The sequence below is a fragment of the Gymnoscopelus microlampas genome (genome assembly GCF_963454915.1).
Source record: "Gymnoscopelus microlampas genome assembly, chromosome: 19".
Classification (NCBI taxonomy): Eukaryota; Metazoa; Chordata; class Actinopteri; order Myctophiformes; family Myctophidae; genus Gymnoscopelus; species Gymnoscopelus microlampas.
The window spans coordinates 42,805,280-42,868,173 of NC_139956.1; the positions used below are offsets into that span (position 1 = coordinate 42,805,280).

General features: G+C 41.5%; 2 protein-coding genes across 2 annotated transcripts; one reads left to right on the top strand and one right to left on the bottom strand.

Annotated features, from left to right (window-relative positions):
• Nucleotides 1–29,887: 29,887 nt before the first annotated feature.
• LOC311034531 (vesicle-fusing ATPase-like) lies at nucleotides 29,888–32,227 on the top strand (the record flags this gene model as incomplete). Its single annotated transcript, XM_084042410.1, has 1 exon — nucleotides 29,888–32,227. One exon carries the CDS (start codon nucleotides 29,888–29,890, stop codon nucleotides 32,225–32,227), a length of 2,340 nt encoding a protein of 779 aa, XP_083898536.1.
• Nucleotides 32,228–46,980: 14,753 nt separating this feature from the next.
• LOC311034533 (E3 SUMO-protein ligase ZBED1-like) lies at nucleotides 46,981–48,972 on the bottom strand (the record flags this gene model as incomplete). Its single annotated transcript, XM_084042412.1, has 3 exons — nucleotides 46,981–47,435; nucleotides 47,738–47,860; nucleotides 47,976–48,972. 3 exons carry the CDS (start codon nucleotides 48,970–48,972, stop codon nucleotides 46,981–46,983), a joined length of 1,575 nt encoding a protein of 524 aa, XP_083898538.1.
• Between the last annotated feature and the right edge of the window lie 13,922 nt (nucleotides 48,973–62,894).

Consider the following 62,894-nt stretch of genomic DNA (forward strand, 5'->3'; position numbering starts at 1 on the left):
GTGGGCGGAGCTAACCCCCGAATCTCTGACGCCATGATCCTGTTCCCTAATAGTTCTGACCGATCTGACCGACTTCCTATTTTGATGTATTTAAAAACAAACAAACAAAAACATATTTGACAAAGGGGAATAGATTTTAAATATTTGAATATTTCCCCCGATCTTTTTTCTTTTTTTACTAAAGAAGTTTGGGTCAGAATGTATCTGTTACTGCCTCAGTGCCCATGGCCCAACTCACAAGCGCCATCTAGTGGTAATGAGATTTGACCTACTTTTTTTCTACCAAGTTGATGGAACATCTGTCACATGTAAAAAGGATAACAAAGAAATGCAAGTACTTTACTGATGAGCCTGTCTCAGTTGTATAGGTTTTAAAGATATTGCACAAAAACAATCAAATTATTGATTTATAACAGATGTATTTTGTATAAAAGTGCAGAAAGTCATAAATACATGATAAATAGGTAATAGATAACTAATAAATAGCTTCAAGTAAATCTTGAGGATCAATTGTAGGATAACATTTTTCAAATAAAATATTAGATCCCGTTGGCAACAGTTTGATGGGATCTACTGAAATGTCACTACAGTCCTCTTTTTATGTACATATCAAAAACAGTAAATAATGGCAATTGCAAAACATCTAAATGATACACATAATCTCAAATGATGTGGTTGTGAGCTTGTAGATCAGCTATTTTCAGTACGCGACACTGTCATTTGACAAAGTATAAATCATGCTTTGCTTTAGGGAATTGACTGTCCAGTCCCTTTCCTCACCAAGACTCGTCACCGAGCTCTCTCAGAATCTCGAAAATAGATAGTTCAGGCAGAGGGGCATGCTGGGAAGGCATCATCGGCCCTGGGCTGGCTGACTCCCTGGAGCCCTCTGCAGCATACCCTTGCCAGGAGTCAAACACCTGGGGGTAGTGATCTTCCTGTGCTGGGCTGTTCTCCTGGCCGCCGCCCCAGTAGCCGGAATCAGGGGTGTCAGGGGGGGAGCTGTTGGACATGGAACCTGTAATGGACATGTAATGCTGCTGCTCTGCAGATCCAGGGTACAGGACGGCTGCTCCCGAGTTTCTCATCTCAGGTGGAGAGGGGCACCAAAAAGAAGGCACCGGGGATGTTTGACTCCCTGGCTGAGCCCAGGCATTCGTCACGGATGGGCTGGAGCTGCTTCCAGGGTACCGATCCTGCTCGGCCTGATACATGGTGCCATAGTGCCCATGATGTACAGGGGTGGAGTAGGCTTGAGGGCGCCGCCATAAGTCATCTTTCAACACCTCCTCCTTCACCTGGGCATGATATCCAGGTGGTGGTCCCTGGGGTGGCAAAGGGACAGCGCCAGACTCAGGGCTGCTGGGGTCCATGGTGTGGGGCGGAGAGAATTCCTGGGTAGGACCATCAAGCTCAGCCTTCCACAAGGCTTTTTTGGCCCCTTTGAACTTCAGGGTGCGAGCTCTTGTGTTTTGAAACCACACCTGAGGGAAAAAGAAAGGAAGACGGTTAGGTTTGGATATCACTGTAATAGATCAAGAGAACATTCTGCTCTTGTGTGTCAGTTAATGGTTTTCTGTGTAAACAGAAATTGGAACAGAGCAAGAGCACCGGGGCTTATCTAGTTTGTTGTAAGATGCGAGTAGATATTGTATGCTATGCATGTGAGCATGCAAAGTGTTGAAAAAGAAGACATACCTGGATGCGTGACTCGGGGAGGCCGATGGTCTGGGACAGGCTCTCTCTCAGACTGATGCCCGGGTAGGGGTTAGTCTGGAATGTGATGCGGAGGAGCTCCAAGTGCTCCTTGGTGAAACTGGTCCTTTTCCTGCGGTTGGTACTGCGGGAGGAGGCACCACTGGCAGCAGAGGTCACCTGTCTAGGATCATCTGTCAGGAGAGGAGAGAGAGATTATTGTCATGCATCTCTTTATATTGACCACATGAACCCCAGCGCCAATATTCTGGCCATGTCATAAGAGACTAACATTCTGAGAAAATAGGCGAACATTAGGTGAAAATAGCATATCTACAAGCTAAATGTGTTTTAGTGGACAATAAAAAAAAGAACAGGGAATAAGGCACAACAATTCAATACAGACACTAGAACATCACATTGCATAACACAAAGCACAATTATCTGGTATTCCAAGCAGTTTAAAGAAACCCTATCTACACCCACTGTTATTGCCAGGTGGTGCACCTATACAGGCAAATCTCACTCACTGCTAGAAGTGTTGAATTAAACCATTGATAGTCTTAACAAGTAAAGGAAACAAATACAGTATATTTCATGACAACTTGAAATCAGTTGTTTCTCAGTGAACACTACTTACCAGTGGAGGAGTACATGTTTGTGTTCAAATGGTGTTCCAAATTCCAAATGTAGTTGCAGTGGAGTTCAGTGTTCCTTTCAGATTGAGGGTCTCTCAGTGTCTGCCTCCAGTTTGTTGGGGGGCACCTGTTATATGGATCCCCTAAGATTTCAGAAGTCACCCCAAAGAAAGAAGGTGTGACTTGTTATCATGTGACAGGTTAGAAGTGGTGTGTTGTTTGACATCATGTGCCCCCACTCAAGCCCACTTATCACCTAATCTCTATCAAAGTAATGGCAAAGTCATTGGCAAAACTAAGACATTGCAGACATATGTTTTGGCATAGGATACATTATACATTACAAGTAGTTTAGTGATAAATTGGAACATATTGAACAATAATACAATTCAAATTAATAATTTAGGCATTTAGCAGAGATTCTTATCCATGGTGCCTTAAAAAAATCTGAGTAAATGGCATGAACAAAACCTCTGTGTGTTTACAGTGTGTGCTTCAATAACAGTTAGATAATGAAGATGAAACATTTTATCTTCTGCTCAGGCTTATGACATACTAAAAAACTGCCATATACTATTTAATTACATTATGGAGAATTGACAATTTTAAGAGGTTAAAAATGTGAATTGAAGACACTGACATTTTTACCATTTCTATATTACTAAGCCAATGCCCGTTGGGAATGATGCCCGTTGGGAACACATGTACCCTCTGGTTTTCATGCGAACCTGTTTCACCTGTTGTACCCATTGTACTCACTGTCAGAGTATAGTTCTGACCAATCTGACTGACTTCCTACTTGGCACATCACTCCTTTGGATGTGAATTGTTATCATGTGACAGGTTAGAAGTGGTGTGTATTGGGGTGTATGACATGATGTGCCCCCACTCAAGACATTTATCAACTAATCTCTATCAAAGTAATGTCAAAGTCATTGGTAAAATTAAGACATTGCAGAAATTTGTTTTGGCATAGGATAAAGTAGTACTTTAGTGATAGATTGGAACACAGCGAAAAAAATAAATACAATTCAAATTTATAATTTTGGCATTTAGCAGAGATTCTTATCCAGAGTGCCTTGAAACAATCTGAGTAAATGTTATGAACAAAATCTCTGTGTGTTTACAGTGTGTGCTTCAATAACAGTTAGACAATGAAGATGAAACATTTTATCTTCTGCTCAGGGTTATGACATAGTAAAAAACTGCCATATACTATATAAGGAAGGACTTGAATATTTCTGGATGCAAGCTTTATTGTGATCTTATAGCTCTTTCCTCATATTATAGATATGAACATAAACATAAATTATACATTTAGTTTACTTTAGTTTAGAAATTAGACCAGGCCTGGAATTTCGTCATTTTAGGGGCAAGGCCACTTGGCCTTTGGTGTTGTCCATTTTTTTATTGAAGTAAATAAACCTAAAATAAAGACTTGGAGTAACTGAATTGCTTTGGCCTGAATCCCATATTTGTTCATGTCCCTGGAGTATGCATAGATAAAGAAGATTCTCCACAATTATATTTGACCAGACAACATAGTGCCAGATTATGATTGAACTACAGAGACTCAAAGGTGCAGAAGGAACAATGTCATTTGATCAACATATTACCGGGAGCTCTCCCCACATCTACAGAAATGACATATCAAAATGCCACTGTTTGTGGATAATTGACAGTTGGAAGAGGTTAAAAATGTGAATTGAAGACACTGACGTTTTTGCCATTTCTATATTACTAAGAAGATGCCGGTTGGGATTTGGGAATGATGCCTGCGAACCTGTTTCACCTGTTGTACCCATTGTACTCACTGTCAGAGTATAGTTCTGAATCTGACCAATCTGACCGACTTCCTACTTGGCACTTGACACTCCTTTGGATGTGAATTGTTATCATGTGACAGGTTAGAAGTGGTGTGGGATGGGGTGTATGACATCATGTGCCCCCACTCAAGCCCCTTATCGCCAAAGTAATGGAAAAGTCATTGGCAAAATTAAGACATTGCAGAATTATGCCTCGCATAGGATAAATTAAGTACTTTAGTAATAAATTGGAACACAGTAAAACATTTTATGTCAGAGTATTGGGAACGGGCTTAGGGCGGAGACTTGCCCAAAATGACGTAGAACCGGTCGGCATATTTTTTGCTATGACTATGACGACAGTTGTAAATAATGAAGCGTGGTGTCAATAATATGATAAAGCCACCCTCCCGCGAGTGTAATATTACGATTATACAACAGTTACCATCAAAATAAAACATGTCAAAATGTATTCATATTGCGGGACTTTTCTCTCTCAAAATAACTACCTTTCTGCGAGTGTTATCTCTATCCTGGGGTCCATCTGACAGAGAGACAAACAGACAGACCCTGTTTACTCAGCCACCGTGAGCCACGCTTGACAACTTTTCTCAGACAGGACACAATGATAAACAAAACTGAACTGTTAGCTCAATCTCATTGTATTTGAAATATTCAATATAAATTCTATTTTTTTAATGCCAGATTTAGCTACTACGGCCACAAACTTCCCATGCAAACTGCCAGCCTAGCCTATAGCCACTTAGCAGGATCTGCTGTGCTCCGTGAGACTCTGTCTGATCAGCACAATTGATTTTTATATTTTTATTGTGTGTTTTTATTGGATGGGTAGAGATGTGTTTGGAAATGTTGTTGAAGGTTCTGTTGTTTCGTCTTAAGGCTGACACCCAAGCCATACAAGGTTTATTTGATATCTCCGACACGCGACATCTGATCTCTGTAGCTTTGCTTCCAAGTTGGAAATGTGTACATTTGAGCTTCAATGTCTGAACACTTGGTATTGCATGATTTTCATCCAACAACGCAGCAGCTACGTACCATTGCTAAATTAGAGCGACAGACAAGTAAGAGATAGAAGAGAGATGGAAGATAATGTACACAGTCTGAACACCAACGTCACAGTTGCTGCTTAGCTGGCTCGACAAGAAGCATAGACGTTACTGCGGCACTGCATGTCAAACTAGTCAGCAAAATAGAATGGGGCCCACTGTGGGCGGAGCTAACCCCCGAATCTCTGACGCCATGATCCTGTTCCCTAATAGTTCTGACCGATCTGACTGACTTCCTATTTTGATGTATTTAAAAACAAACAAACAAACAAAAACATATTTGACAAAAGGGAATGGATTTTAAATATTTGAATATTAACCCCCAATCTTTTTTCTTTTTTTTTTCACTAAAGAAGTTTGGGTCAGAATGTATCTGTTACTGCCTCAGTGCCCATGGCCCAACTCACAAGCGCCATCTAGTGGTAATGAGATTTGACCTACTTTTTTTCTACCAAGTTGATGGAACATCTGTCACATGTAACAAGGATAACAAAGAAATTCAAGTACTTTACTGATGAGCCTGTCTCAGTTGTATAGGTTTTAAAGATATTGCACAAAAACAATCAAATTATTGATTTATAACAGATTTATTTTGTATAAAAGTGCAGAAAGTCATAAATACATGATAAATAGGTAATAGATAACTAATAAATAGCTTCAAGTAAATCTTGAGGATCAATTGTAGGATAACATTTTTCAAATAAAATATTAGATCCCGTTGGCAACAGGTTGATGGGATCTACTGAAATGTCACTACAGTCCTCTTTTTATGTACATATCAAAAACAGTAAATAATGGCAATTGCAAAACATATAAATGATACACATAATCTCAAATGATGTGGTTGTGAGCTTGTAGATCAGCTATTTTCAGTACGCGACACTGTCATTTGACAAAGTATATGCTTTAGGGAATTGACTGTCCTGTCCCTTTCCTCACCAAAACTCGTCACAGAGCTCTCTCAGAATCTCGAGAATAGATAGTTCAGGCAGAGGGGCATGCTGGGAAGGCATCATCGGCCCTGGGCTGGCTGACTCCCTGGAGCCCTCTGCAGCATACCCTTGCCAGGAGTCAAACACCTGGGGGTAGTGATCTTCCTGTGCTGGGCTGTTCTCCTGGCCGCCGCCCCAGTAGCCGGAATCAGGGGTGTCAGGGCTGTTGGACATGGAACCTGTAATGGACATGTAATGCTGCTGCTCTGCAGATCCAGGGTACAGGACGGCTGCTCCCGAGTTTCTCATCTCAGGTGGAGAGGGGCACCAAAAAGAAGGCACCAGGGATGTTTGACTCCCTGGCTGAGCCCAGGCATTTGTCACGGATGGGCTGGAGCTGCTTCCAGGGTACCGATCCTGCTCGGCCTGATACATGGTGCCATAGTGCCCATGATGTACAGGGGTGGAGTAGGCTTGAGGGCGCCGCCATAAGTCATCTTTCAACACCTCCTCCTTCACCTGGGCATGATATCCAGGTGGTGGTCCCTGGGGTGGCAAAGGGACAGCGCCAGACTCAGGGCTGCTGGGGTCCATGGTGTGGGGCGGAGAGAATTCCTGGGTAGGACCTTCAAGCTCAGCCTTCCACAAGGCTTTTTTGGCCCCTTTGAACTTCAGGGTGCAAGCTCTTGTGTTTTGAAACCACACCTGAGGGAAAAAGAAAGGAAGACGGTTAGGTTTGGATATCACTGTAATAGATTAAGAGAACATTCTGCTCTTGTGTGTCAGTTAATGGTTTTCTGTGTAAACAGAAATTGGAACAGAGCAAGAGCACCGGGGCTTATCTAGTTTGTTGTAAGATGCGAGTAGATATTGTATGCTATGCATGTGAGCATGCAAAGTGTTGAAAAAGAAGACATACCTGGATGCGTGATTTGGGGAGGCCGGTGGTCTGGGACAGGCTCTCTCTCAGACTGATGCCCGGGTAGGGGTTAGTCTGGAATGTGATGCGGAGGAGCTCCAAGTGCTCCTTGGTGAAACTGGTCCTCTTCCTGCGGTTGGTACTGCGGGAGGAGGCACCACTGGCAGCAGAGGTCACCTGTCTAGGATCATCTGTCAGGAGAGGAGAGAGAGATTATTGTCATGCATCTCTTTCTATTGACCACATGAACCCCAGCGCCAATATTCTGGCCATGTCATAAGAGACTAACATTCTGAGAAAATAGGCGAACATTAGGTGAAAATAGCATATCTACAAGCTAAATGTGTTTTAGTGGACAATACAAAAATGAACAGGGAATAAGGCACAACAATTCAATACAGACACTAGAACATCACATTGCATAACACAAAGCACAATTATCTGGTATTCCAAGCAGTTTAAAGAAACCCTATCTACACCCACTGTTATTGCCAGGTGGTGCACCTATACAGGCAAATCTCACTCACTGCTAGAAGTGTTGAATTAAACCATTGATAGTCTTAACAAGTAAAGGAAACAAATACAGTATATTTCATGACAACTTGAAATCAGTTGTTTCTCAGTGAACACTACTTACCAGTGGAGGAGTACATGTTTGTGTTCAAATGGTGTTCCAAATTCCAAATGTAGTTGCAATGGAGTTCAGTGTTCCTTTCAGATTGAGGGTCTCTCAGTGTCTGCCTCCAGTTTGTTGGGGGGCACCTTTTATATGGATCCCCTAAGATTTCAGAAGTCACCCCAAAGAAAGAAGGTGTGAATTGCTATCATGTGACAGGTTAGAAGTGGTGTGTGATGGGTTGTATGACATCATGTGCCCCCACTCAAGCCCACTTATCACCTAATCTCTATCAAAGTAATGGCAAAGTCATTGGCAAAACTAAGACATTGCAGACATACGTTTTGGCATAGGATATATTAAGTAGTTTAGTGATAAATTGGAACATATACTAATTGAACAATAATACAATTCAAATTAATAATTTAGGCATTTAGCAGAGATTCTTATCCAGGGTGCCTTAAAAAAATCTGAGTAAATGACATGAACAAAACCTCTGATTGTTTACAGTGTGTGCTTCAATAACAGTTAGACAATGAAGATGAAACATTTTATCTTCTGCTCAGGCTTATGACATACTAAAAAACTGCCATATACTATTTAATTACATTAGACATGGAGAATTGACAATTGTAAGAGGTTAAACATGTGAATTGAAGACACTGACATTTTTACCATTTCTATATTACTAAGCCAATGCCCGTTGGGAATGATGCCCGTTGGGAACACATGTACCCTCTGGTTTTCATGCGAACCTGTTTCACCTGTTGTACCCATTGTACTCACTGTCAGAGTATAGTTCTGACCAATCTGACTGACTTCCTACTTGGCACATCACTCCTTTGGATGTGAATTGTTATCATGTGACAGGTTAGAAGTGGTGTGGATTGGGGTGTATGACGTCATGTGCCCCCACTCAAGACATTTAGCAACTAATATCTATCAAAGTAATGTCAAAGTCATTGGTAAAATTAAGACATTGGAGAAATGTGTTTTGGCATAGGATAAATTAGTACTTTAGTGATAGATTGGAACACGGCGGGAAAAAAAATACAAATCTAATTTAGGCATTTAGCAGAGATTCTTATCCAGAGCGCCTTGAAACAATCTGAGTAAATGGCATGAATAAAATCTCTGTGTGTATACAGTGTGTGCTTCAATAACAGTTAGACAATGAAGATGAAACATTTTATCTTCTGCTCAGGGTTATGACATAGTAAAAAACTGCCATATACTATATAAGGACGGACTAGAATATTTCTGGATGCAAGCTTTATTGTGATCTTATAGCTCTTTCCTCATATTATAGATATGAACAAAAACATAAATGATACCTTTAGTTTACTTTAGTTTAGAATTTAGACCAGGCCTGGAATTTCGTCATTTTAGGGGCAAGGCCACTTGGCCTTTGGTGTTGTCCATTTTTTTATTGTGAATTGTTATCATGTGACAGGTTAGAAGTGGTGTGGGATGGGGCGTATGACATCATGTGCCCCCACTCAAGCCCCTTATCGCCAAAGTAATGGAAAAGTCATTGGCAAAATTAAGACATTGCAGAATTATGTCTTGGCATAGGATAAATTAAGTACTTTAGTAATAAATTGGAACACAGTAAAACATTTTATGTCAGAGTATTGGGAACGGGCTTAGGGCGGAGACTTGCCCAAAATGACGTAGAACCGGTCGGCATATTTTTTGCTATGACTATGACGACAGTTGTAAATAATGAAGCGTGGTGTCAATAATATGATAAAGCCACCCTCCCGCGAGTGTAATATTACGATTATACAACAGTTACCATCAAAATAAAACATGTCAAAATGTATTCATATTGCGGGACTTTTCTCTCTCAAAATAACTACCTTTCTGCGAGTGTTATCTCTATCCTGGGGTCCGTCTGACAGAGAGACAGACAGACAGACCCTGTTTGCTCAGCCACCGTGAGCCACGCTTGACAACTTTTCTCAGACAGGACACAAAGATAAACAAAACTGAACTGTTAGCTCAATCTCATTGTATTTAAAATATTCGATATAAATTCTATTTTTTTAATGCCAGATTTAGCTACTACGGCCACAAACTTCCCATGCAAACTGCCAGCCTAGCCTATAGCCACTTAGCAGGATCAGCTGTGCTCCGTGAGACTCTGTCTGATCAGCACAATTGATTTTTATATTTTTATTGTGTGTTTTTATTGGATGGGTAGAGATGTGTTTGGAAATGTTGTTGAAGGTTCTGTTGTTTCGTCTTAAGGCTGACACCCAAGCCATACAACGTGTATTTGATATCTCCGACACGCGACATCTGATCTCTGTAGCTTTGCTTCCAAGTTGGAAATGTGTACATTTGACTTTCAACGTCTGAACACTTGGCATCGCATGATTTTCATCCGACAAACGCAGCAGCTACGTACCATTGCTAAATTAGAGCGACAGACAAGTAAGAGATAGAAGAGAGATGGAAGATAATGTACACAGTCTGAACACCAACGTCACACTTGCTGCTTAGCTTGCTCGACAAGAAGCATTGATCTACAGCATGTCAAACTAGTCAGCAAAATAGAATGGGGCCCACTGTGGGCGGAGCTAACCCCCGAATCTCTGACGCCATGATCCTGTTCCCTAATAGTTCTGACCGATCTGACCGACTTCCTATTTTGATGTATTTAAAAACAAACAAACAAACAAAAACATATTTGACAAAAGGGAATAGATTTTAAATATTTGAATATTTCCCCCAATCTTTTTTTTTTCTTTTTCACTAAAGAAGTTTGGGTCAGAATGTATCTGTTACTGCCTCAGTGCCCATGGCCCAACTCACAAGCGCCATCTAGTGGTAATGAGATTTGACCTACTTTTTTTCTACCAAGTTGATGGAACATCTGTCACATGTAACAAGGATAACAAAGAAATTCAAGTACTTTACTGATGAGCCTGTCTCAGTTGTATAGGTTTTAAAGATATTGCACAAAAACAATCAAATTATTGATTTATAACAGATTTATTTTGTATAAAAGTGCAGAAAGTCATAAATACATGATAAATAGGTAATAGATAACTAATAAATAGCTTCAAGTAAATCTTGAGGATCAATTGTAGAATAACATTTTTCAAATAAAATATTAGATCCCGTTGGCAACAGTTTGATGGGATCTACTGAATTGTCACTACAGTCCTCTTTTTATGTACATATAAAAAACAGTAAATAATGGCAATTGCAAAACATCTAAATGATACACATAATCTCAAATGATGTGGTTGTGAGCTTGTAGATCAGCTATTTTCAGTACGCGACACTGTCATTTGACAAAGTATATGCTTTAGGGAATTGACTGTCCCTTTCCTCACCAAAACTCGTCACAGAGCTCTCTCAGAATCTCGAGAATAGATAGTTCAGGCAGAGGGGCATGCTGGGAAGGCATCATCGGCCCTGGGCTGGCTGACTCCCTGGAGCCCTCTGCAGCATACCCTTGCCAGGAGTCAAACACCTGGGGGTAGTGATCTTCCTGTGCTGGGCTGTTCTCCTGGCCGCCCCCCCAGTAGCCGGAATCAGGGGTGTCAGGGCTGTTGGACATGGAACCTGTAATGGACATGTAATGCTGCTGCTCTGCAGATCCAGGGTACAGGACGGCTGCTCCCGAGTTTCTCATCTCAGGTGGAGAGGGGCACCAAAAAGAAGGCACCGGGGATGTTTGACTCCCTGGCTGAGCCCAGGCATTTGTCACGGATGGGCTGGAGCTGCTTCCAGGGTACCGATCCTGCTCGGCCTGATACATGGTGCCATAGTGCCCATGATGTACAGGGGTGGAGTAGGCTTGAGGGCGCCGCCATAAGTCATCTTTCACCACCTCCTCCTTCACCTGGGCATGATATCCAGGTGGTGGTCCCTGGGGTGGCAAAGGGACAGCGCCAGACTCAGGGCTGCTGGGGTCCATGGTGTGGGGCGGAGAGAATTCCTGGGTAGGACCTTCAAGCTCAACCTTCCACAAGGCTTTTTTGGCCCCTTTGAACTTCAGGGTGCGAGCTCTTGTGTTTTGAAACCACACCTGAGGGAAAAAGAAAGGAAGACGGTTAGGTTTGGATATCACTGTAATAGATCAAGAGAACATTCTGCTCTTGTGTGTCAGTTAATGGTTTTCTGTGTAAACAGAAATTGGAACAGAGCAAGAGCACCGGGGCTTATCTAGTTTGTTGTAAGATGCGAGTAGATATTGTATGCTATGCATGTGAGCATGCAAAGTGTTGAAAAAGAAGACATACCTGGATGCGTGACTCGGGGAGGCCGATGGTCTGGGACAGGCTCTCTCTCAGACTGATGCCCGGGTAGGGGTTAGTCTGGAATGTGATGCGGAGGAGCTCCAAGTGCTCCTTGGTGAAACTGGTCCTTTTCCTGCGGTTGGTACTGCGGGAGGAGGCACCACTGGCAGCAGAGGTCACCTGTCTAGGATCATCTGTCAGGAGAGGAGAGAGAGATTATTGTCATGCATCTCTTTCTATTGACCACATGAACCCCAGCGCCAATATTCTGGCCATGTCATAAGAGACTAACATTCTGAGAAAATAGGCGAACATTAGGTGAAAATAGCATATCTACAAGCTAAATGTGTTTTAGTGGACAATAAAAAAAAGAACAGGGAATAAGGCACAACAATTCAATACAGACACTAGAACATCACCACAAGGCTTTTTTGGCCCCTTTGAACTTCAGGGTGCGAGCTCTTGTGTTTTGAAACCACACCTGAGGGAAAAAGAAAGGAAGACGGTTAGGTTTGGATATCACTGTAATAGATCAAGAGAACATTCTGCTCTTGTGTGTCAGTTAATGGTTTTCTGTGTAAACAGAAATTGGAACAGAGCAAGAGCACCGGGGCTTATCTAGTTTGTTGTAAGATGCGAGTAGATATTGTATGCTATGCATGTGAGCATGCAAAGTGTTGAAAAAGAAGACATACCTGGATGCGTGACTCGGGGAGGCCGATGGTCTGGGACAGGCTCTCTCTCAGACTGATGCCCGGGTAGGGGTTAGTCTGGAATGTGATGCGGAGGAGCTCCAAGTGCTCCTTGGTGAAACTGGTCCTTTTCCTGCGGTTGGTACTGCGGGAGGAGGCACCACTGGCAGCAGAGGTCACCTGTCTAGGATCATCTGTCAGGAGAGGAGAGAGAGATTATTGTCATGCATCTCTTTCTATTGACCACATGAACCCCAGCGCCAATATTCTGGCCATGTCATAAGAGACTAACATTCTGAGAAAATAGGCGAACATTAGGTGAAAATAGCATATCTACAAGCTAAATGTGTTTTAGTGGACAATAAAAAAAAGAACAGGGAATAAGGCACAACAATTCAATACAGACACTAGAACATCACATTGCATAACACAAAGCACAATTATCTGGTATTCCAAGCAGTTTAAAGAAACCCTATCTACACCCACTGTTATTGCCAGGTGGTGCACCTATACAGGCAAATCTCACTCACTGCTAGAAGTGTTGAATTAAACCATTGATAGTCTTAACAAGTAAAGGAAACAAATACAGTATATTTCATGACAACTTGAAATCAGTTGTTTCTCAGTGAACACTACTTACCAGTGGAGGAGTACATGTTTGTGTTCAAATGGTGTTCCAAATTCCAAATGTAGTTGCAGTGGAGTTCAGTGTTCCTTTCAGATTGAGGGTCTCTCAGTGTCTGCCTCCAGTTTGTTGGGGGGCACCTGTTATATGGATCCCCTAAGATTTCAGAAGTCACCCCAAAGAAAGAAGGTGTGACTTGTTATCATGTGACAGGTTAGAAGTGGTGTGTTGTTTGACATCATGTGCCCCCACTCAAGCCCACTTATCACCTAATCTCTATCAAAGTAATGGCAAAGTCATTGGCAAAACTAAGACATTGCAGACATATGTTTTGGCATAGGATACATTATACATTACAAGTAGTTTAGTGATAAATTGGAACATATTGAACAATAATACAATTCAAATTAATAATTTAGGCATTTAGCAGAGATTCTTATCCATGGTGCCTTAAAAAAATCTGAGTAAATGGCATGAACAAAACCTCTGTGTGTTTACAGTGTGTGCTTCAATAACAGTTAGATAATGAAGATGAAACATTTTATCTTCTGCTCAGGCTTATGACATACTAAAAAACTGCCATATACTATTTAATTACATTATGGAGAATTGACAATTTTAAGAGGTTAAAAATGTGAATTGAAGACACTGACATGTTTACCATTTCTATATTACTAAGCCAATGCCCGTTGGGAATGATGCCCGTTGGGAACACATGTACCCTCTGGTTTTCATGCGAACCTGTTTCACCTGTTGTACCCATTGTACTCACTGTCAGAGTATAGTTCTGACCAATCTGACTGACTTCCTACTTGGCACATCACTCCTTTGGATGTGAATTGTTATCATGTGACAGGTTAGAAGTGGTGTGTATTGGGGTGTATGACATGATGTGCCCCCACTCAAGACATTTATCAACTAATCTCTATCAAAGTAATGTCAAAGTCATTGGTAAAATTAAGACATTGCAGAAATTTGTTTTGGCATAGGATAAAGTAGTACTTTAGTGATAGATTGGAACACAGCGAAAAAAATAAATACAATTCAAATTTATAATTTTGGCATTTAGCAGAGATTCTTATCCAGAGTGCCTTGAAACAATCTGAGTAAATGTTATGAACAAAATCTCTGTGTGTTTACAGTGTGTGCTTCAATAACAGTTAGACAATGAAGATGAAACATTTTATCTTCTGCTCAGGGTTATGACATAGTAAAAAACTGCCATATACTATATAAGGAAGGACTTGAATATTTCTGGATGCAAGCTTTATTGTGATCTTATAGCTCTTTCCTCATATTATAGATATGAACATAAACATAAATTATACATTTAGTTTACTTTAGTTTAGAAATTAGACCAGGCCTGGAATTTCGTCATTTTAGGGGCAAGGCCACTTGGCCTTTGGTGTTGTCCATTTTTTTATTGAAGTAAATAAACCTAAAATAAAGACTTGGAGTAACTGAATTGCTTTGGCCTGAATCACATATTTGTTCATGTCCCTGGAGTATGCATAGATAAAGAAGATTCTCCACAATTATATTTGACCAGACAACATAGTGCCAGATTATGATTGAACTACAGAGACTCAAAGGTGCAGAAGGAACAATGTCATTTGATCAACATATTACCGGGAGCTCTCCCCACATCTACAGAAATGACATATCAAAATGCCACTGTTTGTGGATAATTGACAGTTGGAAGAGGTTAAAAATGTGAATTGAAGACACTGACGTTTTTGCCATTTCTATATTACTAAGAAGATGCCGGTTGGGATTTGGGAATGATGCCTGCGAACCTGTTTCACCTGTTGTACCCATTGTACTCACTGTCAGAGTATAGTTCTGAATCTGACCAATCTGACCGACTTCCTACTTGGCACATCACTCCTTTGGATGTGAATTGTTATCATGTGACAGGTTAGAAGTGGTGTGGGATGGGGTGTATGACATCATGTGCCCCCACTCAAGCCCCTTATCGCCAAAGTAATGGAAAAGTCATTGGCAAAATTAAGACATTGCAGAATTATGCCTCGCATAGGATAAATTAAGTACTTTAGTAATAAATTGGAACACAGTAAAACATTTTATGTCAGAGTATTGGGAACGGGCTTAGGGCGGAGACTTGCCCAAAATGACGTAGAACCGGTCGGCATATTTTTTGCTATGACTATGACGACAGTTGTAAATAATGAAGCGTGGTGTCAATAATATGATAAAGCCACCCTCCCGTGAGTGTAATATTACGATTATACAACAGTTACCATCAAAATAAAACATGTCAAAATGTATTCATATTGCGGGACTTTTCTCTCTCAAAATAACTACCTTTCTGCGAGTGTTATCTCTATCCTGGGGTCCATCTGACAGAGAGACAAACAGACAGACCCTGTTTACTCAGCCACCGTGAGCCACGCTTGACAACTTTTCTCAGACAGGACACAAAGATAAACAAAACTGAACTGTTAGCTCAATCTCATTGTATTTGAAATATTCAATATAAATTCTATTTTTTTAATGCCAGATTTAGCTACTACGGCCACAAACTTCCCATGCAAACTGCCAGCCTAGCCTATAGCCACTTAGCAGGATCTGCTGTGCTCCGTGAGACTCTGTCTGATCAGCACAATTGACTTTTATATTTTTATTGTGTGTTTTTATTGGATGGGTAGAGATGTGTTTGGAAATGTTGTTGAAGGTTCTGTTGTTTCGTCTTAAGGCTGACACCCAAGCCATACAAGGTTTATTTGATATCTCCGACACGCGACATCTGATCTCTGTAGCTTTGCTTCCAAGTTGGAAATGTGTACATTTGAGCTTCAATGTCTGAACACTTGGTATTGCATGATTTTCATCCAACAACGCAGCAGCTACGTACCATTGCTAAATTAGAGCGACAGACAAGTAAGAGATAGAAGAGAGATGGAAGATAATGTACACAGTCTGAACACCAACGTCACAGTTGCTGCTTAGCTGGCTCGACAAGAAGCATAGACGTTACTGCGGCACTGCATGTCAAACTAGTCAGCAAAATAGAATGGGGCCCACTGTGGGCGGAGCTAACCCCCGAATCTCTGACGCCATGATCCTGTTCCCTAATAGTTCTGACCGATCTGACTGACTTCCTATTTTGATGTATTTAAAAACAAACAAACAAACAAAAACATATTTGACAAAAGGGAATGGATTTTAAATATTTGAATATTAACCCCCAATCTTTTTTCTTTTTTTTTTCACTAAAGAAGTTTGGGTCAGAATGTATCTGTTACTGCCTCAGTGCCCATGGCCCAACTCACAAGCGCCATCTAGTGGTAATGAGATTTGACCTACTTTTTTTCTACCAAGTTGATGGAACATCTGTCACATGTAACAAGGATAACAAAGAAATTCAAGTACTTTACTGATGAGCCTGTCTCAGTTGTATAGGTTTTAAAGATATTGCACAAAAACAATCAAATTATTGATTTATAACAGATTTATTTTGTATAAAAGTGCAGAAAGTCATAAATACATGATAAATAGGTAATAGATAACTAATAAATAGCTTCAAGTAAATCTTGAGGATCAATTGTAGGATAACATTTTTCAAATACAATATTAGATCCCGTTGGCAACAGTTTGATGGGATCTACTGAAATGTCACTACAGTCCTCTTTTTATGTACATATCAAAAACAGTAAATAATGGCAATTGAAAAACATCTAAATGATACACATAATCTCAAATGATGTGGTTGTGAGCTTGTAGATCAGCTATTTTCAGTACGCGACACTGTCATTTGACAAAGTATATGCTTTTTAGGGAATTGACTGTCCTGTCCCTTTCCTCACCAAAACTCGTCACAGAGCTCTCTCAGAATCTCGAGAATTGATAGTTCAGGCAGAGGGGCATGCTGGGAAGGCATCATCGGCCCTGGGCTGGCTGACTCCCTGGAGCCCTCTGCAGCATACCCTTGCCAGGAGTCAAACACCTGGGGGTAGTGATCTTCCTGTGCTGGGCTGTTCTCCTGGCCGCCGCCCCAGTAGCCGGAATCAGGGGTGTCAGGGCTGTTGGACATGGAACCTGTAATGGACATGTAATGCTGCTGCTCTGCAGATCCAGGGTACAGGACGGCTGCTCCCGAGTTTCTCATCTCAGGTGGAGAGGGGCACCAAAAAGAAGGCACCGGGGATGTTTGACTCCCTGGCTGAGCCCAGGCATTCGTCACGGATGGGCTGGAGCTGCTTCCAGGGTACCGATCCTGCTCGGCCTGATACATGGTGCCATAGTGCCCATGATGTACAGGGTGGAGTAGGCTTGAGGGCGCCGCCATAAGTCATCTTTCAACACCTCCTCCTTCACCTGGGCATGATATCCAGGTGGTGGTCCCTGGGGTGGCAAAGGGACAGCGCCAGACTCAGGGCTGCTGGGGTCCATGGTGTGGGGCGGAGAGAATTCCTGGGTAGGACCTTCAAGCTCAGCCTTCCACAAGGCTTTTTTGGCCCCTTTGAACTTCAGGGTGCGAGCTCTTGTGTTTTGAAACCAAACCTGAGGGAAAAAGAAAGGAAGACGGTTAGGTTTGGATATAACTGTAATAGATTAAGAGAACATTCTGCTCTTGTGTGTCAGTTAATGGTTTTCTGTGTAAACAGAAATTGGAACAGAGCAAGAGCACCGGGGCTTATCTAGTTTGTTGTAAGATGCGAGTAGATATTGTATGCTATGCATGTGAGCATGCAAAGTGTTGAAAAAGAAGACATACCTGGATGCGTGACTCGGGGAGGCCGGTGGTCTGGGACAGGCTCTCTCTCAGACTGATGCCCGGGTAGGGGTTAGTCTGGAATGTGATGCGGAGGAGCTCCAAGTGCTCCTTGGTGAAACTGGTCCTCTTCCTGCGGTTGGTACTGCGGGAGGAGGCACCACTGGCAGCAGAGGTCACCTGTCTAGGATCATCTGTCAGGAGAGGAGAGAGAGATTATTGTCATGCATCTCTTTCTATTGACCACATGAACCCCAGCGCCAATATTCTGGCCATGTCATAAGAGACTAACATTCTGAGAAAATAGGCGAACATTAGGTGAAAATAGCATATCTACAAGCTAAATGTGTTTTAGTGGACAATAAAAAAAAGAACAGGGAATAAGGCACAACAATTCAATACAGACACTAGAACATCACATTGCATAACACAAAGCACAATTATCTGGTATTCCAAGCAGTTTAAAGAAACCCTATCTACACCCACTGTTATTGCCAGGTGGTGCAACCATTGATAGTCTGAAAAGTAAAGGAAACAAATACAGTATATTTCATGACAACTTGAAATCAGTTGTTTCTCAGTGAACACTACTTACCAGTGGAGGAGTACATGTTTGTGTTCAAATGGTGTTCCAAATTCCAAATGTAGATGCAGTGGAGTTCAGTGTTCCTTTCAGATTGAGGGTCTCTCAGTGTCTGCCTCCAGTTTGTTGGGGGGCACCTTTTATATGGATCCCCTAAGATTTCAGAAGTCACCCCAAAGAAAGAAGGTGTGACTTTTTATCATGTGACAGGTTAGAAGTGGTGTGTGATGGGTTGTTTGACATCATGTGCCCCCACTCAAGCCCACTTATCACCTAATCTCTATCAAAGTAATGGCAAAGTCATTGGCAAAACTAAGACATTGCAGACATATGTTTTGGCATAGGATACATTAAGTAGTTTAGTGATAAATTGGAACATATAATAATTGAACAATAATACAATTCAAATTAATAATTTAGGCATTTAGCAGAGATTCTTATCCGTGGTGCCTTAAAAAAAATTTAGTAAATGGCATGAACAAAACCTCTGATTGTTTACAGTTTGTGCTTCAATAACAGTTAGATAATGAAGATGAAACATTTTATCTTTTGCTCAGGCTTATGACATACTAAATAACTGCCATATACAATTTAATTACATTATGGAGAATTGACAATTTTACGAGGTTAAAAATGTGAATTAAAGACACTGACATTTTTACCATTTCTATATTACGAAGCCAATGCCCGTTGGGAATGATGCCCGTTGGGAACACATGTATACCCTCTGGTTTTCATGCGAACCTGTTTCACCTGTTGTACCCATTGTACTCACTGTCAGAGTATAGTTCTGACCAATCTGACTGACTTGGCACATCACTCCTTTGGATGTGAATTGTTATCATGTGACAGGTTAGAAGTGGTGTGTATTGGGGTGTATGACACATGATGTGCCCCCACTCAAGACATTTATCAACTAATCTCTATCAAAGTAATGTCAAAGTCATTGGTAAAATTAAGACATTGCAGACATTTGTTTTGGCATAGGATAAAGTAGTACTTTAGTGATAGATTGGAACACAGCAAAAAAAAAAAATACAATTCAAATTTATAATTTAGGCATTTAGCAGAGATTCTTATCCAGAGTGCCTTGAAACAATCTGAGTAAATGGCATGAACAAAATCTCTGTGTGTTTACAGTGTGTGCTTCAATAACAGTTAGACAATGAAGATGAAACATTTTATCTTCTGCTCAGGGTTATGACATAGTAAAAAACTGGCATATACTATATAAGGAAGGACTTGAATATTTCTGGATGCAAGCTTTATTGTGATCTTATAGCTCTTTCCTCATATTATAGATGTGAACATAAACATAAATGATACATTTAGTTTACTTTAGTTTAGAAATTAGACCAGGCCTGGAATTTCGTCATTTTAGGGGCAAGGCCACTTGGCCTTTGGCGTTGTCCATTTTTTTTATTAAAGTAAATAAACCTAAAATAAAGACTTGGAGTAACTGAATTGCTTTGGCCTAAATCCCATATTTTTTCATGTCCCTGGAGTATTCATAGATAAAGAAGATTCTCCACAGTTATATTTGACCAGACAACATAGTGCCAGATTATGATTGAACTACAGAGACTCAAAGGTGCAGAAGGAACAATGTCATTTGATCAACATATTACCGGGAGCTCTCCCCACATCTACAGAAATGACATATCAAATTGCAACAGTTTGTGGATAATTGACAGTTGGAAGAGGTTAAAAATGTGAATTGAAGACGCTGACATTTTTACCATCTCTATATTACTAAGAAGATGCCCGTTGGGATTTGGGAATGATGCCTGCGAACCTGTTTCACCTGCTGTACCCATTGTACTCACTGTCAGAGTATAGTTCTGAATCTGACCAATCTGACCGACTTCCTACTTGGCACATCACTCCTTTGGATGTGAATTGTTATCATGTGACAGGTTAGAAGTGGTGTGGGAACGGGTGTATGACATTGTGTGCCCCCAATCAAGCCCCTTATCGCCAAAGTAATGGAAAAGTCATTGGCAAAATTAAGACATTGCAGAATTATGTCTTGGCATATGATAAATTAAGTACTTCAGTAATAAATTGGAACACAGTAAAACATTTTGCATGTATGTTTTAGGCGCAGATGAATAATTTTCATAAAACTGCAATAGTTACAATCTATGGAATCCTAGGATTTTGGAGCAATCTGCACGAAACGTTTAACACTTGAACTTTGGACCACTGCCGACAACTTCTAGGCGGCGGAATTTCCATAAGTGATAAAATGCAGAAGTTAGGAGCCAATGACTGTTTTTCATATAATTCAAAATGGTGGGAGATCTGAAGGTCAGAGGTCAAAAGTCAGAGTGTGAAAGTTGTTCAGCATGAGGAGACGCATATGTGTATCCAAGTTTCATGGCTGTAGGTCAAACAGGGCATGAGTTGTACCTGTTCAAAGTTGGCATTTTCAATTGAGTGCTATAGCGCCACCTTTGGACGAAAGATTGTGAGAATTATTTTTTGATCGTTTTTCATGACCATCTACCATATGGCCGAGTTTCGTAAAAAGCGACTGCACGGTTCAGCCAGAACTGCGAAAAGTGGCAGAAAAAGAAAAAGAAGAAGTGACAGAATACTGCCAATAACAAAACAGGTCCAGAGCTGAGCTCTGGCCCCGTAATTAATAATTTAGGCATTTAGCAGAGATTCTTATCCATGGTGCCTTAAAAAAATCTGAGTAAATGGCATGAACAAAACCTCTGTGTGTTTACAGTGTGTGCTTCAATAACAGTTAGATAATGAAGATGAAACATTTTATCTTCTGCTCAGGCTTATGACATACTAAAAAACTGCCATATACTATTTAATTACATTATGGAGAATTGACAATTTTACGAGGTTAAAAATGTGAATTAAAGACACTGACATTTTTACCATTTCTATATTACGAAGCCAATGCCCGTTGGGAATGATGCCCGTTGGGAACACATGTATACCTTCTGGTTTTCATGCGAACCTGTTTCACCTGTTGTACCCATTGTACTCACTGTCAGAGTATAGTTCTGACCAATCTGACTGACTTGGCACATCACTCCTTTGGATGTGAATTGTTATCATGTGACAGGTTAGAAGTGGTGTGTATTGGGGTGTATGACATGATGTGCCCCCACTCAAGACATTTATCAACTAATCTCTATCAAAGTAATGTCAAAGTCATTGGTAAAATTAAGACATTGCAGACATTTGTTTTGGCATAGGATAAAGTAGTACTTTAGTGATAGATTGGAACACAGCGAAAAAAATAAATACAATTCAAATTTATAATTTAGGCATTTAGCAGAGATTCTTATCCAGAGTGCCTTGAAACAATCTGAGTAAATGGCATGAACAAAATCTCTGTGTGTTTACAGTGTGTGCTTCAATAACAGTTAGACAATGAAGATGAAACATTTTATCTTCTGCTCAGGGTTATGACATAGTAAAAAACTGGCATACTATATAAGGAAGGACTTGAATATTTCTGGATGCAAGCTTTATTGTGTCTTATAGCTCTTTCCTCATATTATAGATATGAACATAAACATAAATGATACATTTAGTTTACTTTAGTTTAGAAATTAGACCAGGCCTGGAATTTCGTTATTTTAGGGGCAAGGCCACTTGGCCTTTGGCGTTGTCCATTTTTTTTATTAAAGTAAATAAACCTAAAATAAAGACTTGGAGTAACTGAATTGCTTTGGCCTAAATCCCATATTTTTTCATGTCCCTGGAGTATTCATAGATAAAGAAGATTCTCCACAGTTATATTTGACCAGACAACATAGTGCCAGATTATGATTGAACTAAGACTCAAAGGTGCAGAAGGAACAATGTCATTTGATCAACATATTACCGGGAGCTCTCCCCACATCTACAGAAATGACATATCAAATTGCAACAGTTTGTGGATAATTGACAGTTGGAAGAGGTTAAAAATGTGAATTGAAGACGCTGACATTTTTACCATCTCTATATTACTAAGAAGATGCCCGTTGGGATTTGGGAATGATGCCTGCGAACCTGTTTCACCTGCTGTACCCATTGTACTCACTGTCAGAGTATAGTTCTGAATCTGACCAATCTGACCGACTTCCTACTTGGCACATCACTCCTTTGGATGTGAATTGTTATCATGTGACAGGTTAGAAGTGGTGTGGGAACGGGTGTATGACATTGTGTGCCCCCAATCAAGCCCCTTATCGCCAAAGAAATGGAAAAGTCATTGGCAAAATTAAGACATTGCAGAATTATGTCTTGGCATATGATAAATTAAGTACTTCAGTAATAAATTGGAACACAGTAAAACATTTTATGTCAGAGTATTGGGAACGGGCTTAGGGCGGAGACTTGCCCAAAATGACGTAGTTCCGGTCGGCATCTTTTTTGCTATGACTATGACGACAGTTGTAAATAATGAAGCGTGGTGTTAATAATATGATAAAGCCACCCTCCCGCGAATGTAATATTACTATTATACAACAGTTACCATCATAATAAAATATGTCAAAATGTATTCATATTGCGGGACATTTCTCTCTCAAAATAACAACCTTTCTGCGAGTGTTATCTCTATCCTGGAGTCCGTCTGACAGAGAGACGCTTGACAACTTTTCTCAGACAGTACACAAAGATAAACAAAACTGAACTGTTAGCTCAATCTCATTGTGTTTAAAATATTCGATAGAAATTCTATTTTTTTAATGCCAGATTTAGCTACTACGGCCACAAACTTCCCATGCAAACTGCCAGCCTAGCCTGTAGCCACTTAGCAGGATCAGCTGTGCTCCGTGAGACTCCGTCTGATCAGCACAATTGATTTTTATATTTTTATTGTGTGCTGTCATGCTCGTGTGTTTGTAAACGTTGTTGAAGGTTATGTTGTTTCGTCTTAAGGCTGACACCCAAGCCATACGACGTTTATTTGATATCTCCGACACGCAACATCGGATCTCCGTAGCTTTGCTTCCAAGTTGGAAATATGTACATTTGAGCTTCAATGTCTGAACACTTGGCATTGCATGATTTTCATCCGACAACGCAGCAGCTACGTACCATTGCTAAATTAGAGCGACAGACAAGTAACAGATAGAAGAGAGATGGAAGATAATGTACAGTCTGAACACCAACGTCACACTTGCTGCTTAGCTTGCTCGACAAGAAGCATTGATCTACAGCTTGACGTTACTGCGGCACTGCGCGTCAAACTAGTCAGCAAAATAGAATGGGGCCCACTGTGGGCGGAGCTAACCCCCGAATCTCTGACGCCATGATCCTGTTCCCTAATAGTTCTGACCGACTTCCTATTTTGATGTATTTAAAAACAAACAAACAAAAACATATTTGACAAAAAGGGAATAGATTTTAAATATTTAAATATTTCCCCCGATCTTTCTTTTTCTTTTTTTTAACTAAAGAAGTTTGGGTCAGAATGTATCTGTTACTGCCTCAGTGCCCATGGCCCAACTCACAAGCGCCATCTAGTGGTAATGAGATTTGACCTACTTTTCTTCTATCAAGTTGATGGAACATCTGTCACATGTAACAAGGATAACAAAGAAATTCAAGTACTTTACTGATGAGCCTGTCTCAGTTGTATAGGTTTTAAAGATATTGCACAAAAACAATCAAATTATTGATTTATAACATATTTATTTTGTATAAAAGTGCATAAAGTCATAAATACATGATAAATAGGTAATAGATAACTAATAAATAGCTTCAAGTAAATCTTGAGGATCAATTGTAGGATAACATTTTTCAAATAAAATATTAGATCCCGTTGGCAACAGTTTGATGGGATCTACTGAAATGTCACTACAGTCCTCTTTTTATGTACATATCAAAAACAGTAAATAATGGCAATTGCAAAACATCTAAATGATACACATAATCTCAAATGATGTGGTTGTGAGCTTGTAGATCAGCTATTTTCAGTACGCGACACTGTCATTTGACAAAGTATATGCTTTTTAGGGAATTGACTGTCCTGTCCCTTTCCTCACCAAAACTCGTCACAGAACTCTCTCAGAATCTCGAGAATAGATAGTTCAGGCAGAGGGGCATGCTGGGAAGGCATCATCGGCCCTGGGCTGGCTGACTCCCTGGAGCCCTCTGCAGCATACCCTTGCCAGGAGTCAAACACCTGGGGGTAGTGATCTTCCTGTGCTGGGCTGTTCTCCTGGCCGCCGCCCCAGTAGCCGGAATCAGGGGTGTCAGGGCTGTTGGACATGGAACCTGTAATGGATATGTAATGCTGCTGCTCTGCAGATCCAGGGTACAGGACGGCTGCTCCCGAGTTTCTCATCTCAGGTGGAGAGGGGCACCAAAAAGAAGGCACCGGGGATGTTTGACTCCCTGGCTGAGCCCAGGCATTTGTCACGGATGGGCTGGAGCTGCTTCCAGGGTACCGATCCTGCTCGGCCTGATACATGGTGCCATAGTGCCCATGATGTACAGGGGTGGAGTAGGCTTGAGGGCGCCGCCATAAGTCATCTTTCAACACCTCATCCTTCACCTGGGCATGATATCCAGGTGGTGGTCCCTGGGGTGGCAAAGGGACAGCGCCAGACTCAGGGCTGCTGGGGTCCATGGTGTGGGGCGGAGAGAATTCCTGGGTAGGACCTTCAAGCTCAGCCTTCCACAAGGCTTTTTTGGCCCCTTTGAACTTCAGGGTGCGAGCTCTTGTGTTTTGAAACCACACCTGAGGGGAAAAGAAAGGAAGACGGTTAGGTTTGGATATCACTGTAATAGATTAAGAGAACATTCTGCTCTTGTGTGTCAGTTAATGGTTTTCTGTGTAAACAGAAATTGGAACAGAGCAAGAGCACCGGGGCTTATCTAGTTTGTTGTAAGATGCGAGTAGATATTGTATGCTATGCATGTGAGCATGCAAAGTGTTGAAAAAGAAGACATACCTGGATGCGTGACTTGGGGAGGCCGGTGGTCTGGGACAGGCTCTCTCTCAGACTGATGCCCGGGTAGGGGTTAGTCTGGAATGTGATGCGGAGGAGCTCCAAGTGCTCCTTGGTGAAACTGGTCCTCTTCCTGCGGTTGGTACTGAGGGAGGAGGCACCACTGGCAGCAGAGGTCACCTGTCTAGGATCATCTGTCAGGAGAGGAGATTATTGTCATGCATCTCTTTCTATTGACCACATGAACCCCAGCGCCAATATTCTGGCCATGTCATAAGAGACTAACATTCTGAGAAAATAGGCGAACATTAGGTGAAAATAGCATATCTACAAGCTAAATGTGTTTTAGTGGACAATAAAAAAAAGAACAGGAAATAAGGCACGACAATTCAATACATTCCTTCCACTATTGAGACACTAGAACATCACATTGCATAACACAAACCACAATTATCTGCTATTCCAAGCAGTTTAAAGAAACCCTATCTACACCCACTGTTATTGCCAGGTGGTGCACCTATACAGGCAAATCTCACTCACTGCTAGAAGTGTTGAATTAAACCATTGATAGTCTTAACAAGTAAAGGAAACAAATACAGTATATTTCATGACAACTTGAAATCAGTTGTTTCTCAGTGAACACTACTTACCAGTGGAGGAGTACATGTTTGTGTTCAAATGGTGTTCCAAATTCCAAATGTAGTTGCAGTGGAGTTCAGTGTTCCTTTCAGATTGAGGGTCTCTCAGTGTCTGCCTCCAGTTTGTTGGGGGGCACCTTTTATTTGGATCCCCTAAGATTTCAGAAGTCACCCCAAAGAAAGAAGGTGTGAATTGTTATCATGTGACAGGTTAGAAGTGGTGTGTGATGGGTTGTTTGACATCATGTCCCCCCACTCAAGCCCACTTATCACCTAATCTCTATCAAAGTAATGGCAAAGTCATTGGCAAAACTAAGACATTGCAGACATATATTTTGGCATAGAATAAGTTAAGTAGTTTAGTGATAAATTGGAACGTATACTAATTGAACAATAATACAATTCAAATTAATAATTTAGGCATTTAGCAGAGATTCTTATCCAGTGTGCCTTAAAAAATCTGAGTAAATGGCATGAACAAAACCTCTGTGTGTTTACAGTGTGTGCTTCAATAACAGACAATGAAGATGAAACATTTTATCTTCTGCTCAGGCTTATGACATACTAAAAAACTGCCATATGCTATTTGATTACATTAGACATGGAGAATTGACAATTTTAAGAGGTTAAAAATGTGAATTGAAGACACTGACATTTTTACCATTTCTATATTACTAAGCCAATGCCCGTTGGGAACACATGTACCCTCTGGTTTTCATGCAAACCTGTTTCACCTGTTGTACCCATTGTACTCACTGTCAGAGTATAGTTCTGACCAATCTGACCGACTTCCTACTTGGCACATCACTCCTTTGGTTGTGAATTGTTATCATGTGACAGGTTAGAAGTGGTGTGGATTGGGGTGTATGACATGATGTGCCCCCACTCAAGACATTTATCAACTAATCTCTATCAAAGTAATGTCAAAGTCATTGGTAAAATTAGGACATTGCAGAAATTTGTTTTGGCATAGGATAAAGTAGTACTTTAGTGATAGATTGGAACACAGCGAAAAAAATAAATACAATTCAAATTTATAATTTTGGCATTTAGCAGAGATTCTTATCCAGAGTGCCTTGAAACAATCTGAGTAAATGGCATGAACACAATCTCTGTGTGTTTACAGTGTGTGCTTCAATAACTGTTAGACAATGAAGATGAAACATTTTATCTTCTGCTCAGGGTTATGACATAGTAAAAAACTGCCATACTATATAAGGAAGGACTTGAATATTTCTGGATGCAAGCTTTATTGTGATCTTATAGCTCTTTCCTCATATTATAGATATGAACATAAACATAAATGATACATTTAGTTTACTTTAGTTTAGAAATTAGACCAGGCCTGGAATTTCGTCATTTTAGGGGCAAGGCCACTTGGCCTTTGGTGTTGTCCATTTTTTTATTGAAGTAAATAAACCCAAAATAAAGACTTGGAGTAACTGAATTGCTTTGGCCTAAATCCCATATTTTTTTCATGTCCCTGGAGTATGCATAGATAAAGCAGAGTCTCCACAGTTATATTTGACCAGACAACATAGTGCCAGATTATGATTGAACTACCGAGACTCAAAGGTGCAGAAGGAACAATGTCATTTGATCAACATATTACCGGGAGCTCTCCCCACATCTACAGAAATGACATATCAAATTGCAACAGTTTGTGCATAATTGACAGTTGGAAGAGGTTAAAAATGTGAATTGAAGACACTGACATTTTTACCATCTCTATATTAGCCCACTAAGAAGATGCCCGTTGGTATTTGGGAATGATGCCTGCGAACCTGTTTCACCTGTTGTACCCATTGTACTCATTGTCAGAGTATAGTTCTGAATCTGACCAATCTGACCGACTTCCTACTTGGCACATCACTCCTTTGGATGTGAATTGTTGTGTGGGATGGGGTGTATGACATCATGTGCCCCCCACTCAAGTCCCTTATCGCCAAAGTAATGGAAAAGTCATTGGCAAAATTAAGACATTGCAGAATTATGTCATGGCATAGGATAAATTAAGTATTTTAGTAATAAATTGGAACTCAGTAAAACATTTAATGTCAGAGTATTGGGAACGGGCAGAGACTTGCCCAAAATGACGTAGTTCAAGTCGGCATCTTTTTTGCTATGACTATGATGACAGTTGTAAATAATGAAGCGTGGTGTCAATAATACGATAAAGCCACCCTCCCGCGTGTGTAATATGACGATTATACAACAGTTACCATCATAATAAAACATGTCAAAATGTATTCATATTGCGGGACATTTCTCTCTCAAAATAACAACCTTTCTGCAAGTGTTATCCCTATCCTGGGGTCCGTCTGACAGAGAGACAGACAGACAGACCCTGCTCCACCATGACCACATGACCCCTATCGTCCACATTCTGCTGGAAAGCATTCTTCAGTGGTGAAATGAGTAAATGGTAAATGGTGCATTTATATAGCGCTTTTATCCAAAGCGCTTTACATTGATTGTGCCATTAACCCATTCACACACACATTCATACTCAGATGGCGGAGGAAACCATGCAAGGCACCAACCTGCTCATCGAGAGCAATTAGGGGTTCAGCGTCTTGCTCAAGGACACTTCGACACTAACTCTAGGGTAGCGCCCCAACCCGGGATCGAACTGGGAACCTTGCGGTTTTCCAGTTCACTCTACCCGGCCCCTCTACCCCTGAACCACTGCCGCCCCAGTAGATCCACCAGCTCTAGCCATAGCTTGTATACAGTAGATTGTCTATTTTCGCTGAAGAGATTTGGGTTAGAGGAATTAGTTAGCGGACCCAATATAGAGCCCTGGGGGACCCCGGTAAACAAAGTATATACAGGGATTTAGTGGTTATTAGTGGAGGTCAGGGTTAAATGTGTGTCAGCACGGACATTGAAAACATACTGTACCAGTCAGTGTTGAGATTTTGACAACAAATTTTGATTTAGTTTTAGTCATAGTCTTTTGAATAAAATTCTGTTTCGTATTAGTCATATTTTAGTCATCTGAAATGTTTTACATTTAGTCTAGTTTTAGTCGACTAAATATCATAAGATTTTAGTTGACTAAAATCTACAGTTGATTTACTCGACTAGAATTTACTTTTGGCGGACCGTGATGGCATCGAAATGAGTTTCACTTAGCTGCATGCCGAAAATAGCCGATCTTATATATATAATAGCTCACAACAGTCAGTCTGTGTGTGTGTGTGTGTGTGTGTGTGTGTGTGTGTGTGTGTGTGTGTGTGTGTGCGTGTGCGTGTGTGTGGAACAGAGGGAAAGGTGCAGATAATAACGTCTGAGCATTCAAATGCCAGATTCTGGACACCCTGCCTGTGCAAATCGGTGTTGATAGGACATGCGTGGCAACGGTTTCTGTTTGTTGTGGTGACGTCAGTGCAGAGCTCTTTTCAGATAAGCTGTTAAAGATGCTCTTAGATCTCGGCTTCGTCTGAGGACAGTAAACCATGAAGCATCAATACAGATCCCACTGAGACTCTATCTGCAAGACTAGACCTTCAAGACATTGACCAGTTTAGCTCCAGCTAAGAGAGAACTTATAGCCCTCCAAACGAACCCGGGTAGCTGGCCACAGGAACTCACATCCTACAGATTTGTTCACACTGATTCTCCTTCTCCCTCTTCTGCTAAGGGGCACCTCGATTTAAATCCTGCTTGGATCCCATCACGGCGGGTCTTTTACATGGTCCTTAGAGACCGAAAGTTAGAGAAAGGAAGTGAGACAGAGTGAGTTGAGTACGGCGGAATTACAAAGATGGCAGGACGGAAAATGAAAATTACGAAATTACCAGCAGTCGAGCTGTCACTGACCAACTGTGCCTACGTGAGTAAGAGGGAGCCACCATTAGAACAACATGTCACGGTGCGCAACAAGACCGTGAAGTATGTCTTCACTGTGAAGACGCATGCCAGTATCGACCAAGGATCCATAGCCTTCGGCTTCTCACAGAGAAAATGGGCGAACCTGATGATTGGCGACGTGGTCGAAGTGGCCAACTACAAGTTTGATACGTCCAAGCAGTGTGTGGTCAATATTACAATGGAGATTGACTTCTTTCAGAAGAAGAATGTGGACAGAACTAAGCACTATGATTCTGACAAGATTTCCGCTGATATCATAAAGAACTTCAAAGATCAGGCCTTCAGTGTCGGCCAGCTGTTAGTTTTTGCCTTCGGTGATAAGCAGTTTGAATTAATGATTAAGAACATGGAGGTCAAGGATCCCACCATCCTCAAGGAAGCGAATACCCCTGGCCTGCTGATGCTGAGCACCAGCAAGGTGTTTTTGGAGAAGACTGAGGGATCGTTGCTAAACTTGGTTGGGACCGGGAAGCAGCCTATTAGTGGAAAGGAATCTAAGCCCGGGGAACCTCGTCAGGCGGCAGTACAACAGTCCTTCATCAGCCCAGAGTGGAACTTTGAGCAGATGGGCATCGGAGGCCTCGACAGGGAGTTCACTGATATCTTCCGCCGAGCCTTTGCCTCCAGAGTCTTCCCTCCGGACATAGTGGTACAGATGGGCTGTAAGCATGTGAAGGGGATCCTGTTGTATGGGCCCCCAGGCTGTGGTAAGACCTTGATGGCCCGGCAGATAGGCAAGATGCTCCACACCCATGAACCAAAGATTGTAAATGGCCCAGAGATCCTCAACAAGTACGTGGGAGAGTCCGAGGCCAACATCAGGAAACTGTTTGCAGACGCAGAGGCTGAGCAGAAGGAACTGGGCACCAATAGTGGCCTTCACATCATAATCTTTGACGAGATTGATGCCATCTGCAAGCAGCGAGGCACCACGGCCGGCAGTACGGGGGTCCATGACGCCGTGGTCAACCAGCTCCTCTCTAAGATAGACGGAGTGGAGCAGCTCAACAACATCCTGGTGATTGGAATGACTAACCGACTTGACCTGATAGACGAGGCCCTACTGAGACCCGGTCGAATGGAGGTGAAGATGGAGATTGGCCTGCCAGACGAGAAGGGCCGCATCCAGATCCTTAACATCCACACAACCCAGATGCGCAAGCACAAGCTGCTGGCGGAAGACGTGAACATCGAGGAACTGGCCGTGGAGACCAAGAACTTCAGCGGCGCCGAGCTGGAGGGCCTGGTCAGGGCCGCCCAGTCCACGGCCATGAACAGACACATCAAGGCAAGTGCCACAGTTGAGGTGGACATGGCGACGGCGGAGAACATGCAAGTGGACAGGAACGACTTCATGACTTCGCTCAAAAATGACATCAAACCCGCTTTCGGTACGAACCAGGAAGAGTACGCCAGTTACATTATGAACGGCATCATCAAGTGGGGCGTCCCGGTGTCCGCGGCTCTGGAGAACGGTACGCTTCTGGTGCAGCAGACAAAGGCCAGCACATCCACGCCGCTTGTCTCGGTGCTGCTGGAGGGTCCCGCCAACAGCGGCAAGACAGCCCTGGCCGCCAAGATCGCCGAAGACTCACAGTTCCCTTTCATCAAGATCTGCTCGCCGGGCAAGATGGTAGGACACTCGGAGTTCGACAAGTGTCAGGCCATCAAAAAGGTATTCGAAGACGCCTACAAGTCCCAGCTGAGCTGCGTCGTGGTAGACGACATCGAGCGCCTCTTGGACTACGTGCCGATCGGCCCGCGCTTCTCCAACCACGTGCTGCAGGCCCTCCTGATCCTGCTCAAGAAGCTTCCTCCGAAAGGCCGCAAGCTGCTGATCATCGGCACCACCAGTCGCAAAGACGTGCTGCAGGACATGGAGGTGCTGGACGCCTTCAGCACCACCATCCACATTCCCAACATCTCCAGAGGAGAGCAGCTCATAGAAACCCTGGAGCTGATGGGCAGCTTCCAAGAGAAGGAGAGGGCCTCCATCGGCGCCGCGGTCAAGGGCCAGGGGCTGTGGATCGGCATCAAGAAGCTTCTCATGCTCATCGAAATGGCGATACAGATGGACGCCGAAAACAGAGTCGCCAAGTTTCTGACCTTGTTGAGAGAGGAAGGAGCGCTGGGTTGTGAGAAGGTGGGGGATCTGGACCCGCGGTGGAGCCGTATCGTCAAGCATATGCAGCCTCTCACGCTGTCGAGGTGGCAGAAGCAAGCGAGTGGCTGACGAGCAGTGGTGTAAAGTAAGTACATTTACTCAAAGTATTGTACTTAAGTACAATACTTTTGAGTAAGTACGATTTTGAGATGCTTTTACTTTACTGGAGCATTTCCAATCGTCTATACTCTTACTTCTACTCCACTGCATCACAGAGGCAAATATTGTACTTTTACTCCACTACAATTATTTGAAAACTTTAGTTACTAGTTACTTTGCAGATATAAATGATTACATTAAAAACCTACATTAACCACTTTAGCCCTTTAAACCTAGGCAATTTGAAAATAGCTGATCTACAAGCTCACAACGCGTCGCATCATGGCGTGTTGTGAGCTTGTAGATCTGCTTTTTTCAAACATTTTTGTACTTTTACTTTTGGTACTTTAAGTACATTCTGATGCCAATACTTTTGTACTTTTACTCAAGTACATTTTTTAAAGTTATTAAGTTATTTGTTTGCTTTCTTTACACATGTTGGCAATTATGCAGCCGATGTGCCCTGGTTTTCAACCGCTTTCAAACCGGTGTCCCCCTTTTGGGCCTGTCATTATATAGTGCTTAATTGGTTAAATGAAATAAAGTTCAGGTTATGTGTTTATTTTTTGATCTATCTAAAAGTTGTCTCTTTTTTGTTTATCTTTTTTGCTTATCGTTGCTGTCGGGCAGAAACCTCTTATCTACATAGTTTACACACTTGTGTTTTTTCCGTAAATGAATGCCCTACTTGAGCATACTACAGTGTCACACAAAAGCATCAAAAGTAGCAGATCCACAAGCTTGTAGATCTGCTACCTTAGCTGTTTTTGAATTTTAATCCTGAAAAGTAACAGTTTTGGACACAAGATACGTTATATAAGTAAAATGTTATCAAATAGAAACTTCAATCAAATCTAAGTAGTGAAAATTGATTAGAAAACGTTGCACCTTTTTGACAAATTAACCCCCAAAACATCAGTAAAATGTTGCACCTTTTTTGACAAATTAACGCCCAAAACATCAGTAATCTATGGCCGTCTGGAATACATGAGAAATGTATGTGATATCACAGCCATTCTAGGGCTACTGCTTTCTTGTTAGACTAAATTGTTCACCTGTTTTTGTATGTATTTGATTGATAGTTTGTTGCAATAAATACATGAAATGGAAGTTGTCTAATTCAATCTACTTAATGTGTTATCCCTGAGTTGTTAGAATAGCTCAAAAAGCCTGTAATCGATCATTGATTGGTCTAGCACTCTCCAAATGCAGGAGGTAGATTACATTTTCTCCCCTGTCTGTCTGCGTGCCTGTGTGTCCGTGGCTAATCTCACAAACCAACTACACCAGCTTTTTTAATTTCAAAGACCCACCAGAGTGTACAAATGGAACCAAATGGACCCATAAGGGTCATGGTTTGACGACCATGCAGCCTTATGCAAAGGTTAAAAAGCAAATTAGATAGCATGTTATTTAGACAGACCCAGGTTCATTTATTGACCTGGCATCCTATAGTTTGTATAGTTTCAATGAACATATTATTTATCTGTTGATATTATACTATTTAGACTGATGCTAGGTTATTGGTTTAGTTATGATCCTAGATTACTGAGGCACTACACTGTCTCTCTATGTGTTTACCTTGCTTACTGTAAGTCGCTCTGGATAAAACGTCTGCTAAATGCCTGAATTGTAATTGTAACTGGGTCCATTTGAGAACCACTGCACTACACAATCTCTCGTGCAATCTGACAGTAGGCCAAGTATGCCAAGAACACTTTATGGCATGGCACTTTAGAGGGTAAGGTGCCATGCCATAAACTATTAATGTCTAATCTAGTGAACCACCAGCTCAGATCAGAGTCTAATTTCTCCTGCTCGCTGTCAGTAGGCCAAGGACGTAAAACACATTGCAATTTAATCGTGTGTATTTTTCATATTTTTATGAATTCATAATCTCAGATCCACCACTATATTTGGTTAAAACTGTGGCTGTCAACATGACCCCGTCTTGTTCAAATCCATCGACAACTAACACTTAAACCCTCCAGAGTCTAGACTTAGTTAAACTGGACCTGAGTTGGCTCTGTACTTAGACGTTTATTTATTTATTTTCAGTCGCGTCATAACGCGACACGTTGTGAGCTTGTGGATCGGTGAATGTTGCCGCCCAGAATTGGGATGGCTTTGTTGTTCATATCAGAAAGTGTGGGGAAAGGCCAATAATCTTGGAGGCAATGTGTGTAATGCTGAAAGGTTATTTTTGTTGGACATGCCCATCCATGCCCAACTATTAGGAGCAGTGGGTGATATTAATACATTTAACCATCCTAACTATTAGGAGCAGTGAATATTAATTAATTTAACCATACTAACTATTAGGAGCAGTGTATGATATTAATTAATTTAACCATACTGACTATTAGGAGTAGTGTATGATATTAATTCTTTAACCATCCTAACTATTAGGAGCAGTGTATATTAATTAATTTAACCATACTAACTATTAGGAGCAGTGTATATTAATTAGGAGCAGTGTATTGCTCAAGGACACTTAGACTGGATGCCTCTGAATATGTTACTGTTTGAATAAACCTTCTAAACGGTTTCATCTAGTAGTGATACATTCAAACTCCACAAGGCGGTGCTAGAGTGTTCCATGTTGTTAACAATGCTCCATGATAAGAGATATTTATGAATGCTCCATGCACACCAAGAAAAGATTTAAAACAAAATGTATTTCCTTTTATTTTAAAGTAATCTCTATGCACACCAGCTGAGATTTGAGTGACAGGTACCTTGGACACGACACATTATCAGAGTTGTAAAGTAACTAAGTACATTTACTCAAGTACTGTACTTAATTACTAATTACAATTTTGATGTATTTTTACTTTACTTGAGTATTTCCAATTTTCTATACTTTTACTTCTGCTCCACTTCATCTTAGAGGCAAATATTGTACTTTTAATCCACTACAATTATTTGAAAACTTTAGTTACTAGTTACTTTGCAGATATACATTATTACATTATAAAACATACATTAACCACTTTAGCCCTATTTTATACCTAGGCTATAGCCGATCTACAAGCTCACATCGCGTGAGATCTGCTATTTTCAAACATTTTAGTACTTTTACTTTTGGTACTTTAAGTACATTTTGATAACAATACTTTTGTACTTTTACTCAAGTAATTTTTTTATTCCAAACTTTTACTTGTAACAGAGTACTTCTACATTGCAGTATTGATACTTTTACTTAAGTAAAACATTTGATTACTTTTTCCACCACTGACAATTATTGATCAAATAAAACCTGCTCTGTACTTCTGCTTCGTTTATTTTTTTTTAGCTTTTCTTGGTGTGTAGCGGCCGTTGCTCAAATTAGTACAAACAGTAATTCTGTATACTTATGTTGAGTTAAAAAAGAATAATAGTTCAACGTGAGAATTGCAGTCATGTATAATCTGCAATATGCCCATGACCTATACTTAATAAACATTGATGATTATAAACATACTGTATGAGAGCATTGTCTCATGAATGTGTTTATAATGCTTTACAGACATAACAATAATGATGATGCTGATAATAATAATAATAATAATAATAATAATAATAATAATAATAATAATAATAATAATAATAATAATAATAATAATAATAATAATACAACTTATATACAACACCAGTAATACAAAACATGTAGCTAGTGCTTTACATAAAAAAAAACTATTAGAAGTGTTGAACATCTGGAAATGTATTAGAACGTCATATATGTTGAATAGGCTACAACACTGATGATGCGTCCCAGTTGCATCCATGTGATGTATTTCTTTATTAGTTATTCTATTTATAGTGGCTCATAGGAATTTATAGACTACGTGACAACCAGGAATAGTTTGGTGACCACAGGAGAGACTGTTGACAGAGCAGTATGGGTTAGCGCCCCATGCTGTGTCTTCCGTGAGGAAGAAGCCCAACAAACCCGCGGTGAGGCCTTTAGGAGGGCCATTCCATTCCAGCGTACCGCAAGCGGAGCTAATACCATTAGACGGCCCAATCTAGTGGTATCGGCCCAAGGAACCATCACGCCAGAAGGAAATGTTTGGATCGGGGCGGTGCATCTGATCTGGCGCAGCGCTCAGGTCCTGGACCTGGTGAGACGAAGGAGGAGCCCGGCCAGGAGACAACCCACAGAGCCTAGTCCCTCCATGTGCCAGAGCCTCCCCGAGTCCCGGCAGAGTACTTCCGGAGAAGCGGACTGAGTGGCCCTGTCTTTCCCTATAGGACTGACCGTGGGTGCTACTGGGACGTAAGTCGGGGCTTGATCAACCCTGGCTGGGCCCCCCGGGGCGAGGGTGTGTGTTGTATGTTGCGAGACCCGAAACACCCTATGACCCCAGGCTACAACACTGATGATGCGTCCCAGTTGCATCCATGTGATGTATTTCTTTATTATATATGAACAGCTCACTTTAGGATATAGGCTTTCAATTATTGTATCACTTGATTTGCCTAAAGAAAGAATATGATATTGACTGGTTGAAATGACTGCTGAGGTCAGGGGCGGATATTTGCACTAGGCATACCACGCAGCTGCGTGGAGCCCCGAGGGAGGGGGGCCCCCACCTCCCCCCTAAAAAAATAAAATAAAATATATATTTTTTTTAATTTGTATTGATATGAAATCGCAATAGAATACAAAACAAACACAAACAACATACACAAACAAAAAAAATATCAATACATCTACGCATCGTTTTGAAAGGAAACAGATTTCTGGGGGCCCCTTGACTAACGTGCATCAAGCCTATGTTCCCCATGCACGAGTAAAAGGCACCCGACTTAAAGGAGAATTTTGGACTAAAGTTTTATTACCTTTTCTATGATGTTATGATCTTAGGATGAATGGTACAGTAGAAAAATGTCATAACTCCACCCCTGGTCTGCCAGAGCTTAAAAGGTGCGCGGATAGGCCTTAGGTTAGATCACATATTTTAATAGCTTTTTTTTTTTTTTGTGAGAGATCTGACGTTTTCAATTTAAATCATGGACATATCCGTGATTGGCAGGTAATGTGTTAAGTAAGAAGTGTGAGTACTTCCTCCACCACTGTCTTTTTTGTTATGTATGACAGTTTGTCTATACTACTTGGCAGGGTTTCCGGCAGTCCATTTCAGGCCCGGCGCCCCGCCGGTCCCGACCCACAAGCAGTGGTGGCTTATCCAACGGGCTTGAGGTGCTGAAGCACAGGGCACCAACCTTGTGGGGGGGCACCAAACGACGTGAAAACAAAAAAAACAGCGAAAAAACACCGCGCTGCTCCGTGCATCACCTTCACTTGCTGTGCTGCTGCGCAACAGGGCAGATCTCCGCCAGGCCAGGTGGCCCTACCCAGGCCCATGAAATTGATAGGCAGTCTACAGTAGCCAATTAGAATTAAATCTGACTCATACACTAATACAGAACCATATATAGGCTAAATATTGTCTCTGACTCTCTGTTGGTTGGGAAAACTGTTCCTTTTATTTTAAAACAATTTCAAATGGTGAAAAAAGCCAATCTACAAGCTATAATTATCAAAAATTAAGAAATACTATATTTTAAATAGTGAAAAATACAGAAAATAGGGGAAAATACATAAAATCTCTAATCTGTGATTCTAATGTGATTAATGTGACCCCTACAGTCAGTGAAGTCCAGGGCTGAATGTGACAAATATTGAGACAAATAGGCTACAACCCAATACATCATTTTATTAAATAAATGGGTTATATTTTACAGATAGTTACACTATTCTTGTACTATATTAAAATTAAATCATCCTTAACCTTCAGGTTAATTCATTATTTCCGTGGACTTAAAAGTCATTGTTTTATTTGATGGCCTTCTTTTTGATTGGCCTTTTACAGGCCCTACCAGCCTGTAGGGGGAGGTAGAGAGTAACATATTATAATACCAGCCTGTAGGGGGAGGTAGAGAGTAACATTATAATACCAGCCTGTAGGGGGAGGTAGAGAGTTACCTATTATAATACCAGCCTGTAGGGGGAGGTAGAGAGTAACATATTATAATAGCAGCCTGTAGGGGGAGGTAGAGAGTAACATATTATAATACCAGCCTGTAGGGGGAGGTAGATAGTAACATATTATAATAGCAGCCTGTAGGGGGAGGTAGAGAGTAACATATTATAATACCAGCCTGTAGGGGAGGTAGAGAGTAACATATTATAATACCAGCCTGTAGGGGAGGTAGAGAGTAACATATTATAATACCAGCCTGTAGGGGGAGGTAGGGGGAGGTAGAGAGTAACACATTATAATACCAGCCTGTAGGGGGAGGTAGAGAGTAACACATTATAATACCAGCCTGTAGGGGGAGGTAGATAGTAACATATTATAATAGCAGCCTGTAGGGGGAGGTAGAGAGTAACATATTATAATACCAGCCTGTAGGGGGAGGTAGAGAGTAACATAGTATAATATCTTTGCTCTAAGTGAAACCTGTGTCCGAACACAATGTTGAATAAATGTGACTAACAATAGCATAATGTAGTCGGGTTTTTCATCAGAATGAATGAATAAATGCAAAAAAATCGGCGCGCCCGCACGAACATGAGTCTCCCCTGGCCTAGCACCGGGCCTAACTTTTTTCCTGCAGAAAACCCTGCTTGGTCTAATAAAAGTATATTTTCCTAAATCTGGAGACAATTCATATGTAAACTATACAGATACTTTCCTGCTCATTACTGTGCACATGTACTATGTCTTCGTGTTTGAGCACAAATATATATTTTGAGAACGATGGTGATTGACAAACAGTAGCACCCCTCTGCAGGGTCCCCACACATTTTTAGCAATGAATTTCCAAAACTTTTCCAAAACTTTTCCAGAATATTTAGCCCAATTTCCAGGCCTATAAAACAATCATTCAGCGCAATAATGTGTCTCTTACTCCTATGTACAATGCCCAAAGATAGGCAGTGTAGCAAAAATAAAGCATAGAATATAAAATAGTACAATTTCATTCAACATTTCGTGCAAAATTAGGGCATAGTGACCCTGCGAGCGAAAATAGGAGGGGTGGACGACATCGTTGCCCGGTTTGTTGTCACTCGCGGTAGGTCAGGACGGTCTCATTCAAAAACATGTATTTGAATGAGATTTCATCGCCCGCTCACTTCGCGTCACGTCACATCACGTCGCATCACGTCGCATCACGTCGCATCGCTGGCAGTGCGGATGAGGTGTTACACAGCCCGTTCGGCGAAAAACTACTTATATGTTACATATTTCGTGTAATGTTATACATGTTTATGAAAATGTTTTGTATTAAAAAAAATCACACCCAGTGTGAAGTGGGCGGTGTGTGGTCATCACTCACTCACTTTAAAAAAAGGATAAATTACTTTTACTTTTTTTTAAGTCCATACTGCTATTCATAGGGCTGCACATGTGTCATGTGTTTCGCTAGCCAATCACAGTCCTGAATTTGCAAAGTCAGCCAATCACATTACAGTTAGTGGTGATGACACTAGCTGTAATGTGATTGGCTGATATGAAAAAAGTATCGATTTGCATTAACAATGGAAGGGTTAGGGGGTACACAAATGTTTTGGTCGGTGTCCAAAACTCACTTATAGGGGGCGGCTACACCGCCCCAAAAATCAATAGCCAAAAACAATGCATAGCCAAATATTTTTCCAGGACCCTTGATAAATTCCAGGACCTTTGATCAATTCCAAACCTTTTCCAGTACTGGATTTTTTTATTTTCAAAATATTTCCAGGAATTTCATGACCGTGGGGACCCTGCCTCTGACCAAAAGGACGTTTTGGTATTGCAGCTAAAAAAGCTTGGAATGACAGACAGTCAAAAAATATCTGGATTTTTTTTAAGGCTTACAACCTGTTTAATACGTATTAGGGGGCAATATTTATATATAATAATTTTTTTTTACATTCATGGTGTAGCCCCTTTAAGCTCTGGCGGACCAGGGGTGGAGTTATGTCATTTTTCTACTGTACCATTCATCCTAAGATATCATAACATCATAGAAAAGGTAATAAAACTTTAGTCCAAAATTCTCCTTTAATGTTTTGAGGGCAAAAATAATAATTAATTAATAAAAAAATAATAATAATAATGCAACATTTTGCAAAAAATGTTATAGTAAAAAATGGTAAAGAAGTTTAGGGATAATGGGCCCTCAACTGCAAAATTGGGCCCTAATGCAAAATGTTTTTGCGCGCGCGCTTCGCGCCCCTGGCTGAGGTGCACTCGAAGGCTTGCAGCAGGCAGAGGCCTGCATTTCCTGTATGTGAGCTGCACTCGCTGCGTACGTGACATACAGCCTGCATCTATGGCTGATCAGTGAGATCAAAGAGTACCCAAGATTCGATAGATTTAACCAAAGGTTACAATATACACATGCAAGTGGTAATCATTTGATTTTCTCATTTATTTAACCTGATGTTATTGATGATTTAATTTACTCATGTATAATTGCTGATAATATGCAATATCATTTACTGAATTATGCACAGGTATAAGACACATCTTGGGGGAAATTTAACCCCTCAGTATGCCCATATCCATATATGGCCATGCTGATAATGTCAGTGCAAGGTGCAAAGTAAGTGTTTTGTGCGTGTGTGTGTGTGTGTGTGTGTGTGTGTGTGTGTGTGTGTGTGTGTGTGTGTGTGTGTGTGTGTGTGTGTGTGTGTGTGACTGTATACCGTTGTAACAGACATACCACATGTCTGTTACGGGTGATGCAACTATGATGTAAACCAAAGAGAACACAAAACCGTGGGCTTAAAGGAGTAGTTCACCCAAAGAATTACTTATTTTCTATCATTTGCACACCCCATGAAGCCTTGAATCCATGGACTTATTTTAGTTTTTGTGGCATTCCTAAGCCAGTAATTTGATTCCCATCTTCATGGGGTGTGCGATTGATAGAAAATAAGTCCTTTTTTGGGTGAACTCCTCCTTTAAATAAGCAATATTTAAGCCCGCGGTTTGTGTTCTCTTGTTCGTTGGACTGTTAAGTTCTCTTTGATGCTCCCTACTCTAACTCCCAACTCCCTTAGAGATCCAGTAACTGTCTGTCTGTCTGTCTGTCTGTCTCTCTCTTCCATTCACCTCATCATCACCTCCATCTTTCTCTGACAGCTGTCAAGTCATGTGCCACAGACAGCTGTCAATCATGTGTGTCTGACAGCTGTCAATCATGTGTCTCTGACAAGGTTATTATAGTAATCTAAACTAAAATTAACGCAGTAAGAAAAGAAAGAAAACTAGTGTTGACAAAACATTTAAATTAACTGAAATGTCCTTAGTTTGAATATTTATCAATATTTTCAAAAATAGTCCACATTCAAAGAAAAAAAAGAAACATTTCGACAACAGTGAAAATAGCTGATCTACAAGCTCACATTGCAACACGTTGTGAGCTTGTAGATCGACTATTTTTGCCATTTTCACCAATGTATTTAAAGGTAGGGTAAGTGATTTTCTTTGGTTAAAATAAGTGTTAAATAGCTCTATATTCTGATTAATCATTACTATAGAGTGTTTGTTCAGTAACAGGAGTCACCATGGCTCTCCAGCTCTTTATCTTACTAAGCTACGAATATAGACTGAAGTAATTAAAGTGGGTCATGCTTATATGTTTGGAACTGTAACAGCTGAAATCAATAATCAGTATTACAATATTAACCTGCAGCAGCCGCATAAGTGAAGTGAAGGTGGGGGCCGCCAGTTGCCCATGTATAGATCCACACAGTTCATGAAAGGTTTAACAATAGGCTAAGTAAGTCTGTCACAGGCTGTGTAATGACCAAACCGGACGCACCAAGTCCGTCCCCCTGACTCACGCACGCACCGACCCTCACAAACAGAAAGTAAAATCCAACAAAAAGTCCACTGTCTCTCCAACGGAAAAAAACAAATGATAGCCTACCTACTCCTCGCTCGCTGGATATAAAAAGAAACAAAGCAGCTCAGTCTCACCGGAGTAGATGACAGACAGTCCCGGCCGGGCGCACTTTCAAACGGTGAGTATTGGGTGGCCTTGGCTATATTGCTTCAAAAGACTGAGGCAACAAACATGATGTATATATGGATGGAGTCACAGAGAGAGGGAAAATCAGGCCCCTAGCCCCAACCACAAAAAAATGCTGTTGAATATTAGTAGTTTTTACCTTTTATTTTTTCATGATTCTTGATTTTCGTTTTCTATGTAAAGATTTGGCGGCCCCGTCCTCCTCCCCCTTTAGTACGAGCATGTAGACGAAATCACCATGGTGATAATTTAGTTTTTCAATGCAAATAAGCCAAGTGCTTTTAAAATAGAGAGTGTGATATATAGCATCACTGATTGTGTACACCATGTACTGTTTCCTTTAAGTATATAAGCCAAGTGCTTTTATGAGCGATCCAGTTTAGAGGACCTGTACTTCCATGTAGCCTACTGTTTCCTTTTATTTCTAAATAAAGTATTCAATGAATCAAAAGCCACCGATTCCGTTGGAAGTTCACAATGGGCGGTAGTGACGGGGCGCATCCGGCGAAAGCCAGAATTACAGTCAATGTAAACATGAAGTAAACGAAAGGGGAAAATGGCGTTCGGCCACAGACGGAATTAGAACACTTCTTTATTGAACAATATGGACTAATATATTGCACAAATACTCCGGACACCTAGTTAACATTTGAGGCAAACGGGCAAACATCTTATATGTTGCATTTGTACATGTTTAGAGAAATACAGGCTTTGGAGCTGATATTCCAGGGAAATCTGAGGGGTGGTCGCTAAGACTCGTCGATATATATATATATATATATATATATATATATATATATATATATATATATATATATATATATATATATATATATATATATAAAAGTCAAAATCGATAAAATACATCTACGATAGTCTTGATCTAATGCTAATTTATTACTTGCAATGAACGGACAGAGCGGAAACGAACTGTATCATACACAACAGAGAGTTGATCATGACTGAGGTAGCATATTTAGCCATGGTTCTCATGATGCTAGTCTTTCACAAGCATGACAGTCATGTTTCAGGGCTACTCTGTTATTAAACTCAGGTACAAGTAAAAGTCCGGAATAAAAAATGTACTCGAGTAAAAGTACAAAAGTATTCAAAATCAAAATGTACTTAAAGTACCAAAAGTAAAAGTAGGCTACTCATTATGCAGTTCCATTTCAAGTTTTCAAATGTATAAAAATCCTTTGAAAATAGCCGATCTACAAGCTCACAATGCATCTCCATTGTGAGCTATTTTCAAATGGCCTAAATGTATATGGACTGAAGTAGCCTAGTTAATGTAGGTCCCCCTGGGGGGGGGGGGGGGGGGGGGACAGGGATTTGTCTCCCCTTAGCTTCAGATTGGACCCCTCCAAGTCCATTTTAAAATAATAAAAATACATGTTAAAATGATTAAAAATACTTAATAGAACCTGAACCGACTTATGCATCGTCAATCATTAATAATGAATAATTAACATAGCACAGTGTCAAATTAGCTAGATTAGAGAAAACAAGATATGACACAGTCATATTATACCAGGTTGGGTATTTTCAATAGCCGACGGCTTAAAGTGCTCATGTGGCCTATAGTTGCTTCTTTTGGCTTGTTTTCCTAGACCTGGTTGCTTATAACTCTCACGAAACATGGCAACATTGAAGGGCCAAATGAGGAAAAGCGCAGTTCATAGAGATACATACAGTGGTCGAAGACAGTATTGCGGGTCGTCTTTAGAGCCCATATTCTGAGAGGACATTAAGCCCTCATTGGCTAAATGACCAGCCAATGAGGAAAAAGTCACGCAAAGGGCCAGCCAATAAGGAAATAGTCACTACTAGCTGGAGTGTAGATAGAGACCAGGGGCCTGTTCCTCAAAAGGGAATTAGAGCTTAAGCCTGGCTTTAACACCTATCCTGGCTTAATTTAGCCAGGATTAGGGCTGAATCGGTTCCTCAAAAGCGGAATTAGCTTGAAGATTAGTTTAGCCAGTTCACCCTGGCTAAGTTTAGCCATGACCCGATTCCTCAAAAGAGAATTGAAGCAATCCTACTTTAGTTACCATGGCAATTTAGCTGTGAAGTTAGCCTGGTCAGGAGCAGGCTAACAGCCAAGCTTACTTAATCCAGTGCCTTGTTCTTCAAGTTTTTCCACAGTTAATTCAACACATGTGTTTGAATATGGACTCATTTTAATGACCTTGCATTCAAATAAAATGAGATAAATACAATAAGATATAATCAAATTAATTATATTACTGAAATAGTGTGACCATGAATCATAATTGTTTCACAATGACTCGTGATATGTCATTGTCACTCTGTTAACACTATAGTTCATATTGTTGTTAGATGTTTGATAATATATTACAGATTTTTTTTTAATATTATAAAAAAATAAAAAATCTATATATATATATATATATATATATATATATATATATATATATATATATATATATATATATATATATATATATATTCTTTTATATATATATATATATATATATATATATATATATATATATATATATATATATTTTTTTTTTTTACAGGTTTAAAAGAGCCTCTTCACTGAATGTAAGTCAATGAGGAGCATATTTTAAATTATCAATTTATAGTCAATGGAGAAATTATTTTTTATTTCTTGTCCACCTTTGGAGTTACATCATGAACTACACAACCCAAACCTCTACCAAAGTGGTCTTGCAAATGTGGGGTTATTGCGTGTCCCGCCCCCCCCCCCCCCCCCCCCGTACCCGCGTCCCCCGCTCCTCCCGTCGCGGCCCCCAGTCGCGGTACACCCCAAGTCCCGTCCCGTCCCGATGCAGTCCCGTCCCGTCGCGCGCACACGCACACACGCACACACACACACACACACACACACACACACACACACACACACACACACACACACACACACACACACACACACACACACTTGCAATACTTTGCCACGCTTTCTCCCTGGATCTATTTATTGCGGTCGCGTTTCCTTTCTCGCTTATAATACATTTCACTTCCTTGTATGATTCCATGAGCTGCTGCAATGCTGCTGTTCAGCCACAGAGAGGAACGCCGCTCTGGTTTTGGACTCCATGATTGGTCAAGTTCAAGGATTCTGCTATCGACTTTCATGGTCTTTTATAGAAATACGTGAAGCTTGGCTTCATTATCCTGGCTCGACACAGCCTGGCTTGACAAGGCCTAGCTCGACAAAGTCGCTCCTTTTCAGCCTGGCTTTGCTTTGAGGAACGGAATAAACGAGGCTTATATGGACCCGACTTTGTCAAGTCTGGATTTGGCTTAAGTCCAGGCTTAGTTTATTCACCTTTTGAGGAACAGGCCCCTGGTTTGGCAACCTGGTAAAAAGAAAAAAAAAACTCAAGATTTAGGCGCCCGCGCAATTTGCGCCGCTGGGTTAATGTATGTTTTGTAATAATAATCTAAATCTACAAAGTAACTAGTTACTAAAGTTGTCAAATAATTGTAGTGGAGTAAAAGTATAGTATTTGCCTTTGAGATGTAGTGGAGTAGAAGTAAAACTACTGAAAATTGAAAATACTCCACTAAAGTAAAAATACTTCAAAACTGTTCTCTGTTTCTGTTGCTTTTTGGCGAAAACAACCTACATTCAACTGCCCATAACTATGGAACGGATGATCGCGGCGGCACGATAATTAAGTGACTATTATAGACTAGGGCATTAACGACTTCAGATTTATTCAGGTCGACTCAACTCACACTAAAGTCGAAGTCGAGTCGACCTGTCCCGCGCGCGCGTGCACGCGGGACAGGTCGGGACACGCGGGACCCCCTGCGCGCGCAATTCGGTTCATTCGGTTCAAAAAAATGTACGTCGCAGCCAAGGGGCGCGCAGAATGGTCCATGCACATTTATAGCAGAGAGGTTCACATTTAACTATAGCCGTACTCATTCAATTCTGAACCGATTCTTAAAATTTAAAATTCTCTATGAGATGTGAAGGGTCTTCTTTCATGTGTACTACTGATCGTTTCGCCATCAACAATATCAAGCAAAAGGGAAACCAGCGCCATATAAGGAGAAACCACACTGACACACTGCTGTCCAAATTAAGCAACTTTACTTATTGAAAAAATATGTCTTCACTTTCACAACATACAATCATGTGCGTTTTCATTGCATTTCTTTTCTCTCTTTCTTTTTTTTTTACCAGTAACAGCTCAGAATCAAAACACAGTACACTGACTGAAATAATAATAATAATAATCAGATGGCAAAAATCCACACCCAAAAACAACAGCTTGCCTTTACAATAGGCAATGAATAGAATAAGCCAGTTAGAGATAATTTCCATGGTGAAATGTAATCGAAAATCCAAGGTTTAAAACCCCAAAATAAACGTCAGCTTGGCTTTACAATAACACCAGTTAGCGCATCTTTCAGACATTAATAAACCAAATTGAAGGCTTTAATTGCACACCACAAAACAAGTCAGCTTGAGTTATAATAAAAAAAATAAACGAAATGTAGCCAAACCAAACATTAAAGCTTTTTCAAAATGCGCTGCCCATGGTCAGCTCTCAGAAGACAACTTCAACTTATACAAATAAATAATATAATTCAAAACTCACCCAGATATCCTTTAGAAATGAAACGACAATCAAGTAATCCCAATAAAACGTTAAATAATATTCCAATGGTATTAAAGTCCACTGTCAATAGCACCAGTAATCCTATTCTTCGTCGCTGTCAATCTCTTTCACAATCTTGGCCTTGCGCTCCTGGTTTTCATGGAGGAAGATGAGGGTATCAACATGTTCAGGATGAAGGCTTGCCCGCTGCCGGGTGATGGTATTCCCGGCCAGAGAGAACACCCTCTCGCTGGGGGTGCTGGTAGCTGGCACAGCCAAGTATCGATGAGCCAGTTTGGCTAATCTAGGGAACTGGTCCTGGTTCCGGGCCCACCATTTAAGTGGGTTCTCCATGGTGGGAATGTGAGGTGTTGCGAAATAATCCCGCAGCTCCTCGGCTGGAGTGGAGCGACCCTCTTTCTTCCCGCTGTCATAGTGTGGTCCAAAAAGTTCCTCAAAGTCACTTTCCATTCTGGATTTCTTCATCACCGGGCCCGGCGCAGCACCAACGTCCTCAGCTTGGATATCATCTTCATCTTCGCCGTCATCATTTTCAGCTGCAACGACAATTAATAACGCTGATCAGTTTCTTCACAAACAACCACATATACGCAAGAATAATTAGGTAATAATTACAGCCAAATTGTATAAAAGATCAGACCTACATTTCAATAGCCACCAAGGTAATTATAGTTTTACGAAATAAATATAAAAATGAACGAATGATTTTTTTGTATAATAAATTAACAATAACCTGGATAGCTACGAAAGCAGCTGTAGCTTTTGACGTAGGCTATTGTGACAACATAAGTAATTTCACTTGACAAAATGATAGACTGGACTGTAGGCCTAACTTTACCTGTAGCATCTGTGGCAGGCGCCTGGGGTGGGTCTGTCTCCTCTCGCAGCAGCTTATGCAGGTGGTCGTGGGCATCATCTCTCGTGCTGGATGGGAGGAACAGCAGATGTTTGAAGCGGGGGTCTAGGAGAGGCGACACAGGCGATGATGGGAATGGACTCTGCCAGGCCTTCAGACTCTAGTTTGAAGCGTTTTTGTAGCTGTTTTTTCACAGTGGTTTTGAAGGAGCGGATCGCACCCAAGTCCGACTCCTGGACACCGAGGGTGGTGTTGATGACGTTTAAAATCACGGGATAGATGAAAGACAGGCCAACGTGCAACTCGCCACACATCACTTTGGTAGCCTTTGCCAGGGGAGCTAACACAGGAATAAGTTGCTCTATGAGCTCCCAATGTGACGCTCGCATGGTGAGGGTCTTCAGAACACTTGGCTTTGTGACTGTTTCATCTGCCAGAACAGCCTGCACAGGGATTCTTTGCTCGTGCAAGCGCTCCAGCATCATGAAAGTGGAATTCCACCTAACCGCACAGTCATTTTGGAGCTTATTTTGTTTATTTTTGGTCACGTTCAGGTCAGACTGTTTTTTCTTCAGAGCGCCACTTGCCACGCTTGAGTGGCGAAAATGACTTACAATGCGTCTGGCTGCATCGACGGACTTGGTGATTTCAGGTAGGACTAATCCAGCTTTTATTGCCAACTGAAGAGTGTGCCCGGTGCATCCTAGGTCTTGTGGGGACATCTCGCACATTTCCAAGGCCAGGTTCATGTTTGAGGCATTATCGTGCACCGTACAAAACGCCTGTAGTCCCCACTCTTTTATTGTTGCATCCAGGCGAGCTGAGATGTTGACAGCTGTGTGTCGCTCCGTCATGAGAGAGGTAGTCAGGACTCTGGCTTTCATGTTCCACCCGTCTGTAATATAATGAGCAGTAATTGTGATGTAAGGCTCCATGGTTGGGGATGTCCATAAGTCAGTTGTTAGCGACACGCTCCTGCCTTTCATCTCCTCCTTGATGCTCTTTTGCAGGGCGTCACACTGCCGGTTGATATTAGCCCACAGTGTTGTGTGGCTCGGGACGGTGTAGTCCGGTTCAAAATATTTCAGTATTTCTTTGAAGCCTACCCCTTGCACTGCAGCCAAAGGTCGCACGTCTTTGACGATGAAATTAGCGAGCAAACCCGTGATGTGCTGTTTTTTCTGATCTGTTAGATGCTTTTTTGTGTAGTTGCTCATGACCTTCTGCACCCGACCACTCGCACTCCCACCACTCCCTTCATTATTTAGGTTAACTGGATGCGTTTTCAGATGGCCGAGCATAACGCTCGTATTGTTGTTATACTTGTAGCACTTCTTGCATAGTGTACAGGTCACTGTACGTTCTTCATCATCTAGAGTGAAGTACTTCCACACAGATGATCTGTGACTGTGTTGTTTGTTTTTCTGCGTATCTGATTCTGAATCCAATAGCCGCCATGTCTGTATTGTTGTTGTTGTCTGCTTCTGTTCATTTTCCCTCCACCGCGCTAAGTACCGCCCCTTGATTTTAGACATGAAGTGATTATTGGTTAAAGGTAGGATACACTATCAGGGTAAACCAATCAGAGACCGGGTTTGCAGTCCGCACCCACCTCCCTCCCACACACACACACATGGAGAAAAAAAAAACTTGGAAAAAAAAAAAAAAAAAAACAACTTTCGACTTCACCAGGTGGGAGTCGACTTGTGCTAATTAAGTCGACTCAAGTCGAAGTCGACTTTTTGGTGAATGCCCTATTATAGACCACATAAGCACTTTAAACCTATATGCGTCGGCTATTTGAAAATAGCTGATTTGAAAATAGCCGATCTACAAGCTCACAACAAATAAAAACTATCAACTATCGATATTTATGTGCAACTTTACAGAAAACAAGGTCGCTTATAATAAGCAGACATGGCACGCGTCTGCTTACTGCAGACATGGCACGCACTGGTGTGTGATATTAAACCTAGTTTTGTATCCCCTTGCCAGCGTAATTACCTTAAATAGACCATTGTTGAAATGCCGTGGAAGCCACGTTGTGTACAAAAAAAATCACAGCACGTCCTGCGAAGTGACGTGCTTACATTTTTTTACATTATTATTAATTTCATCATGCATCTCGCTAGCCAATCACAGCGCGTCTGCGAAGTTTGAAGTTAATTTCATCATGTGTCTCGCTAGCCAATCACAGCACACCTTACTGGGTGTGATTTTTTATTAGCCTATGGGCGTGTTTTCCACAGCATGGCGTCACAGCGAAAGACACATTTTCACAACGGAAAGAAAAACTTTCACCACGGATGGGTCCTAAACCCTCTTATAGGAGCGGTTGCACCGCTCAAAAAAGTACCCATGGGTAGGCGGCGGGATCCGTGTATCCACTGGGACAATAAGCCATTTTGGGGCCATGGCCCGTTGAAAACGGGTGGTTTTCATCACAAAAAAAAAGAAAAGTTAGGAGTGTTTTTCTAAAAATTCTATAGTTAGGCCAGATATATGTCTGTTTTTTTGGAATGACGTCACATCCGGCTACTGCTTCTCTGAGTGACGAGGGATCATTCCCAAGCTGTGTTAGAGCTCCCCTTGTGGAATTTTGAAAAGTGATGCATTTCATAGAACGCAGATCTGCGTCTTTGGCAGGCAATGTGTTAAGTGGAAACACACGGTCCCAGTGGCGACACACTAGTGTTTTTTGCCTTTTTTCAGATAAACAAACACGTGTACACTAGTGTGTGTGTGTGTCACCTACCTAGTCAAGCTATATACCATTTTAAAGGTACGGTACTATTCCAAGATAGCATAAAAACTGACGCTACAATCAACGCCAAAGTCTGACATACACAAACACAAAACATGTTTCAGGAAAATTGCAGATCTACAAGCTCACGTGAGCCTCTAGATCGGATATTTTGGATTTCTGCACAGTGTAACATTACTGTCCTGCTTAAAAATGAATGAATAACCCTAAAATAACCAATGTTAATGTAGCAACATTAATGGAACCAAATGGACCCATTTGGGTCATGCTTTCATGTTAGGTACAGTATAAGCCAGTAGTGGGAAACTGAGAAAACGTGCATATATGAATTAACAACTTAAGCCCGGTTTCAAATAGTGAATATAGAATACAAGTTGTGAGCTTCACTATTATAAAGGCTAAATATGAATTAATAGCAGCATTTTTATCATTTCCTTTTTTTTAATATGAATAAGAATTTTAGTGTCAACTTTCTAATAGGCTGGATGGCTGGCGCAGTGGTAAAATATTTAGGTACTAGCTTGTAGATTTGCCTTTTTTCTTTTTCAAACTGTGACGTGTTCACTCAAAGACACCCCTGAATGCAAGATACTCAAGTTTCACTTGGAAATCATAATAAACTGAATATAGTTTATTAAAAAATACAATAGCAATGTAAATATTAACTATGCAAACCGGTCGGGCTTGGTTTACAATATATAGCATGATAAAAATAATGTTGAACTAGAAAATATTGTTCCTGAAGAAACCATGTGGGCTCGCTTCAAGACAAAAACAGTAGTATAAAAAGTACAAATTCAGTCACGGTCCCAGGCAGTGCTTTTTTTTAACTTGGTATCTGTCTGTGTGTTGTGTGTGGGTGTAGACTTGCCTTTGGTTGATCAGATTGGAAGCACCTGTTTCCATTCTCCCTAATTGTCATCAGTTACACACCTGATATAGCTGATGGTATTAAGGGGGTGGAGGGGTATAGGGGCGGGAGTGATGGGTGTGGGGTGCTCCCCCCTGGCTATTTCCTATGGTTTATAGTATGTTTGTGTTACAGTGTGTGTGTGTGTGTGTGTGTGTGTGTGTGTGTGTGTGTGTGTGTGTGTGTGTGTGTGTGTGTGTGTGTGTGTGTGTGTGTGTGTGTGTGTGTGTGTGTGTGTGTGTGTGTCCACTCAAAGCAGTCCTAATTGAGTGAATGTTAATACAGAAATGCTAAATGCTTCACACAGACAGACAGACAGACAGACAGACAGACAGAAAGGAGAGACGTTTCCACTTTTACAGTAGGACAATAGGACATAGTAGGATTATTACAATGTATCAATGTAGGTTATCTATATACTTTAACCTTGCTGTCTTTTGTCTTTGCACCAGTTTTCCAGAGGACTTCTGGTCCAGTCCCCAGCGTGACCGATGTGTTCCTAAGAGCATGGAGTTGTTTCTCTCCTACCATGAGGCCCTGGGTACCTCATTGACAATTATCTCATTAATAGGCACACTTGCCTGTGCCATTGTCTTAGGAATCTTCGTCTATCATCGAGACACACCCATGGTATGTGCCAACAACTCAGAACTCAGCTTCCAACTTTTGTTGTCACTCAAACTATGTTTCTTGTGCTCACTTCTGTTCATTGGCCATCCCAGACTCTGGACTTGTCAGCTGAGGCATGCAGTATTTGGGATCAGCTTTGTGCTGTGTGTCTCGTGTATCCTATCACAGCTTGGCTTGTGTCTGCCTCACCAACTCCTCATAAAAACACACAATACCTCAGTGATAAGATAGTCTATGAGTGTGAAGTGGGATCAACAGTTGGTTTTGCAGTGTTACTAGGTTATATTGGTTTACTGGCACTCCTCAGCTTCATCCTAGCATTCATGGCAAGGAATCTTCCGGACAACTTCAACAAAGTTAAGTTACTTTCAGCATGCTGATCTTCTGTGCCGTGTGGATAGCCTTCATCCCAGCATATATCAGCTCTCCAGGCAAATATGCAGATGTAGTGGAGGTATTTGCTATTTTAGCATCTAGTTTTGGCCTTTTGTTGGCACTGTTTGGACCAAAGTGTTATATAATGCTTTTGAAACCCGAGAGAAACACTAAGAAGTCTATTATGGGTCACAGTGCCACCAAGACGTAGAAGCAGACATTAAATTATAACACATTTTCAGTGTATTTTATAACAATAACACATGGATTTATTTGACTGCTGATAACCTTGTTAGTAATACTAGACCATACCCGGTCGACGCATCCGTGGGGGGATATGCGCACATGATAGTCGGAGATCCACAGGCCCAAAAGCTCTTGAAAATGGGTTGAACCTGTGATGTCATGCTATACTTTTTTTTTGAGTTTTGTATTTTAATTTGGTCATTAAGGTCCACAGAATGAGAGGCCTGCTCTGCCGGAAACATCGCGAAAAAAAGTTATGGCCATTTTTGTATAATGAAGCCTTTATTTTTTTGCCCATTTTCGCCTATTGTAAAAAACTAGGTTTATTTTCTTAAAGTGCTCAGTAGGTTGTGTAGGCTGTCAATAAATGATTCCCAGATACACAGAACACATATGTGAACAACACCAAGTCCAAAAATACACTCACAAAGCCTTTCCAAATGATTTATAGACATTTTTGGTACCAAAATTGCACCCGTTTTTTGCATTTTCCCCAATACTTTCATCTTTACTTCAATAGTAATCAACTTTGCCATGGGTTATGACATCAGCCAATGTCTCATTCTTTTCATCAATCTTTATAGTCATTCCACAAAAAAAATAATTAAAATCAACCCTAAATTAAAGGAACTGTGGTGACTTTATTACCCTTATGCTCAGAATTCCCAGAATTTTGAGCCAGCCTATTACAGCCTAGTCCAGCCTAGTACAGCCTAGTACAGCATAGTCCAGCCTATTACAGCCTAGTCCAGCCTAGTCCAGCCAATTATAGCCTAGTCCAGCCTATTACAGCCTAGTCCAGCCTATTACAGCCTAGTACAGCCTAGTACAGCCTAGTCCAGCCTATTAAAGCCTAGTACAGCCTAATCCAACCTATTACAGCCTAGTCCAGCCTAGTCCCGCCTATTACAGCCGTCCAGCCTATTACAGCCTAGTCCAGCATAGTCCAGCCTATTATAGCCTAGTCCAGCCCAGTCCAGCCCAGTCCAGCCTATTACGGCCTAGTAGAGGCTAGTCCGGCCTAGTCCAGCCTAGTCCAACCTATTATAGCCTAGTCCAGCCTAGTACAGTCTAGTACAGCCTAGTACAGCCTAGTAGAGCCTAGTACAGCCTAGTCCCGCCTATTATAGCCTAGTCCAGCCTATTACAGCCTAGTCCAGCCTAATCCAACCTATTAAAGCCTGGTCCAGCTTAGTCCCACCTATTACAGCCTAGTCCAGCCTATTACAGCTTAGTCCAGCCTTACAGCCTAGTACAGCCTATTACAGCCTAGTCCCGCCTATTATAGCCTAGTCCAGCCTATTACAGCCTAGTCCAGTCTAGTCCAACCTATCAAAGCCTAGTCCAGCTTAGTCCCGCCTATTACAGCCTAGTCCAGCCTATTACAGCTTAGTCCATTCTATTACAGCCTAGTACAGCATAGTACAACCTAATAGAGCCTAGTAGAGCCTAGTACATTACATTACATTACAGTCATTTAGCAGACGCTTTTATCCAAAGCGACTTACAATAAGTGCATTCAACATAGGTAGGGAACAAAAACTACTAATCACCAGAGGTTTTAAGTGCATTTTCTGCAAAAACAAGCAACCAAGAGTATACCTAGCGCTAAGGTAAAAGTGCAATATATCAGCTACCTATTTCCTTAAACAGATGAGACAAAATAGCTAAATCAAATGAGCAGGAGCTAAAACAAATAACTGTATCGACTAAACAAGATCCAATAAACAATACAACAATAAAACAAGCATTCGTACAACTAGTTAACAACAAGTAGGCCAGGCAAAGAGGAAGGGTAGTGTTTCCTGAAGAGGTGGGTTTTCAGCCTGTGGCGAAAGATGGGCAGGATGGGACTGTCCTGACATCAGTGGGAAGTCCATTCCACCACTGTGGGGCCAGAACAGAAAAAAGTCGTGACCGTGTGGATCGCCCAGAAGGACCCTTGAGTGACGAGGCAGTCAGTCGGCCCAAGGTGGCAGACCGAAGTGGTCGGGCAGGGGTGTAGGCATCGACCATAGCCCGGAGGTAAGAAGGAGCTGTTCCTTTCACTGCCCTATAGGCTAGCACAAGGGTTTTAAGCTCGATGCGAGCCGCTACGGGGAGCCAGTGTAGAGAACGGAGAAGAATAGTTGTGTGGGAGAACTTGGGGCGGTTGAACACCAGACAAGCCGCAGCTTTCTGAACAAGCTCCAGAGGTCTGATGGCAGATGCCGGAGCACCAGCGAGGAGGGAGTTGCAGTAGTCCAGGCGGGATATGACAAGAGCCTGGATGAGCATCTGGGCTGCCTTCTCCGTGAGGAAGGGGTGAATCCTCCTAATGTTGTAGAGGAGGAATCTGCAGGACCGTGTCACTGATGCGATGTTAGCCGAGAACAACAATTGATCGTCCAGGGTCACACCCAGATTCTTCGCAGTCCGAGTTGATGTCACCGCAGCATTATCAATGGTGATGGCCATGTCTCGGTGCGGACAGCCCTTCCCCGGAGGAACATCAGCTCGGTCTTGTCCAGGTTGAACTTCAGGTGGTGCGTCGACATCCACTCTGAGATATCAGCCAGACAAGCAGCAATGCGTGCCTCCACACGTGTGTCAGAGGGGGGGAATGAGAGGATCAGCTGGGTGTCATCGGCATAGCAGTGGTAGGAAAAGCCATGGGAGTGGATGACAGCACAGCAAGAGATGTAGTGCAGAGAGAGAAAAGAAGAGGACCCAGAACCGAGCCTTGGGGAACCCCAGTAGCGAGCCTTTGTGGTTCTGACACAGACCCTCTCAACATCACCTGGTAGGAGCGACCCGTCAGGTAGGATGCAAACAGGGAGAGTGCAGGGCCTGAGACACCCATCCCCTCAAGGGCGGAGAGGAGGATCTGATGGTTCACTGTGTCAAACGCTGCAGACAGGTCCAGGAGTATCAGGACAGAGGAGAGAGAGTTCGCTCTAGCCGCATGTCACTGCCAGGAGGGCAGTCTCGGTCGAGTGACCCAACTAGTTAAGACTAGTACAACCTAGTCTTAACTAGTCCAGTCTGTTCCATGCTAGTAAAGCCTATATCGCCCTCCCCTAGTCTGTTCCATCAAAAGGCTGGACTAGGCTAGACCTGGGTGTACTAGGCTTTACTGTACTAGACTCTACTGGTCTCTAATAGACTGTTTTAAATTCCAGTAGGCTGTGCTGGTCCGTACTAGGCTATATTAGGCTGTACAAGGCAGATCTGTATCATGGTCTACAAAGGTTCATGCAAAACTATTGCTTGTGCATACACAAGCTATTGCCCATGTACACAGTGGTTAGTCCCTATGGGTTGAGGATCTACAGGGCTGACAAGAGCCTAGTACAGCCTAATAGAGCCTATTAGAGTCTAGTACAGCCTAGTACAGCCTAATCTATCCTAGTCCAGCCTTATCATTCCTAGCATAGCTTGGTACCCCTCCCCTATTCTGTTCTCCCACCAGGCGGGACTAGGCTAGACCTGGGTGTACTAGGCTTTACTGTACTAGACTCTACTGGTCCCTAATAGGCTGTTTTCAGCTCTAGTAGGCTGTGCTAGGCTGTACTAGGCTCTATTAGGCTATAGAAGCCAGTACTTTAATTTGGCCTACAAATATTCATGCAAAACTATTGCTCGTGCACACACAAACTATTGCCCGTGTACACAGTGGTTAATCCCAATGGTCTGAGTATCTACAGGGCTGACAAGGGACTAGTAAGCCTAATAGAGCCTATTTTAGAGTCTGGTACAACCTAGTCTAGCCTAGTCCAGCCTGTTCCATGCTAGTATAGCCTATACCACCCTCCCCTAGTCTGTTCTCCCAAAAGGCTGGACTAGTCATGGGTGTACTAGGCTGTACTGTACTAGACTCTACTGGTCTCTAATATGCTGTTTTAATCTCTAGTAGGCTGTGCTGGGCTGTGCTCCTATAAGAGGGTTTAGGACCCATCCGTGGTGAAAGTTTTTATTTCCGTCGTGAAAATTTGTCTTTCGCTGTGACGCCATGCTGTGGAAAACACGCCCATAGGCTAAGCTTTACAGGACGTGCTGTGATTGGCTAGCAAGACACATGATGAAATTAACTTCAAACTTCACAGACGCGCTGTGATTGGCTAGCGAGACGCATGATGAAATTAATAATAATGTAAAAAAATGTTTAACTAAAGTTATCAAAATATTTGCTGATATATATTTGAAAAGAATAAGTCATTGACTGATGTCATGACCCATGGCACACGTTTCTTTTGTGGGGGTACAGGTGTTTTAAGAAGAAAAAAAGGCTCTGGGAATTTTGAGCATAAGGGTAATAAAGTCACCACAGTTCCTTTAATTTAGGGTTGATTTTTTTTTTTTTGAGTGACTATAAAGATTGATGAAAAGAATGAGACATTGGCTGATGTCATAACCCATGGAAAAGTTGATTACTATTGAAGTAAAGATGAAAGTATTGGGGAAAATGCAAAAAACTGGTGCATTTTTGGTACCAAAAATGTCTATAAATCATTTGGAAAGGCTTTGTGAGTGTATTTTTGGACTTGGAGTTGTTCACATATGTGTTCTGTGTATCTGGGAATCATTTATTGACAGCCTACACAACCTACTGAGCACTTTAAGAAAAGAAACCTATTTTTTTTACAATAGGCGAAAATGGGCAAAAAAAGAATGACTTCATTATACAAAAATGGCCATAACTTTTTTTCGCGATGTTTCCGGCAGAGCAGGCCTCTCATTCTGTGGACCTTAATGACCAAATTAATAGAAAAAACACCAAAAAAAAGTATAGCATGACATCACAGGTCCTCTCAAATTTTCGGTGACTGGATCCTCGACTATGATCTGGCAACCCGGGAGGCAGTTCGTCCCATAGCTGGGCAGCCCCGTAACCATGGCGACAGTGTTTGACACAAAAACGCTAATAAGAAGCTGAGATTTGATGAAATTGAAAAACGGGCTTCACAGTTAAGTTCAGATGGTAATGGTCAATGGCTGTGTGCAAAATCAGAGCAATTGGTCCAGCCACTGAGGAGAACCGGGTAGCTTCACCTACTCACTCACTCACTCACCACTACAGACGGACAGAGGTTACTAGAATTATAGTAGGATATTAAGTTTTCTAACAGATGCAACAAAATGCGATAACTTGGTCAGAGATACAAACATCTATTATCCGTCATAAAGAAAAGTTGGTGAAAAGTTAACTACCCATCCTTAAAGACTATGTGACATGTAACTACAGGTATGTAAGAGGTAATGACGTAGGTGATGTAACACATCCTTTAAAGCTATTATTGTTCTGACTGCATTATCTTTGAAGGCCTCTGGTTTCAACTAATTAAGTGTGCCTGCCACCGTGGCAGGCACACTTAATTAGTTGAAACCAGTGCCACGTAACTGCCATGCGTTTACACTACCGCGGCAATATTCATCAAAACGTGCTGCTTTTTTGCCGTTATGTGTTACCATTGCGACGTTATTCGCAAAAACACACAAAACCCGCCCCTTTTGGCCGCACGCGGCGCCCCAAATGCTACTCCTCCCACACGGTTTACAAGTCCCCGGCAATGTATATATCAGAAGGTGCGGAATGACCGGGCCAACCAGGCTATTACCACGTAGCCATGCCCCCTTGTTAGTGCCCCATTCAAACCCATGTTAAAAGATAAACCTTTACAGATCCGGTTCAGAGTGCAGGTTACACTGTTTAACACTGTGTGGTCCTCTCCTCTCCTCTCATTGGCCTAACGTCCAACTGGTTATCAAAGAGGGGTCCAGGGACCCCAACCATGTAGCCATGCCCCCTTTTAGTCCCCCATTCAAACCCATGTTTAAAAAAAAAACGGTTACAGATCCGGTTAAGAGTGCAGGTTGCACTACTTATTTTTCGGTTTTAAAAAGTGCCCAAAATGCTCAGAAACTTTGCACACCTCCCCTAAATGGGGGTCTGAAAACAAATATATATGCTTAGTTTTCGCCTCTGACCACCAGAAGTGGGTGAAACAAGCACTTGAAACCATTTGAGTAATTGTTTATATATATAAAAAAAAGTTTATTAGACTTTTTTCAAACATTGTGTTAGATGCACATTTCTTTCCTTCAATTTTTTGGCTTTTTTATTTTCCTTTCTTAGGTTTCGGTTTATTACATTATTTTTTTGCTGCTTTTTATTTTTTACTCCTGTTAGGAGCACGTTTTAGGCCATTTGGAGTCGATTGGTGGTACTTTGTAGTGACATTATTTTGAGTCTCCAGCCAGCTGCAGGCACACTTACATTTTCTTTGGAAATTTGTTTCTAGTTAAAGCTGCTTTGTTAATTTCATGGTCAAAAGGCCTGAAAACCATATGCTCTCTAAAGTATGAAGATTTCATAACACTATACCAATGAGCACATGTACTTTGTCGATTTTTCTAATGCATGTTTTCACCCAAACTGTAAGCTCATCCTTCTAGGTCTGTTGAAACACCATGGAATGTCTCTTTCTGATGAATACAAGAACATTCGCCGCAAAACACGCTCGCCCTGGGTTAAATGCGGCGCCACCAGGTATTCCTAAACGTAACTCAAGTAAAACTATGCCTAAACCTATCCTTATTCCTATTTCCTAAACCTAACCTCAGTAAAACTATGGCTAAACCTAACCTTATTCCTAAACGTAACCTCAGTAAAACTATGGCTAAACCTAACCTTATTCCTAAACGTAACCTCAGTAAAACTATGCCTAAACCTATCCTTATTCCTAAACCTAACCTCAGTAAAACTATGGCTAAACCTAACCTTATTCCTAAACCTAACCTCAGTAAAACTATGCCTAACCCTAAACTTATTCCTAACCTAAACCTCGAAACAAATACAAGAACATCTGGGGGTGAGCGGTCCGCAAAAAGAATCTGGGCGGGTGTGCTTTGGGGCGAGCGTTCCGCTTACCTTTCAGCTCACCACTCCCACACACTTGCTTCCAACCATGATTATTCAGTGGAAAAAACAAACAAAAAAATCTCTGTGATGCATATGTAGGTAGCAATGTCATCAACACATTCATGGACACACTGGCCCTCATTTATCAACGGAGCGTATAAACCGGCGTATATTTTTCCATATATTCGGCCGTACACCAACGTTGAAGTCACATTTATCAACGCATCCTACACAGCTGATCCGAGCGTACATTTGGTCCCAGGCTTGATAAATGTCACGGCTGAAACCGAGCATCATTTAAATAACACGCCCTTAAATGTTCTCAAAACGCCCCGATTTTACGACATGAAGTTTGAAGAACCAGAATACGACCAAAGAAGACATCATGAAAAGCCAATAAGAAAGAGTTTCCCCCGTTCGCCTCGCCACACACGCACACGCCCCTCTCTCTCTCTCTCTCTCACACACACACACACACACACACACACACACACACACACACACACACACACACACACACACACACACTGACACACACACACACACACACACACACACACACACACACACACACACACACACACAACCCCGCCCAGCTGTGTTTTTCATGTAATCCGTACCGTAGCGGTACAATCTGTCACGTAGGCTTGTAGCCTATACATGAATGACATATTATGATACCAATCACATTGCCATGAATGGAATACATTTGTATATTAATGTATTTAACACATACCGAGCAGTGCGCGTTCGAGTTATACTAAAGCAGTCATGTAGGCTATATTCCCCATGAGACTCGGGCGGTCTGCAGACTGCAGTGATCCCGTGCCGCCACCCACGTTATAAGAGATTGGAGCGTCAGGTTTATATCCTTAAACCAGCCAGGTTGTAGCCTATATAACTCTCTATGACATAACTCCATACCATAGGACAAGCTACTGTAAGTTTGTAGACCTCACTGTCCATGAAAAGATGACCGCGGGACTCCCGAGTCCCGACCACGGGACTCCCGACGCAAAAGCGCTCGTATATTTTGAAAATAGCAGATCTACAAGCTCACAATGCATCGCCAATGCAACGCTTGTGAGCTTGTAGATCTGCTATTTTCAATACAGCCAGATCTGCAATCTTATCTGAATGACTGTTAAAGCAGTTTGTTTAAATTACTTTATAAAATGTTATATTTTCACAGGGATTATTTTATAGTGTAGATATACATTTTGGAGTGGATATATGTGTCCAGATGGCTGTCAGACAGTCAGACAATGATGCTCCGCAGGTCTAGGATGGAAAAACGGGCGCAGCCAAAGTCAACAACTGCTCCCGACCAGACGTGAGATTTCAGCGTACCGTAGGATGAAGCCCACGTCAGGATATATTGATAAATGCCGAAAGGTGCGGTGATCTCGCCGTACAACCATTATTTGGGCTGCACCGCGTTGATAAATGAGGGCCACTCTGTTTTAGTGTGAGAGAGACAGATACTGCAAACATGTAAACAGCTCAACAACTTATTTAAAAGTTAATTGTTTTCGCCAATACTCAGGTCTGTTTCAATATCTCCGTACTGATAATCCATTCAATATCTCCACATAACCACGAGTCACTGATTACAAATATTTTGAGCATATTTGAGCATTAGAATGATCAATTTCTAACCAATAGAGCAATTAGTTTTGATTTCTTATCCACCTTTGGAGTTACATCATGGCAAGGTAACTACACAACCCAAACCTCTACCAAAGTGGTCTTGCCCTTTAATAACCTTTGAACTTATTGTTTCTAATGAAAATGGGTGAAGGGTGTTGTTTATCTGCTCAGCTCACATCATCATGTGCGTGGATCCTCCTCCCTCAAAGTCTGCATGTGCACTGACTGATACTACTGACTGCATGTGTCAATCATTTCAATCACTATGTTGAAACACAGCCTTTAATACTAGAAACAAATTTCCTACGAAAATCTAAGTGTGCCTGCAGCTGTCTGGAGACTCAAAATAGTGTCGGTACAAAGTACCACCAATCGACTCCAAATGGCCTGAAACGTGCTCCTAACAGGTTTTTGAGTGGTCCATTTTGGTGGGGTAAAAAAAGCAGCAAAAAAAATAATAAAAAATTTAATTTAAAAAAAATCTAATAAAAAAATGTATATAGACAATTACTCTAATGGTTTCAAGTGCTTGTTTCACCCACTTCTGGTGGTCTGAGGCAAAAACTGAGCATTATGTGGGGGGGGGGGGGGGGTGTTCGTGAAGTTTCTAAGCTTTTTGGGCACTTTTCGGGATTTCGGGGAATTTTTATTTATTTTTTAATCTGAAAAAAAAGTCCACCCACAAAATTTGGACTCGGTAGCATGCTGCCATCTGGAGTTATAGCAGTTCAAAGGCCAGCCAATAGGAAGACAGGGGGGACTCTTGGGGGTCTGCCGACCCCTCTTTGATAACTAGACGTTTGGCCAATGAGAGGAGAGGAGAGGACCACACAGTGTTAAACAGTGTAGCCTGCACTCTTAACCTGATCTGTACGTTTTTTTTTAAAGATGGGTTTGAATGGGGGGCCTAAAAGGGGGCATGGCTACGTGGTTTTGCCTATTACGTCGGCGTGGTAACGCGAAACGGCAAGAAAAGTAATAGCCTGGTTGGCCCGGTCATTGCGCACGTCATTCACATCATTCACATCATTCCCGGCCAAGCCGCACGTTAATAATAATAAAAAAAAGGAAATCTATGAAATCTTAACATTGGGTCTCAGATTTAAAACCACTCCTGTAGCCAATATTGTGTAAGAAATGATGTGGTAAATATCGCTCAGGCATGTTATAAAATAACATGACTGTGTCCAACAGGATGCTGATAACGACTTGACTTCAAAAGAAATGGACGCAGAAAAAAACAGAAAAGGTGTGTTTTTTTTCCGTACTTGGTACAGTTCAATGCTTGAGGAAACCACTGAGTAGGTTGTTGGCTGGTTTTACCTACTGTTTACCAGGGTTGTACATCTTATTAAAAAACTGTATGTACCAGGTGGTATACTACTATTCATGTGGACATTATTTTTCATTCATATGATTCTCTTATCTCAACCACTCTCTTTTTTCTCTTGCAAACAGCAACTTTTGTGATGCAGCACAGGCCGGAGTTGATCCAAAAGGTCTCCACAGTCATGGCTATAGTAGACAGTCTAGGATACAGGATCCATCATGAGATCTATGTCCAGATTAAAGCTGAGAAGACAACCGTGACCCAAATGAGGGAACTGTACACAACAACACTAGATAGAGGAGAAATCGACATCAAAGCAGCATTTTATGATGC